General features: G+C 44.3%; 2 protein-coding genes across 2 annotated transcripts; both read right to left on the bottom strand.

The window, feature by feature from the left end:
* Positions 1-5,570: 5,570 nt before the first annotated feature.
* actr1b (actin related protein 1B) lies at positions 5,571-36,125 on the bottom strand. The gene is made up of 11 exons (XM_056290788.1): positions 35,939-36,125; positions 34,477-34,541; positions 34,261-34,336; positions 19,935-20,060; positions 9,107-9,231; positions 8,331-8,547; positions 8,053-8,145; positions 7,747-7,921; positions 7,530-7,591; positions 7,371-7,411; positions 5,571-7,200 (listed from the first exon to the last, which is right to left on the bottom strand). Exons 1-11 carry the CDS (start codon positions 35,984-35,986, stop codon positions 7,098-7,100), a joined length of 1,131 nt encoding a protein of 376 aa, XP_056146763.1. The 5' UTR covers positions 35,987-36,125; the 3' UTR covers positions 5,571-7,097.
* Positions 36,126-50,012: 13,887 nt separating this feature from the next.
* Positions 50,013-64,313, bottom strand: LOC130121899 (cytochrome c oxidase subunit 5B, mitochondrial). The gene is made up of 4 exons (XM_056290858.1): positions 64,202-64,313; positions 56,575-56,645; positions 55,681-55,780; positions 50,013-50,564 (listed from the first exon to the last, which is right to left on the bottom strand). Exons 1-4 carry the CDS (start codon positions 64,296-64,298, stop codon positions 50,452-50,454), a joined length of 381 nt encoding a protein of 126 aa, XP_056146833.1. The 5' UTR covers positions 64,299-64,313; the 3' UTR covers positions 50,013-50,451.
* Between the last annotated feature and the right edge of the window lie 7,776 nt (positions 64,314-72,089).

Raw genomic sequence — 72,089 nt, forward strand, 5'->3', positions numbered from 1 at the left:
GGCGCGGGGTGGGCGGGCCACGACGCGGGGTGGGCGGGCCACGGCGCGGGGTGGGCGGGCCACGGCGCGGGGTGGGCGGGCCGTAACAGTGTGAGCCTTCAGTGTTGACTGAAGAACAGCAAAACAGTTTGTAAAGCATAACCTTTCTTTGGAGTTCTGACAGTCCAGGGACACGGCAAATTCCCTTCCTTTATAAAGAGATAGTTCGGCTTCCGGGTTTGTTTGTTTCTGTTTTTGTTTTTTTTACCATGCCCTGCCCAATCTAAAAGAGAATAAGACAAACCTGTGTGAACCTTTTTTTTGTCTGTGTGTCCAATTTGAAGATACATTTAACTCCATTGTCCCCCTTTGAAAAAAGAAAAGGAAAGGAAGTCCACCTACTCGTGGACTATGCTACCTATAGTTTGCTGCAGGGGAGATTCTAGGATCAGACTTTTAGGGGGGCTGGGGCCCTCGTGAGAATGTGACATGTATACAGTGCCTTGCCAAAGTTCTCAACCCTCTTGCTAAATCACTCATTTAATTGAGGAACAATTAACACATTAACACTTTTCTATATATGATACTATAATTTACAACAATACTTATTTTTAATGAATAACCATTAAGTAAAATGAGTTTTACACCACAAAATATTTTTTAAGAAAATTAAAAATGAAATATGCTGTTTGTAAAAGTATTCAACCCCTTTCAGTTTGGCAAATCTCAATTCAATTAGGTACACAATGTTACCTTTAGAAGCAACCTAATTAGTCGGATGGTCTATTGTAGTATATAATAATAATAATGATGGTTCAGAATGAGCAATCACAGATTTGTCTTTATGCACGCTCCATGATCCAGGTAAGAATATCACAGGACGTTGAATCAATTCATCTGGACACAACGTTTATTGAGGGATTTGAAATTGCTGTGAACTTTAACTGGAGTTACAGTGGTCATGTGTACTATTCACAGAGGGTTGGGGAATAGTTGCGGTCACAGCATTGTAAGATTGCGAAAGATGTACTCTTAGCCCCTCCCCCAGTCCAGAGATGGTCATTCCCTCTTCACATAGATGGCCTCTTTGACTTCACTTCACCTATGGTGGCCAACTTGTATATGGAGGAAGAGGAAAAGAGGGTCGATGTCCTATGCTGGGACACCACCTAGCCATTGGTTCAGATTTGTGGATGATCTCAGGACGTACCACATTTCACTGACCACATTAACTCTGTGGACACCACACCAAGTTCACCAGGGAGGATGTGGAACATGACAGGTTAGCCTTCTAACACTGAAATTGCAATTGGTGATGGGGACATTTGATTGTTGATGCTTACCGTAAACAAACACATACTGATCAGGACTTAAGGTTTGACTCTCATCATCCACTGGAGCACAAACTAGGAGTCATCAGGACGCTGGACCACCGAGCTGACAACGTCCCCACCGACACAGCGGCCGGGGAAGTGGAGAAATCCACATTAAACAGGCCCTGGTTAAGTGTGGTTATCCTAACTGGGAGTTTGTAAAAGTCAGGAAGACGCACAAACAGTCCACTAGCCTATTGAAGAGAGGAGGAGGACACCAGCTGTCTAAGTGTAAACCAGTGGTGATTCTGTATGTGGCGGGAGTGGCGGAACAGTTGAGATGTGTTTTTTTCCAAACTCCGCATCTCAGTCGCTTTCAAACCCCAAAACACGCTGCACCAGAAACTGGTCCACCCCAAGGATCAGGTCCCCTAGCACAAACAGAGCAATATACCGTTAAGTGCCAGGAAGACTGCCGTGACTTGTACATTGGGTAAACTAAACAGACGCTGGCCAAGACGATGACACAACACAGGAGACCTCCGAGACAGGATCGTATCGAGGCACAGATCTGGGGAAGGGTACAAAAACATTTCTACAGCTTTGAAGATCCCGAAGAGCACAGTGGTCTCCATCATTCGTAAATGGAAGAAGTTTGGATCCACCAGGACTCTTCCTGGAGCTGGTCGTCCAGCCAAACTGAGCAATCGGGGGAGAAGGGCCTTGGTCAGGGAGGTGACCAAGAACCCGATGGTCACTCTGACAGAGCTCCAGCGTTCCTCTGTGGAGATGGGAGAACCTTCCAGAAGGACAACCATCTCTGCAGCCCTCCACCAATCAGGCCTTTATGGTGGAGTGGCCAGACGGAAGCCTCTGCTCAGTAAAAGGCACATGACAGCCTGCTTGGAGTTTGCCAGAAAGCACCTAAAGGACTCTCAGACCATGAGAAACAAGATTCTCTGGTCTGATGAGACCAAGATTGAACTCTTTGGCCTGAATGCCAAACGTCCCGTCTGGAGGAAACCAGGCACCTCTCCTCACCTTGCTAATACCATCCCTACAGTGAAGCATGGTGGTGGCAGCATCATGATGTGGGGATGTTCTTCAGCGGCAGGAACTGGGAGACTAGTCAGGATCGAGGGAAAGATGAATGGAGCAAAGTACAGAGAGATCCTTGATGAAAACCTGCTCCAGAGCGCTCAGGACCTCAGACTGGGGCGAAGGTTTACCTTTCAACACGACAACGACCCTAAGCAAACAGCCAAGACAACGAAGGAGTGGCTTCGGGACAAGTCTGTGAATGTCCTTGAGTGGCCCAGCCAGAGCCCAGACTTGAACCCCATTGAACATCTCTGGAAAGACCTGAAAATAGCTGTGCAGCGACGCTCCCCATCTAACCTTACAGAGCTGGAGAGGATCTGCAGAGAAGAATGGGAGAAATACCCCAAATATAGGTGGGCCAAGCTTGTAGCTTCATACCCAAGAAGACTTGAGGCTGTAATCGCTGCTGCCAAGGGTGCCTCAACCAAGTACTGAGTAAAGGGTGTACTTATGTACATGCAATATTTCAGTTTTTATTTTTAATACATTTGCAAAAATTTCTACAAAACCTTTTTCGCTTTTTCATTATGGGGTATTGTGTGTAGATTGATGAGGAAAAAAGGAATTTAATCCATTTTGGAATAAGGCTGTAACATAACACAATGTGGGGAAAGTGAAGGGGTGTGAATACTTTCTGGATGCACTGTATGTATAGTATGTGTTAGTTTAGATATGTGTGTTAGTTTGGATATGTGTGTTACTTTGGATATGTGTGTTAGTTTGGATATGTGTGTTACTTTGGATATGTGTGTTAGTTTGGATGTGTGTTACTTTAGATATGTGTGTTAGTTTAGATATGTGTGTTAGTTTAGATATGTATGTTAGTGTGGATATGTGTGTTAGTGTGGATATGTGTGTTAGTGTGGATATGTGTGTTAGTTTGGATATGTGTGTTAGTTTGGATATGTGTGTTAGTTTGGATATGTGTGTTAGTTTAGATATGTGTGTTAGTGTGGATATGTGTGTTAGTTTGGATATTGTGTTACTTTGGATATGTGTGTTAGTTTGGATATGTGTGTTAGTTTGGATATGTGTGTTAGTTTGGATATGTGTGTTACTTTGGATATGTGTGTTAGTTTAGATATGTGTGTTAGTGTGGATATGTGTGTTAGTTTGGATATTGTGTTACTTTGGATATGTGTGTTAGTTTGGATATGTGTGTTAGTTTGGATATGTGTGTTACTTTGGATATGTGTGTTAGTTTAGATATGTTAGTGTGGATATGTGTGTTAGTTTGGATATATGTGTAAGTTTGGATATGTGTGTTAGTTTAGATATGTGTGTTAGTTTGGACGTGTGTTACTTTGCAAATGTGTGTTAGTTTGGATATGTGTGTTACTTTGCATATGTGTGTTAGTGTGGATATGTGTGTTAGTTTGGATATGTGTGTTACTTTGGATATGTGTATTAGTTTGGATATGTGTGTTAGTTTGGATATGTGTGTTAGTGTGGATATGTGTGTTAGTTTAGATATGTGTGTTAGTTTGGATATGTGTGTTACTTTGGATATGTGTGTTAGTTTGGATATGTGTGTTACTTTGGATATGTGTGTTAGTTTGGATGTGTGTTACTTTAGATATGTGTGTTAGTTTAGATATGTATGTTAGTGTGGATATGTGTGTTAGTGTGGATATGTGTGTTAGTTTAGATATGTGTGTTAGTGTGGATATGTGTGTTAGTGTGGATATGTGTGTTAGTGTGGATATGTGTGTTAGTTTAGATATGTGTGTTAGTTTGGATATGTGTGTTAGTGTGGATATGTGTGTTAGTTTGGATATGTGTGTTAGTTTGGATATGTGTGTTAGTTTAGATATGTGTGTTAGTGTGGATATGTGTGTTAGTTTGGATATGTGTGTTACTTTGGATATGTGTTAGTTTGGATATGTGTGTTAGTTTGGATATGTGTGTTAGTTTGGATATGTGTGTTACTTTGGATATGTGTGTTAGTTTAGATATGTTAGTGTGGATATGTGTGTTAGTTTGGATATGTGTGTTAGTTTGGATATGTGTGTTAGTTTAGATATGTTAGTGTGGATATGTGTGTAAGTTTGGATATGTGTGTTAGTTTGGATATGTGTGTTACTTTGGATATGTGTGTTAGTTTAGATATGTGTGTTAGTTTGGACGTGTGTTACTTTGGATATGTGTGTTAGTTTGGATATATGTGTTAGTTTAGATATGTGTGTTAGTGTGGATATGTGTGTTAGTTTGGATATGTGTGTTACTTTGGATATGTGTGTTAGTTTGGATATGTGTGTTACTTTGGATATGTGTGTTAGTTTGGATATGTGTGTTAGTGTGGATATGTGTGTTAGTGTGGATATGTGTGTTAGTTTGGATATGTGTGTTACTTTGGATATGTGTGTTAGTGTGGATATATGTGTTAGTTTGGATATGTGTGTTAGTTTGGATATGTGTGTTAGTGTGGATATGTGTGTTAGTTTGGATATGTGTGTTACTTTGGATATGTGTGTTACTTTGGATATGTGTGTTAGTGTGGATATGTGTGTTAGTGTGGATATGTGTGTTAGTGTGGATATGTGTGTAAGTTTGGATATGTGTTACTTTGGATATGTGTGTTAGTGTGGATATATGTGTTAGTTTGGATATGTGTGTTAGTGTGGATATGTGTGTTAGTGTGGATATGTGTGTTAGTTTGGATATGTGTGTTACTTTGGATATGTGTGTTAGTGTGGATATGTGTGTTAGTTTGGATATGTGTGTTAGTTTGGATATGTGTGTTAGTGTGGATATGTGTGTTAGTGTGGATATGTGTGTTATTTTGGATATGTGTGTTACTTTGGATATGTGTGTTAGTGTGGATATGTGTGTTAGTGTGGATATGTGTGTTAGTTTGGATATGTGTGTTAGATAGTAGCGATGTGTGTTCTTGAAGTTCTTGTAGTTTTTGGATGTGTGTTTTTGTCTTTGTGTTGCATTGCTGCGGGCTGGGGAAATGATATAAATGCTCCTGATTGAAATGAACATCCGAAAGTGTAATAAATGAACATCCGAAAGTGTAATAAATGAACATCCGAAAGTGTAATAAATGAACATGCGAAAGTGTAATAAATGAACATCCGAAAGTGTAATAAATGAACATCCGAAAGTGTAATAAATGAACATCCGAAAGTGTAATAAAGCATTTCCACAATGACATAAGACCAGATGCCAAAGCAGCAGCCAATAACTTATTTTATTGATTTTATGAAAAGTCAAAGCAACACTTGAATAAACAGTATTGTACATTTTTAGTCCGTTATCCTTTTTGTGGTGGTCATTTTTAAAGAGCATTCCACTGTACACAAGGCTGATGAAGTTTAAACCTTTTTTCTTTTTTTTTTTGGAAAAACACAAAAAAGATGTAGACGTTCCAGTGCGGCTGCACTTAAGGCGGATACAATTTTGTACACAACCCCGTCACTGCTGCTGATATGCAGGAAAATCATGAGACTCGGAACCGACTAAGTGCATGGAGAAGATAGAGTAGAACAGTTGGAACAGAATAATGATCAGCCATTTTATGTTGGTGACATGCTTAAGGGGCTACGGTTATTCTGCACAGATGCTTCTCTCAGCTTTATAATTACCGTTCGTTTGAAAATGTCTAGGAAATCATTAAATTTAACCAGTCTCCCTCATGGCTTCAGTGGTATTTGAACTGCTTACAGTAATAAACCTAAAGTCTTAAATTAAACTTAAATGGGTTCTGCGGTATCTCTGTTCTTCGCTGTCAAAATAACATACTCTAGAACTGAAAAACAAAAAATGGGCATCTTTAATAACTGTATACAACTAACTGACATGCAACTCAGTTTAGCAAACAGCTCTATCAAAACAGGGGGAGTAAGATGAGTGTTTGTGTGACGTCCTTCCACTTGGAGAAACCACGGCGAAGTAAACGGACTCGCTGTACATTGGCCACATCAACAAAGAAATGGGATCTTCATCTTATACATTTAACGACAAAACAAAATGAACAACGAGATGAACTGATCAACATTTATGACTCCGTCCACAACTTTGTGCCATGATGGTAGTTGTGACGTTTAGGCCACACATACAACACAGTGGTTATCTTTTTACCTTTTATCCAACCCACTGAAGTTAGCACTACGTAGTCCTGCGATGAGAACCTTAGAGAAAATATCTCGTCAGTTTGGAATGAAAATTTCTACAGTAGCAAAAAAACAAACAAAAACATAACGAATCACCTTCATAGACTTCTGACGATATCCTACACGGGGGCTTAATGCTGGGTGAGAGAGAGCCTTATTCCTACTGCAGAGCAGACTTAAACACAGCCGACCGCCGGCTGTAGTGGTACACGTAGCAGACAGTCCGGTGTGCGGACAGCTGCCCTCTGGCACGGCCTGGCTGCCCAGTTCCTGTGGGTGTTTGGGAGTTAAACTGCAGAATGGTAATGGGCAGGAGCCAGACTCATGCGCAGGTTAAAGTAGGAAGGAGGAAAGCCTAACCAAGAAGAACATACAAAAACGGCCACACCCAAATGTGTGTGTGTGTGTCTGTAGCTGTTGGTGAAATAAAGTCAACAGTGCGTTAAGCAGGTGGTTGAGTAAGGGATAATACAGAGGTACCAAGAGATTACTGCTGCAGGTAGCTAACTAATATGGAAGTCTCAAACATTATGGCAAGGGAGGCGGAGGAAAGTTCAGGGGGCAATATCGACCGCACATGCCCGGTTTAGAAGGTCTTCCTGTGGATGGCACGTGTTCTGTCCTCCTCATATTCCCTCTTTGACACCCACATCTTTTTAAAGGTGTCCAGAGATGCCAGGATAGAGCCACTACGGTCGCGAAAACCAGGGGAGGTGAAGACAGAGGAAGGAGACACAAAAGGAATGCATCAAGTAAGTTAACATCACTTTTAGCAAATGTGACACAGCAAAGTACCCCAAAATGAATAAATAAATAAAACACCCAATGCTTTTACTCTGAGAGAGAAATATTCTATTACCCAATCCATGTGGAATAGAGCCTCTCTTGAGGAGCAGAGATCTGGACAGGAAACAAGCAACAACAAGTCACACACACACACACACACACACACTTCAACCATGCTCAGCCTCAAAATTCAGTTTACTGCTGAGAACGACATGTCTCAACCTAGGCCTACCTTGATCTTCACATCTTTTGGTGCAAGCTTCTTCAGCTCGGTTAGTAGCCTTTCCCCAAAACCTGTGAGAAGATAGTTTACAGATAAAGTACTCGAGTATATAACAGATTCAGTGCGTGGAAGTGAAGACTAGAGATGCAGAGTTCAAGTAAAATGAGAGCTGAGCAATAGTCAAGCTAAAACACCTGTTGTCCTTCTACACATGAGGTCCCCCCACCTTTGAACAGCGTGGATCCGCCACACAACACGATAGTGGAAAAGAGTGTGCGTCTGAGGTCCATGTCAGACTTCTGGATAGCAAATGCCAGGACCTCATGGATACCCTTACTTTCATCTCCTATCAGGTCAGGCCTGAACAGCAGCTCGGGGGCACGGAACCTGGCCGGCCCAATCTGCAAAGGGGGTCATTTTTAGTATTGGGAGTCATGATGGTGTATCTCAGAGCATTAATAAATGAGAATAACTTGTCTGTTCTTGTCTCAGTAAAGCTTCTGAAATCACTGTCTTTGTGCATTATACTCACATTTAGTGTGCTCCCATCAGGGAGTATGTACTGAGTCTTCTCCGTTTCTAGAGTTTCATCCTTTTGGGGATTGAGAGACTGGTAACAAGCCCTCTGCAAGGTTTGACAAATTTGTGATTAGACACTGAGGTTGGGATTAAACAGTAAAAACTAAATAGTAAAAAAAATTAAAATAAATGAGATGCAAAAGCAAGTACAACAACGATCACGCCAACAACCCAGGGCTCTCTTCCTACAAAAAACATAAACAATCTACCTTGTTTTCGCCCATTTTGTACCTCTTTGATGGTGCGAACCACCTCGAACTCTGCAGAGGTGTTGAAGTTGTAGCCTTCTTTACGTAGCAGAAGACGGAGGTATCTGGAAACGTCTCTCCCAGCAATGTCAACACGCATAATGGAATGGGGGATTGCAAAGCCTTCATAGATGGGCACTACATGGGTTACACCATCACCTGCATCCAACACCACACCAGTGGTACGGCCTGTGGCATACCTGGATGGAATGACAGAATCAGAATCAGAACCAGGAACACTTTGTCATTTCCTTTCATGCGCTTGCGCACATGACATGAATTGAAACATGGTTTCCCCAGCCCACAGCAGTGCAACACAAAGCAAAGGCATAAACACATCCAAAAACGACACGACTACAAGAACACACATATCCAAACTAACACACATATCTAAACTAAACAAAAGAAAAAAAAGCACTGTCCAGGAGAACGAACGCCAGCCAGGATGACTGTTGGAACCACCGGTCTGCATGGGTTAGCAGTTAGCTTAGCCTGCCCCGCTTCTGCGTCCTGTCAGACCGCCCTCGCTGTTTCCTCTTTAGGCCCAGCTCCGGTCAGGGCTGCAGTCTTTGGGCCCACAGGATGCAGCAGACCCAGCTCCTTGTTAGATCACGTGACTGTCAACAATGGACTTTACGCTCAAGTCCATTGTTGGCCATTGCGCCCTCCCCCCCAAGATTGCCAAGAGAGGGGGCAATGGCCAATCCTAGGTGATTCTCATTAGAACTAATTAGTGCACACAGATCGTGATGCACTTACAGACTAAGAACCGCTTGTATGGAGATGAAGAGAGCAGGGACGTTGAAGGTCTCAAAGAACACCTCTGCAGCCTTCTCCCGGTTGATACTGGGGTTGAGAGGCGCTTCAGTCAGCAGGACAGGGTGCTGTAGAGGAGGAGAAAGAAACGGAGAGCAGAACTTCAGATGCAGGAAACGAGGTCCGACACTGGCTGAAGAAATAATTAAAACACCCTTGATTTTTTTCAGTACACACGCCCCAAACTGAGTATGTACAAACCTCAATTCCAATGAAGTTGGGACGTTGTGTAAAACGTGAATAAAAACAGAATACAATGATTTGCAAATCCTTTTCGACCTATATTCAATTGAATACACTACAAAGACAAGATATTTAATGTTCAAACTGATAAACTTTACTGTTTTTTGCAAATGTTCACCTGTGGAATGTTCCAAACGGGTGTTTTTTGAGCATTCCTCAACTTTCCCAGTCTCTTGTTGCCCCTGTCCCAGCTTCTTTGGAACGTGTTGCACGCATCAAATTCAAAATGAGTGAAAATTTGCAAAAGAAACAATAAAGTTTATCAGTTTGGAAATTAAATATCTTGTCTTTGTAGTGTATTCTATTGAATATAGGTCGAAAAGGACTTGCAAATCATTGTATTCTGTTTTTATTCACGTTTTACACAATGTCCCAGCTTCATTGGAATTGAGGTTTGTATTAGAATTGGGATTTTTGTTTGTTTTGTCATAGATTAACACTCAGTCGACATCAATTTTATTTTTCATTTATTTTCATAAACAATTCAAAGTTAAACTGAAATGTTTGTGGTACGAAGTCCACAAACATTTCGGTTTAAGAATTAAACTTATTTGTAGTAATACTCTATAGAGAGAAAGTGCATACAACTTTCTCTGAATATTTTTGCAATACCTAAAAAACATATCCCGCCTGTGGTCAATCTAAGTGATGGGACATGATGCTGAACAAAATTAATGGCTAGGTTTCACAATTGAAAATGCATGTTGAATACTCAACCATGAAGCCCATGAGACTAAAAACAATGCAAAGGGGGCGTCCCGGTAGCGTGGCGGTCTATTCCGTTACCTACCAACACGGGGATCACCGGTTCGAATCCCCGTGTTGCCTCATGCTTGGTCAGGTATCCCTACAGGCACAATTGGCCGTGTCTGCGGGTGGGAAGCCGGATGTGGGTATGTGTCCTGGTCACTGTACTAGCGCCTCCTCTAGTCTGTCGGGGTGCCTGTTTGCGGGGGGGGGGGAGGGTAGTGTGATCCCCCCACGTGCTACGTCCCCCTGGTGAAACTCCTCACTGTTGGGTGAAAAGAAGCGGCTGGTGACTCCACATGTATGGGAGGAGGCATGTGGTAGTCTGCAGCCCTCCCCGGATCGGCAGAGTGGGTGGAGCAGCGACTGGGACGGCTCGGAAGAGGGGGGTAATTGGCCAGATATAATTGGGGAGAAAAAAGGGGGAAAAAATCCACAAAAAAAAAAGGAAATATATACCATGTCAGCTGCCGGCGCCTGACATCCCTCGCATTCACAGCAGTGATGTCATATTTCAATATTTCAGTTCACCTTGGCTGTTAAAGGGAAGACAAAACGCTGAACACCTCGGCTGTGTGGCGACACACTAAATTGAGCGATGACAAGGCAGTGTGCCAAATATGCAATTTGAAAATGGCCTACCATGGTGGCACAACAAGCATGATAAATCATCTGAATGCTGCAAGTAGTAGGCTATTTTTATACGATGTAAAAAACCGACACTATACTAGCTAGCAAACTTAGCTTAGCTCATGTCTGTTTTCCAGTTGCCATTATCAAGATGCTGTTATCCGCCGTTTAAACAGTAACGTTACACATGATAAAAATGTGAACTAACGTTGCTTGGAAAATAGTTACAACTGATCTGAAATTGGGGTCAAATGTCCAAAGTAACGGGGAGTGTAGAATAGAGGTTAAGAAGAGAGTTCAGGCAGGGTGGAGTAGGTGGAGAAGAGTGTCAGGAGAGATTTGTGACAGAAGGGTACCAGCAAGAGTTAAAGGGAAGGTTTACAAGATGGTTGTGAGACCAGCTATGTTATATGGTTTGGAGACAGTGGCACTGATGAAAAGACAGGAGGTGGAGCTGGAGGTGGCAGAGTTGAAGATGATAAGATTTTCATTGGGAGTGATGAAGATGGACAGGATTAAGAACGAGTATATTAGAGGGACAGCTCAGGTTGGATGGTTTGGAGACAAAGCAAGAGAGACAAGATTGGGATGGTTTGGACATGTGGGGAGGAGAGATGCTGAGTATATTGGGAGAAGGATGCTGAATATGGAGCTGCCAGGGAAGAGGAGAAGAGGAAGGCCAAAGAGGAGGTTTATGGAGGTGGTGAGGGAGGACATGCAGGTGGCTGGTGTGACAGAGGAAGATGCAGAGGACAGGAAGAAATGAAAACGGATGAGCCGCTGTGGCGCCCCCTAACAGGAGCAGCCGAAAGTAGTAGTAGTAGTTAGTAGTAGTACTAATGTGGGAACATCTGGGGCTAAGGCAATTATTGGCATAAAAAAGCCCAATAACAACTAACCCATAGTTGCATCCCATCAATATCCTCAACCACACCCAAAACTACACAGCAGACCCTACAGTTTCAAAAAACAATAACGGAGAAAAGAAAGAGAAACATAACAGATGCCATAGTAGAGTTCATCCCTATGTATATAGTTGAAGGCGAAGGCTTCAGAAAATTAATGAAGAAATGGTGCCTGACTAAACTGTACCCAAACACTCCAGTATTTCACATGCCCTGTCTCTTAAGTACAGCAATGTGCGATACCAAATGTTAACTCTCATTGAAAACTCAACTGCCTTAAGTTTCACAATGGACATTTGGACCTCGGTGAGTGTGGAGGAGCTCATGGCCGTCACCTGTTTCTTTGTTTGCTGTTGATTACTACCAAAGTTCAGCAGCCCATAAAATGGTATTCGAATCAGCCCTATTATCCAGCTCATTCCTGCAGCTGGTTCTATGACCAAGCCATGCATCTGGGTGGAAAGAGCTTGGTCAAGAAAGTGACCCTGAACTCAAGAATCACTGACAGGTGCAAAAGGAATGGACCTGAAAGAGGAGTTTGAATGTTTCACAGCAATCAAATATGGACAGTTCAGCTGTAGAGCCCCTGACTGAGAGGTTCACAGGCATTACATGATAAACAAACAAAGGATTTATTCAATTTGGGAAATGAAAATATATGGATACTAAAAAGATCTGGCTCCCTCTGGAGCTACTGCCTAACTACAGGCTAGGTCTCTCACTATATGGGGTCACTATCATGCTTACCAGTAACTCAGAACAAATAATGCCGCTGCCTGAGGGCTTTGTTTTAGTAGCTCCACAGCCTGACAGAACTATAGAATTCATTGACTGTGGTAATACATCTTCCCAGAAGTGCAACAGTCAGTGCAGCACTTCACAAGTATGGCAGAGTGGCCAGAAGGAAGCCACTCCTGAAAAAGGCACATGACAGAATGCCTAGAGTTTGCTAAAAGCCATATCATAGAGTAGGTGGTAATGATTCTGTGACCTAATGAAAAAAATCAACTGTTGCAGTCATAAGGCAGTGTGCTATGTCTGGCTGAAACAATGAAACAAGGGTAAGCGGTCTGTAACCAATCAGATGATTAAGTGGTGATCTGAGAACATCCCCCTTTGAGATTCAGTCTGAGGAGACTGAATATCACAAGGCTTGGTTGTTTGGATGTGACTGCTTAACTTTAAATGTGACCACTTAACTTCAAACATAATAATGTGGTTGATAACTATGTTTTTAAGTAATAAATAAACGTTTGTTTATATTCATGTAACTCTAGCCACTTTCATCCCAGAAATCTCAGCTTGCGATGACTGAGAGCTAACAATAAGTTAACTAATCAGAAAAACTAACTAGACAGAATAGAACTAGTTAGAATAATTCTAGTGCATTTCTACCATGATGTTAGTCTCAGATGTTACACAGTGTTATCTAGCGTTGAATTTCCCAAAAAAAATGTTATGAGCTTACTAACTAATAACAGAATATCATTGAAAGAAAGAATGGTTCACTATTTTTGAACCAAAATCTCATAAGAATTCTTCTTCTTTAAGCTGCTCCTTTTAGGGGTCACCATAGCGGATCATCATTTCCATCTCTCCCTGTCCTCTGCATCTTCCTCTGTCACACCAGCCACCTGCAGGTCTTCCCTCACCACATCCATAAACCTCCTCTTTGCCTTTCCTCTTTTCCTCTTGCCTGGCATCTTCAGCATCCTTCTCCGAATATACCCAGCGTCTCTCCTCCACACATGTCCAAACCATCTCAATCTTGCCTCTCTTGCTTTGTCTCCAAACCATCCAACCTGAGCTGTCCCTCTAATATACTCGTTCCTAATCCTGTCCTTCTTCATCACTCCCAATGAAAATCTTAGTATCTTCAATTCTGTCACCTCCAGCTCCACCACCTGTCTTTCTGTCAGTGCCACCATCTCCAAGTCATACAAGGGCTGGGTAAAAAAATCGATTCAACAATACATTGCAATATTTTTTTTTCCCAATTCAATACCGATTCAGAAAATCCTGAAATCGATTATTTCCGTTGTAATGAAGCTCCACTCCATTGTGGGCGTAGTGTGATTTGTGTTGTACGGAGCCCCCACTTGACTGAACAAAGGTTGTTTGGTGAAGTGGGGCCTCCGTACAACGCAAATAACACTTGTTTATTCAACAAAATGGCGACAGAAACGGGCAGTAGTAACGCTTTAAAGTCGGCGCCTACAACTTTAAAATCCGATGTTTGGACACATTTTGGATTCAGATGTAAAACCGGAACAGAGGAAGTCGATAGAAGTCATGTCGTGTGTAAGCTTTGCGAGTCAGTATTAAAATACTGCAACAATACGATGAACCTACGCAACCATTTGAGCCGACACCACGCAGAAGTTTTGCAACCTGCGGCTAAAGCTAAACCTGTGGATTGCAAACAAATGCAGCTAGACAAATCCTTTGTCTGCAAACTACAGTCAAGCTTTGTGCGTGCACAGAAGATAACAGAGTCTGTGGCGATCTTCATCTGTAAGGACCTAGGCCCGTACAGTGTCGTGGAAAACAAGGGCTTTAAGAAGATGGTACACACACTGGAACCACGCTACGCTACGCCACACCAACACGAAAACATATGACAGAAGTCGCTGTTCCAAAGCTGTACATGGAGGTGAAGGAAGCCGTCGTCGAGTCGTTAAAGTCAGCAGAGAGACTAGCACTTACTTGCAATGGTTGACCTCCAGAGCGACGGACCCATATGTTACTATCACTTCTCATTTCATTTCTAATGAGTGGGAATTAGAGTCAAATGTTCTGCAGACCAGAGCTCTTTTCTATTCATTAAAGCATAATGAAATGGTAAAATACATTTTTGGGTCAGTTTGTTCTAGACCAATACAAATAATGCACACATTATTATATAACAAATATCAGAAGGTACTCTAATGAATAATTTGGGTATTTTTGTCATCTACAAGTATTATTGAATCAATATCGAAGTATATTGGATCAATATCGAATTGAATCGAATCGAATCGTGACCTTAAGAATCGAAATTGAATTGAATTGTGAGGTTCTTGACAATACCCAGCCCTATTTCTGTCGCAAATCACTCCTGACACTCTTCTCCACCCACTCCACCCTGCCTGCACTCTGTTCTGCACATCTCTTCTGCACTCCCCGTTACTTTGAACATTTGACCCAAAGTATTTAAACTCATATACCTTCATCACCTCTACTCATTACATTATATTACATTACAGTCATTTAGCCGACGCTTTTATCCAAAGCGACTTACAATAAGTGCATCATTTAACGTAGGAAATCAGGAGAACTACTAGTCATCAGAGGTCATAAGTGCATCTAAACAAGCATCTAAGAGCAAAACCAGTGCTAAAGTAAAAGTGCCAGAAAGAGATTTTTTTTTTAAATGAGTGAATACAATAAGTGCTAAGAACAAGTAACAGGGTAGTAGTTCTTAAAGAGGTGAGTTTTCAACCTGCACCGAAAGATGGGCAGCGACTCCGCTGTCCTGACATCAGTGGGGAGTTCATTCCACCACTGTGGGGCCAGGACAGAAAAGAGCCGTGACCGGGTCGATTGGTAGCAAGGGCCTCTGAGCGATGGGGCAACCAGGTGTCCCGAGGCAGCAGAGCGAAGTGGTCGGGCGGGGGTGTAGGGCTTGACCATGGCCTGGAGATAGAAAGGAGCTGTTCCTTTCACTGCCTTGTAGGCTAGCACCAGAGTCTTAAACTGGATGCGAGCAGCTACTGGGAGCCAGTGTAGGGACATGAGAAGGGGAGTTGTGTGGGAGAACTTAGGGCGGTTGAACACCAGACGAGCTGCAGCTTTCTGAACAAGCTCCAGAGGTCTGATGGCCGACGCCGGGGCGCCAGCAAGGAGGGAGTTGCCGTAGTCCAGCCGGGAGATGACCAGAGCCTGGATGAGCACCTGTGCCATCTCGTTGGTGAGGAATGGGCGAATCCTCCTGATGTTATAGAGGAGAAATCTGCAGGAGCGAGCAACCGATGCAACGTTTTCAGCAAACGACAGTTGGTCGTCCAGGATCACACCCAGATTCCTCACAGTCTGATTTGGCGTCACAACGGTGTTGTCAATGGTGATGGCAGGTCTCGGTGCGGGCAACCTTTCCCCGGGAGGAACATCAGTTCTGTCTTGTCCAGATTGAGCTTCAGGTGATGTGTCTCCTTGCATCCTCACCATTCCACTGTCCTCCCTCTCATTCACACATTTGTATTCTGTCTCGCTCCTACTGACATTCATTCCTCTTTCCTCCAGCGCATATCGCCACCTCTCCAGGATCCCCTCAACCTGCTCCCTAATCTCACTACAAATCACAATGTCATCCACAAACATCATAGTCCATGGAGACTCCTGCCTGATCTCGTCTGTCAACCTCTCACCATTGCAAACAAGTGCTCAGAGCTGATCCTTGATGTAATCCCACCTCTAACTTGAACCCATCTGTCATTCTTACCGCACACCTTACCACTGTCACACAGCTCTCACACATATCCTGCACTACATACTTCCCTGCAACTCCCAACTTCCTCATACAATACCACACCTCCTCGCTTGGCAGCCTGTCATACGCTTTCTCGAAATCCACAAAGGCACGATGTTACTCCTTCTGACCTTCTCTATACTTCTCCATCAACATTCTCAAAGCAAACATCTAATCTGTAGTGCTTTCCTGGCATGAAACCATACTGCTGCTCACAAATCATCACCTCTTCTCTTAACCTAGCTTCCACTACTTTCCCATATCTTCATGCTGTGGCTGATCAACTTTATACCTCTGTAGTTACTACAGCTCTGCACATCACCCTTATTCTTGAAACTCGGTATCAGTATGCTTCTTCTCCACTCTTCAGGTATCCTCTCATTTTTCAAGATTCTTAAACAATCTAGTTAAAAACGCCATCTCTCATAAACACCTTCAAGCCCCCACAGGTATGTCATCTGGACCAACTGCCTTTCCACTCTTCATCCTCTTTACCAAGAACACAGTAGACAGGTTCAATGTCATCCTTGATGTCATCAAGTGTAGCAAGCATTGTTAAGCCTGGCAACCTGTATCTGCAACTTATTTCAGTTTCAGTTAAATCAAAAAGTGATATTCTCCGAAATATCCATGTCAACACCTTATAAATGCGCGTCAGTTACCACCAACTCTCTGAAGACGCTGATAGTGCAAACATGCCCATAAAGTTTTGCAGCGGAGTGCAATTTGCTCTGTTTTTGCATCTGATGCAACTATCCATGTGGGAACGTATAAATGGTAGCTTTGTACCAAGAACACAGTAGGCAGGTTCAAGGCTGAATCTTTCGTCTGCAGTAGCTCCGCTTACAGGTCCGTGATGTCTTTGTTACAGATTGCTGATTCCGTGGCTTTGATCAGTTCCACTAGCAGGGTTTGTCTTGATGTGACAGCAATATCCAGCTCCTTAGCAAGGATGTCTTTCTCCACCTGGGAGAGTTGTCTGGTGATAGAATTTTCACCCACTTGTCCACATCACTGGCGTGTGTCTGGTATCCATCTCTTGGTCTGCTGTTACGGGCACTGTCCGTTGTCCGCCGATGTCTCTGGCTTGTAGCAAGTAGGTTGAACTTCTTTTGCTGCCCGGTTTTCAATTTTTCATGTCTTGCTAGAAGAGTCTTCGTGAACGCAATCACATGTTGGAAAGTGGTCTCATCTAGACGCGATGTAATTCTCTATTGGGTCTGCTCCTCTTTGGCTTTCTAAGTGTCAATGATGAAATTAGTTTGTCTCATCTGTTCGTTCAACAGCTTGTTCTGTGCTTTCTGGAGGCTCGTGCTAGCTCGGTGGCCCTTGACAGAAGATTTGATTTGCAGGCTCTTAGGTGTAATCCTGCTCCGTCTCCACCTGAGGCTGAATCTCTGGTGGTCCCTGTAGTCTGCCATTTTAACGTGCTGTTCGCTCGTACTCACGTACAAGTTGAAGGCAATTCTCACCAAAATGAGTCAAAATGTCGATGCATGCTCAATAATCCAGGTAAGGAAATCCCAGAAATTTGAATCAGTTCATCTGGACACAACATCACAATGCTGTGATTGCAACTACTCCCCAATCCTCTGTGAATAATACACATGGCCAGTGTAACTCTAGTTAATGGTCAAGGCAATTTCCATATGAAACTGATTGTTGGGTTTGGTCGTTATAAAACTGTGCTGTTCATAAGGTTGGGGGATACCTGCAGTCAGCTGTGACTGACAAAGTCACTTAGATGAGTGATGAAACATTTCTCTCACTTAATGTTGTGTCCAGATGAAGCGATTCAGCTTTCTTGGATTTTCTTACCTGGATTATTGAGCACGCATCAAGACACCTTGCAGTCCGATTTTGCCTTTATCTCTCAATAACATAATAATTACAATAACAGCCTAATGATAGTACGTGATAAAGACAATTAATTAATAATAACAGCAAACATATGAGCAATTTAGTTTTATAGTCTTAAGACTGTTCATCCATTCATTCATTCATTATCCAAACCGCTTATCCTTACTCAGGCTCGCGGGAATGCTGGAGCCTATCCCAGCAGTCACTGGGCGGCAGACGGGGAGACACCCTGGACAGGCTACCAGACCATCACAGGGCCAACAGACACACACACACACACACACACACACACACACACACACACACACACACACACACACACACACACACACATACACACATTCACACCTAGGGACAATTTAGTATGGCAGAGTCACCTGACCTACATGTCTTTGGACTGTGGGAGGAAACCGGAGCACCCGGAGGAAACCCATGCAGACACGGGGAGAACATGCAAACTCAAAACAGAGGATGACCCGGGACGACCCCCAAGGTTGGACTACCTCAGGGCTTGAATCCAGGACCTTCTTGCTGTGAGGCGACCGCGCATACCACTGAGCCACCGTGCCACCAGTCCAAGACTGTAATTTATTTAATTTGATTACGGAACAGTTGGTCAATCCTACATTTACTAGGATGATGAAGGGAGGAGGTGGTCTGAACAGGCGCTAGCTCAATCTGGTGCGCAACCCTACTCCGACACCTCTTTTTGTTAGTGGGATGTCTGCCAGGGAGCCAATGGTTGGTTTGACATGACAGTCTAGTGTAAAACCCACAGACATGGGGAGAACATGCAACTCCACACAGAGGACGACCCGGGACAACCCTCAAGGTTGGACTACGCCGGGGCTCGAACCCAGCACCCCCTTGCTGTGAGGCGACCGTGCTAACCACTGTGCCACCCCAATAAAATAGTGATTTATCATTTTTTATTCCTATAAAGGCGTCAAAGAAGCACTCCTTATTCCTTACATCATCACAGTAAACCGCGGATATAACCTGATAGAATATACTTAGAGCTAGTGTTCAGTAATTTCTCAAGCCAACAAGTTTCATTTTCGACTCAGTCAACATGTAGTCACCAGTGAATCAATGAGTCTTCATGGTCACCAAATCTTCAGCATAGTGAGTGAATCTTCTGAGTCTGCAGGAACCATCTAGGCCTATCTCTCTATTGCACTGAGATCTTGTCAACAGCCTTAAAGATCTCCATAGGGCATTTCCTGTCTTTCAGGGTCAGTCACTCACTGTAGTCATTTTACCATGGTCTTGTCACTGGGCTGCCATGCTGACTGACGGCCAGTGGGATGTGCTTTAGGTGTTTTGACATCTAAGCCACTGGCTGGTTGTCGCCATGAATGTACAGTTAACACAGTTTTGTGACAGGCTGCTTTTTGAACTGGACCCATTAATTTCAACAATAGGGGGGAGTTAGCAGCTAATCAGCATGTATATTTCAGGGGCTTGAATCTTTTAGGCTAGTGACTCAGTACACTTAATTCATGTTAAAGATTAGTACAAAAAGATGTTCATTTGCATACTGAACACCACTATTTCAGATAGAATTTCACATACTGAACTCAAAATCAGTCTAAAGGTTTGACTTTCTGACTTCCATCTAATCACCTGATTGGTTGCAGACTGCATGTTTCTTAGCATATCATGTGAATTTCATAATAGTTAGGTGTGGATAACTATGAAAACAAATTTCTGTTCAATCCATTACTACTTCAGAATGCAACACCTCAAAATGTGGTTTAACAGTCGATAAACACACATACGCAGGTCTCCATTACATCCAAATATTACACCAGCTGATTTCTAACACTCACTGCACCTTTAACTAGAAAGAGGGTAACGGGGGGGAAAAAGATCCTACCTCTTCGGAGAAAGTCTGAAGCTGCTCCTTCGAATAAATATATTGCCAGATCCGCTCCATGTCATTCCAGTCTTTTACTATTCCATGCTCCATGGGATACCGCACTGACAACAAGCCCCTGTGCTCCTACAGAAAAAGAGGGAGTACAAAGGCAGAGAAATAGGTAAGGTGGAGATAAATGCTGGCAAATTTGAAGTGGTAATGACATGCCAGGAAAATTTTGCATGGATCAACTTGTATGGTAGTCCAGTTGTCAGGGACGACTGGTATTTCCATGGGGCAACCAAGACGGAGAACATTAGGCATCTATTCGATGAATAATAATAAGCTTTTGACACAGTAGCATTATCGCAATTATAATCGGATCAGATCTTCGCTACATAAAAATGGAATGTTTATTAAGATTTCATTTAACATTTTAACATCTCCTCAGTGTCTTTAGCTGCTACTACATGTTTGCTCACCTTTTAGTGGTAGGTTTTTGATCGATTGTTAATCGATCGTAGTTTATAATGTGTTTCTGTTTGGTCGCATTTCATGTCATGTCCCAAGCTTTGACTACCAGTTAAATAAACAAACTGTAAACTTGTGAAATAAATTTAGCAAATCCTCAGATTAGAAACTAGCTAAACTTACAAGCCAAAATGATGATGAAATTGTTCTCAATAAAGCATGCCACTTTGCCTACAAAACATAGAATCACATTCGAGCTTCACCTGTGAAGATAACTTTTTTGATCGGTGTTGTGTTTTGCATTGAGTTTCTCAAATTATCAAGCCTTGTGGTTGTGTGTGCTTGTGGTTATATAATGTATTGGCATTTACTTTTTTTTGCTTGATTCTACTACACATGAGCAGGACAAAAGATAATTTCAAGATTTCAAGATTTAGTTTATTGTCATTTTCACATATGCCATTTCTACCAGCCCACAGCAGTGCAACAGAAAAGATAAAAATACACATCCAAAAACTCCCTAAAAACGTTACCACTAAAAACATAAAAACAGAGAGTACAAAACAAAATAGCACAAACAATTAACAACACAGTCCATTCAAGTGCAACAAAGTCCATTTAAGTGTCATTTCAGTTTAAATGTTGACAGCCGGTGTCTGTCAACGAGTGACCAGCACTAACAGGGCGGGGGGGGGGGGTGTTAGAGGGTAGGTGGATGGGCATGACCGTGTGTGTGTGGGGGGGGGGCACAGTTTGTTAATAATCCTGACTGCATATGGGTAGAAGCTATTTAGATTCAGCATCTGCTGGATTTAGCACAGATGCTCCTGTACCTCTTCTTAGACGGCGGGAGTGAAAACAGGTTGTGAGAAGGTGGATGGTGGAGGCCCCTAATGATACTGGAGGCTCTGCGAACACAGCGTTGATGGTAAATCTCCAACAGGAAGGGAGAGGGGGCACAAATGATCTTGGCTAGCTGTCTTCACTATACTGTTCAGCTGGTGTTGTTCGGTCACTTCGCAGTTACTGAACCAGGAGGTGAGACCGTAGGTTAGAATGCTTTCAATGGTGCACCTGGAGAAGGTGGTGATGGCTGGAATGGGGAGGCTTGCTCTTTTTAAGTCTCCGGAGCTGTTGGGCCTTTTTAATGATGGCCAAGGTGTTAACGGTTGAGGTCAGTTCATCCACCAGGTGCACTCCCAGGAACTTGATGTCACTGACCCTCTCCACAGTGGCACAATCGATGGTCAGCGGCGTATGATGGTGCCTGCCGGCCCTCCTGAAGTCAATCACCATCTCTTTTGTTTTGCTTATATTCAGGGAGAGGTTGTGAGATTCGCACCATGCTGTTAGCTGCTCCACCTCCATCCTGTATGCAGATTCACCATTATTGCTGATGAGACCCACGACTGTTGTATCATCTGCAAACTTGATGATGTGGTTGGTGTCAAATTTGGCAGCACAGTCATGGGTTAGCAGGGTAAACAAGAGGGGGCTCAGGACGCAGCCCTGGGGTGAACCTGTGCTCACTAGGATGGAATTTGTGTGGCTGACTGTCTGTTGCTTCCGCAACAGACAGTCAGGGTGGGCAGCCACACATCAAATTTGTGGTTTCATGACAAGAAAGAGCACTTCAGATGCGATGTTTGCTTTGAGCATGTTGATGGAGAAGTATAGAGAAGACCAGAAGGAGTTACATTGTGTCTTTGTAGATTTAGAGAAAGCATATGACAGGGTGCCGAGAGAGGAGGTGTGGTATTGTATAAGGAAGTCGGGAGTGACAGAGAAGTATGTAGGAGTGGTGCAGGATATGTATGAGGGCAGTGTGACTTTTTAAAAAAGAGGCAAAATTGAGATGGTTTGGACATGTGTGGAGGAGAGATGCTGGGTATACTGGGAGAAGGATGATGAAAATGGAGCTGCCAGGCAAGAGGAAAAGAGGAAGGCCAAAGAGGAAGTTTATGGATGTGGTGAGTGAGGACATGCAGGTGGTTGGTGTGACAGAGGAAGATGCAGAGGACAGGAAGAGATGGAAACAGATGATTCACTGTGGCGACCCCTAATGGGAGCAGCCAAAACTCGTATTAGTAGTTACTACTTTATAAAAGAATTAAGTCATCACTGTGTTGGTCTGGAACAACGGACCAATTCTTTACCCTTGCGGAAGTGCTCAGGGGGGCATGGGAGTTTGACCAGCCAGTCTACATGTGGTTTGTGGACTTGGAGAAGGCTTACAACCGTGTACCACGGGGCACTCTTCTGGGGGTACTGCAGGAGTATGGGGTACTGGGGCAGTTGATACAAGCCATCCAATCCTTGTATAACCAAAGTGAGAGCTGTGTCTGCACTCGGCACAAAGTCAAACATATTTCGGTGGGTCTCGGACTCCGCCAAGGCTGTCTCTTGTCCCCGATTCTGTTTGTGATATTAATGGACAGGATCTCAAGGCGCAGCCAAGGTGAGGAGTGTGTCCGCTTTGGGAACCTCAGAATTTCATCTATGCTCTTCGCAGATGACGTGATTTTATTTGCTTCATCAGAACACGACCTCCAGCGTGCACTGGGGCAGTTTGCAGCTGAGTGTGAAATGGCTGGGATGAGAGGCAGCACCTCCAAGTCTGAGGTCATGGTTCTCTACCGGAAAATGGTGGATTGCTCCCTCCGGGTTGGGGATGAGTTGTTGCCTCAAGTGAAGGAGTTCAAGTATTTCAGGGTCTTGTTCACAAGTGAGGGTAGGATGGAGTGAGCGACTGACAGGCGGATTGGTGCAGCATCAGCAGTATTGCGGACATTGTACCGGACCGTTGTGGTGAAGCGTGAGCTGAGCCGGAAGGCAAAGCTCTCAATTTACCAGTCAATATTCGTTCCAACCTTCACCTATGGTCATCAGCTTTGGGTAGTGACTGGAAGGGTGAGAGCGCGGATACAAGCAGCTGAAATGAGTTTCCTCCATAGGGTGTTCAGCCTTAGAGATAGGGTGAGGAGCTTGGACATCTGGAGGGAGCTCGGAGTAGAGCCACTGCTCCTTCGTGTCAAAAGGAGCCAGTTGAGGTGGTTCGGGCATCTCATTAGGATGCCTCCTGGGCACCTTCCTTTGGAGGTTTACCGGGCATGGCCAACTGGGAGGAGACTCCGGGGTAGACCCAGATCTCGCTGGAAGGACTACATGTCTGGCCTGGGAACGCCTTGGGATCCCCCAGGAGGAGCTGGAGTGCTTTGCTGGGGAGAGAGACGTCTGGATTGCCCTACTTAGCTTGCTGCCACCGCGACCCGACCCCGGAGAAGTGGCTGATGATCAATGAATGAATGAATGTGTTGGTTTGGCTCACCTTTATGTGGGCCGACCTCAACTCTTCAGGGACAATCTCAAAATTAACTCTTGGTTGCCCCATGTACGAAATTTCCCTTAAAATCGGCCCCTTTAGAGAGGAGCAATTACAGAACTCTAATACACTGAAATGGCTCTCCCTATGAAAATGCCAGCACAAAGATATCAAAAATGTTTTTTTTTTGTTAAAAAAAAAAAGAAAGAAAAAAAAGATGGGTTACATCTTTAAAGTGGCGGGTAACTGAGCTCAAATCTGTGTTTTGGGATACCCATACCCCAGGAAAACATATCAGTAACCACCCAGCCAATTCTGTATGATTAAAAATGTTGCGAAGTATATAAAACAAAGCTTCAAAAACGTGTAAAAATCTGCAGCGTCCACTGGTTTCAGACTCTGGGGGCGTGGCACCGAAAGGAAGACAGCGATGTCACCAAGGAAGCCGGCCAAAAAATCAAGAAAGGAAAACGGAAAAAATACCCAAAAACGGTCTAACTCCGCAAATCAGTTCTATAAATGGTTCAACACATTTTAACATGTCAACAGCAATACAGCTCCCACATTTATAAAGTATTTTGTAGCAAATTTATCAATTTGGTTACCCTGCTCTTTAAAGGTATAATAATGCAAATTGTGTTTATTTTGCTCTATGATGCTTATAAACAAGGTTGTATAAAATAAGATGAAGTAAAACATTGATGAGTGGAGTCACAAGAGATCTTAGACCAAGCCTATATTACCTATACTTTTGTTGACACGCCCGATTTTAATTCATGTATTTTTATCTTTTGAAACAGCTCACCGCCAATGTAAGACACTCATGACAAAACACATTCCAATAAAGCTTTGCTAATGGCATTAAGCCATTACAACCAAACCACGGCATACAGCAGTTCTGAGGTCACTCAAAACAATGTCTCTCTGCTTCAATTTTAAATATTGTCTTGTCAAACTTGTTTAGTATGGCACTCAGTAACTGTGTATCGCCTACCACGTTCTGGCTGGAATTAATTGATTAATTAAACTTATGGATTCCAAATACACATGTAGTGGTAGGTTTATATAGACAAGTAACTGAAACCCGTGAGTGGTACAATTGCTAACTAATGTATAAGACGTTGTGTACTACATTCCTAATGCAGGAATCCCATTAGTCCTGTGCTTGACTCTGTCCTTGATATAAAGAAGTTCAACAGTTTCTGTGTTCATCAGTTAAAGTAACCCCAAAAATGTGTTTGGTTTTTTTCCTGGATGTTCTAGACTGAGAAATATAACTCGTTTACCCCTGGAATTACTATGTGACTTGAATCCACAATGTAAGTGAATACAATGTGGATGTAATGTATCCACCGTGCATTTACATGTTATCAAAATTCATCTTCGGTGGCAAAATAGAAATTGATTTCAATATGGGACGAACTCAACTCTTGAGAGACATCTGGAAAAGGAACTCTTGGTAGCCCCTACAACTAGAGTTTTTCCTTAAAATTGACCCCGTATACAGGAGCAATTACAGAATGCTAATGCATTGAAATAGCTCTCCCTATGAAAATGCCAGCATAAAAAGCTATCTAGTGGCATTTTCACACTGGCTAAAAAACCCGCTAACATCTGCCTTTGGTTTTTTTGGCCAGTGTGAAAGGGTATAGAAAGGCACTTATGTTTAAAAAAAAAAACGGGTTACATCTTTAAAAAAGAGCCCCGTATGGACCAAAAACCCCAGCCCTAGTCCAGCCCTGACCCATGGTGTTCAAACCCTAGTCCAGCCCCAGCCCGACAAAGTCTGCAATTTTTTTTAGCCCGAGTACCGGACACCAATATCTCTATGACACGTGCTCTCTCTGATACATGCAAACACACACACGTGCTACTAAGACCTAGACATAGCCTTAGACTGCTTTTGTCATTACCTTATATGCATTTCACATACATACAAGGGAAGGAAATTACATTTCACAAGGGCCTCAGTGCCACATAAAAACAAATAACACACATTAAATATTAAAAACAAAAAATGCACTAAAAACAAGAATTACTTCACAGACCTAAACATCACAAGCACACCTGACACGGACAGTGAGTAAGACGGTCAAAAAGTCATTTTATGGAAGGTCTAAGTGTTCAGGCTGTTGAGTACCCTCACAGCCTGAGGAATGAGACTGTTGCTTAGTCTGGTGGAGGCAGCACGGATGCTCCGGTACCTCCTGCCAGAGGGTAGAAGGGTGAAGTGGATGTGAGAAGGGTGAGTGGGGTCCTTCACAATGCTAAGAGCCTTCCGGGTGAACCGTGCGTCAAAGATGGCCTGGATGGATGGGAGAGCAGTTCCTATGATCTTTCCAGCTGTCTTCACTATCCGCTGTAGGGATTTGTGGTCGGAGGCCTTGCAGTTCCCATGCCAGACAGAGATACAGCTGGTCAAAATACCGTCCATGGTGCCTCTGTAGAATGTGATGAGGATGGGTGGGGGGGAAAACTCGCCTTCTTCAGACACTGCAGGAAGTGAAGACGCTGCTGGGCCTTCTTGGAGAGCGCAGTGACATGTGAGGACCAGCAGAGGTCCTCTGTGTTGTGAACTCCCAGGAACTTAACACTGCTAACTAGTGTTGCATGGTATACCGAAATTTAGGTACTTTTTTCTAATTTTTTGTTAAAAATGTTTCAGTATTAGAATTTCCCAACATTCGGTACTTGTAGGTCAAATGTGTCTACAGTGAACGTGAACGAGAGGATAAAATGTATAATTTGTCTGAAACTCCACTAGGTGGCAGTACTAGCAAGGTAGCAAGTCAGGCGCGTGTACGGCCTATGGTCAGGGGACATGCGCCTGTGCATGCATCACCGTTGATACAGCGTGAGCCTCAGCCTCGACTGAGAGAGAGAACCAATGCCTCTGCCTCAACATGTCTACAACTGAAAACAACAGCGTGTCATCTTCAGAGTTAAAAATAATACCTCCACGCCCTGTACTGGTTAACAAAACGGGCTGCCGAAGTCTACTGTGGGACTACTTTGCCTACAGAGCCAATGCTGATGGTGAACCCACTGACATAATGAAGCCTGTGTGCAAAAGGTGCTATAAAACAGTGTCGTGCAAAAGAGGAAACACTTCAAACCTCACCAAGCACCTCAGTGACAGACACCAAGACTTCTCCAAGAATGAATAAGCTACCTGGCTAGCCAGCTGGTAGGATGGTGATGAGCTGCTAAATTATATGAGATACATGGCATAGCGATGTTAGACCTACCCTGTATTGTAAATAGCATGACAAGCATATTAGAAAATGTGAGTTCCAAATCAACAAATGTATTAAGCTACAGTTATTTGGGGATCTCATTTTGGTGCTTTTTAAAATGGTTAAATAGTTAAATAGCATAGGGCTACTAGCTACATGTGCTGCCATGCCATTGTTCCGATGGCCCATAATTCCGAAACTCCAATAGTCCGAAAAATGTCCCATTGGACCGAAAGGCAATTTGTCCGACAGCCCTTTATCCCGAAAACAAACAGCCATTGCTCAGAAGGCCCTAACTTACACCAGAAACATTTCCAAAGGAGACTAACCAGGTCCTTCTCACTGTCGGTAATTTGTCACGTGAGCTACACAAGGTGCGGCATTGGCGGGCTTACTGCCCTTCCACCTTAGAAGACTACAGCAGGCACAGACTCCATTCACTCCAAAGAGAGATGTAGAGGTTCTATGTGGCCATTATTTTCTTTACCATTGGAATTGAGGTAAACATCGAACCTTCCCTTACAAGTGGAAAGTGTTCTGAAAATTTTTACACTAAATCAATATTTTTCTGCCTTGTAGATCCAGCAAAAAACAAGCTTATTTGGGACTTTTCCAGCAATCTCACAGTGTTACAAAGTTGTTAATGAACTGTGAATTTGAAAATATGATCAACTCTTGTGGACATTATGTTTCTGATCTATTAGGTATCAAGTATCAAATCAGTATCATTTCAGTTTCAGGTATTGTTTCAGTATCAAGTATCATGATACTAAACTTGGTATTGGTATCAAACTCAAAATTTTGGTATCGTGACAACACTACTGCTAACTCTCTCCACGTCCATACCATTGATGGTCAAAGGGGTATGGTGGGCGCTGGTCTTTCCAAAGTCAATAATGACCTCCTTAATGTTTCCTGTATTTAGGGAGAGGTTGCTGTTTTTGCACCTTGCCACCAGTTGATCCACCTCTGCTCTGTATGATGACTCATCGTTGTTGCTGATGAGACCTACCACTGTGGTATCATCAGAAAACTTTATAATGAGGTTGGATGTGGATGATGCAGTGCAGTCATGAGTCAGCAGGGTGAACAAGAGCGAACTGAGCACACAGCCTTGTGGCGCGCTGGTGCTCAGTGTGATGATCCTGGAGGTGATCTTGCGTCCTGGAGGTGATCTTGCCAATTTGCACTGACTGTGGCCTCTCCGTAAGGAAGTCCAGCACCCAGTTGCAGAGGGAGGTGTTAAGGCCCAGCTGGCTCAGCTTTTCGATCAGTTGTTGTGGTATGATTGTATTAAAAGCTGAGTTGAAGTCAGTGAACAACATCCTCACATAGCTGTTCTTTCTCTCCAGGTGGGACAGGGCTGGATGAAGAGCAGAGGTTATGGCATCCGTCTGTGGAGCGGTTAGCGTGGTATGCAAACTGGAGAGGGTCCAGAGTGGAGGGGAGGCTGGACTTCATATGCTTCATGACCAGTCTCTCAAAGCACTTCATAATGATGGTAGTCATTGTGGCAGGACACAGGGGACTCTCTAAGATGGGGACTCTTCAATTGATTGTGGTACTAAGCTCCATTGATGTGATGCTCTAAAGGAGAAGACAGCCTGACGAAATGCAGTTCTCCTGAGTGGGATTGTGCAGTCCCCTCTAGCTGTACCTCTAGTAGCTCTGTTTGTGGTAGATTTGAAGTTGATGAAGCTGGACAGAGGAGAAGGAGCTAAACCACGCATGATCTTATAAATTAGGCAAACATTTTTGTACTTGATAATGTTTTCCCAACAAAGTACATTATACTTTTTTAGAATATGGCAATGCTGAAAAGTGAACAGCTTCTTGTCTAAGGTTTTGAGTGCTTGTTTGTATAATGATTCCAGTGGTTTAATGTTGTAGAGTGCTAGTCCAGCTTATCAGACAATAGGTGATGTAGGAAACAACCATTGAGTGGAAGTATATCTTTGATGCCTCAGTTGATAGGAAGTCTCTGGTTAACCTGAAATTTGCCAAACTAAACTTTATTTTATTGCAGACCCTTTTGATGTGGGTTTTGAAGCCAAGGTTTGAATCTATGTGTACTCCTAAGTATTTGTATTCTGAGACAACTTGTAGTCTCTCACCCTAGATGAGAATATCTTGCTCAGTATTTATGCTGTTGCCTTTTGAGAAAAACACACTGTTTTCAACATATTCAACTGCAGACAACATTGGTTAAGCCAGGATGTGACCTTCAACATAACATCTGTTAACTTGATTGCAAACTTTTCTGTAGTTTTACCATGAGCAAAAATAACTATCATCAGCATACATTAAGATGTCACATGTGCCACACACAGAAGGTATATCATTAATATACATGCTGAATAGGATTGGACCCAGTATAGAGCTCTGTGGGACACCAGTTGATAGATCTAGAGAATTGGATGCATAATTATCGTTTTTGACAAGCTGGGAGCGAGATGAGAGGTAGGATCTGATAAGGTTGGCAAATTCTGTGGAAAGACTGAAATTTTATGCAGTAGGATGTTATGTAGTAGGACCAGCTATGTTACATGGTTTGGAGACAGTGGCACTGATGAAAAGACAGGAGGTGGAGCTGGAGGTGGCAGAGTTGAAGATGCTAAGATTTTCATTGGGAGTGATGAAGAAGGACAGATTTAGGAATGAGTATATTAGAGGGAAAGCTCAGGTTGGGCGGTTTGGAGACAAAGCAAGAGAGGCAAGATTGAGATGGTTTGGACATATGTGGAGGAGAGATGCTGGGTATGTTGGGAGAAGGATGCTGAATATGGAGCTGCCAGGGAAGACGAAAAGAGGAAGGCCAAAGAGGAGGTTTATGGATGTGGTGAGAGAGGACATGCAGGCGGCTGGTGTGACAGAGGAAGATGCAGAGGACAGGAAGAGATGGAAACGGATGATCTGCTGTGGCGCCCCCTAACGGCTGCTCCCATCACCGAAAGTAGTAGTAGTAGTAATAGTAGTGGTAGCCGAAAGTAGTAGTAATAGTAGTAGTAGATGCAGTAGGATGTTATGATAAATGGTATTGAATGCTTTCCATAGATCAAGGAACACAGCCCCTTCAGCCTCGCCTTTGTCCATTGATGCCTTAACTTTTTCTATGAACTAGCATGTAGCCGTTTCGGTTGAGTGATTAGCCCTGAATCCAAATTGCATTGGGTGCAGTGGGAAGGAGCTATTGTTGAGATGGTCAATGAATTTTTTGGCAACTAATTTTTCCAATACCTTTGATACTATGGGTGAAATACTGATGGGCCTGTAGTTAGCTGTCAGACGAGGGTTACCGCCTTTTGAGTATAGGGGTTACAATCGCAGCCTTCCATGAGTTGGGAAACCTCACTTGACCCAATGAGGTATTAATGATATGCGTTAGTGGTTTAGCTATTGAGGAGTTGATCTCTTTCAGCATGGGTGTGTCCATACAAGAGATATTCTTAGCCCTTGAAGACTTGAGAGATGCGATTACTTTTGTAACCTCCGTCTCAGACACTGGTCTTAATGATAGTGCTGGATCACTAGTACCGTCCATGCATTGCTTTGTTGAACTGTGAAACTTTAAGCTATGGTAGTCACTGACTCAACAAAGTATTGATTGAGGGCTTGTGCCACATTAACTGGGCTCTGTAGGATTGTGTCATTGAGCGTCAATTCCATTGGCTTTGTTATGATGTTGTTTTGACTGGTTAATTTTTTAATCTGGCTCCATATGGCTTTTGAGTTACCGTGAGAGTTTTCAATGATTGTGATGATGATTTCTGCCTTTGCTTTTCTCAATTCTCTTGTTACCGTGTTTCTTAGCATTGCCAATGTACACTGCTCAAAAAAATAAAGGGAACACATAAGCAATGCAATGTAGCTCCAAGTCAATCACACTTTTGAGATATCAACCTGTCCAGTTAGGAAGCAACACTGATTTGTGAATCAATTTCACCTGTTGGTGAAGACAACCCCTATAAAAGGAATGGATTTGCAGGTGGTGGCCACAGACCATTTGCCTGTCCTCATCTTTTCTGGCCGATCTTTGGTTAGTTTTTCATTTTGCTAGTGCCCTCACCACTAGAGGTGGCATGAGGCGGTATCTGCAACCTACAGAAGTTGCTCAGGTAGTGCAGCTCATCCAGGATGGCACATCAATGCGTGCTGTGGCAAGAAGATTTGATGTGTCTCCCAGCACAGTGTCCAGAGCATGGAGGAGGTACCAGGAGACAGGCCAGTACACCAGGAGACGTGGAGGGGGCCGCAGGAGGACAACAACCCCGCAGCAGGACCGCTATCTGGTCCTTTGTGCAAGGAGGAACAGGAGGAGCACTGCCGGAGCCCTACAAAACGACCTTCAACAGGCCACTAATGTGCAGGTTTCTGCTCAAACAGTGAGAAACAGAATGCATGAGGATGGTATGAGGGCCCGACGTCCACAATTGGGGCCTGTGCTCACAGCCCAACACCGTGCAGCCCGATTGACCTTTGCCAGAGAACATCTTGGTTGGCAGATTCGCCATTGGCGCCCTGTGTTCTTCACAGATGAGAGCAGGTTCACACTGAACACATGTGACAGACGTGAGAGAGTCTGGAGACGCTGTGGAGAACGTTCTGCTGCCTGCAACATCCTCCAGCATGACCGGTTTGGCGGTGGGTCAGTGATGGTCTGGGGAGGCATATCCTTGGAGGGCCGCACAGACCTCTACGTGCTAGCTAGAGGTACCATGACTGCCATTAGGTACCGGGATGAGAGCCCCAGACCCATTGTCAGACCATATGCTGGTGCAGTGGGCCCTGGGTTCCTGCTCATGCATGACAATGCTCGTCCTCATGTGGCCAGAGTGTGTCAGCAGTTCCTGTATGTCGAGGGCATTGATGCTATGGACTGGCCTGCACGTTCCCCAGACCTGAATCCAATCGAGCACCTCTGGGACATCATGTCTCGTACCATCCGCCAACGCGGTGTCGCACCACAGACTGTCCAGGAGTTGACCGATGCCCTGATCCAGGTCTGGGAGGAGATCCCTCAGGAGACCATCCGTCATCTCATCAGGAGCATGCCCAGACGTTGTAGGGAGTGCATACAGGCACGTGGAGGCCACACACACTACTGAGCCTCATTTTGAATCGTCTTGAAGAATTTCCACAGAAGTTGGATCAGCCTATGTTCTCATTTTCCACTTTGATTTTGAGTATGATTCTGAATCCAGACCTTAATGGGCTAATGATTTTGATTTCCATTGATCATTCTTAGGTTATTTTGCTCTAAACACATTCCTCTGTCTAATAAATAAAGATTGTCAGCTGAAATATTTCATTCATCGAGGTCTATATTGTGTTTTTAGGTGTTCCTTTTATTTTTTTGAGCAGTGTACATGTCTATCATGGGACATCTTTGGTTTTGTGGCTATTTTTAAGGCCTCTTAGCTTGTCTCACTCTTAGCTAACTTGGGTACATTTACATTTGTTTGAATGTTGATTAATGTACATTGTCCCTTCCCAAATAAACGTTTAAATTAAATTAAAAGCTTCAAAAATATTTATCTTTTTTTCATGTTTGACATATTCTACACATATAGACATTGAAACTATAGTGAAAGGTATCAGTTATGTAAAGTAATGATGCTGATATGATGTCAATATGACTACCAACATCATTTTCACTGTCCTATTTTTGTTGAACCGCACACATCACACAGAGAAAAGTAAGGGTCACGTCTATTCTCTAGAGTTGTATCACTGCAGCGTGGCTTGAGCCTGAACCATGCTGCTCACGTGGGCAGTGTGGCTGCTCTAACATTAACATGGGCGCCAAAATGAAAAGCAAGAGCTTCCGCGGCGCACACACGCTGCTCAGGTAGGCAGTGTGGCCCAGGCCTAAGTGTACGGCAAACAGCCCTACCCTGGAGGCCCTTCACATTTAACCCGACACTAGACAACAATATTGACAATATTTTGGATTGTAAACTTTAAAGCCACTGCAACGGATTTGGATTCTGTAATGTGTAACTCTGATATGATGATTTGATATACTTTAATGATCACTCTGCATTTAACCCACCCTAGCTGTGTAGCTAGGAGCAGCAGGCAGCTGCCGTGCAGTGCCCAGGGACCAACTCCAGTTCGTCTTGCCATGCCTCGGTCAGGGGCACAGACAGGAGTATTCCCACTAACATGCATGTCTTTTTGATGGTGGGGGAAACCGGAGCACCCGGAGAAAACCCACCAGACACGAGGAGAACATGGAAACTCCACACAGAGGGCGCCCTGGGATGACCCCAACGTTGGGAAACCCTGGGGTTCAAACCCAGGACCTTCTTACTGTGATGCGACGGCGCTAACCACTGCACAACCGTGCATAACAGCTTTTGTGGAATATAGCAGTTGTGAAATGCCATTGTCCCGGCAGGACTCAAGATCCATGTCATTATGCTGAAAAGTGATCTTGAATCAGCCGGGCCTTGTCTAACCCTACTGATTAACAGTGTGAGCAACTGATTTTACATGCAGAAGCATTAGACTAATAAAAGACTCCCCTTTTGAACATTGCTATAATTTTTGTACCTGGGGAGTTATGAACTTCATAGTGATGTTAGTGCAATCCAATTATCCATTTTAACAGATTTTTTTTTGCAATGTAGTGTATAGTGTTAATACTGCAGTGGCAGTTTTGTGATTAAATTCTGTGGTACCTAATTTTGATACTTACCTAAATCATAAAACTGTCATTGCAACAGCTCATAACAATTTAGCTACCTAGATGATTCTGGAGCCAATTTTAATAGTCAAACTATTTTCTCTGTGGGAAGGAATTTCGGGATTAAAATAGTATCATTGTTTCCCAATTTTTAACCACAGTTCCACTGTTTAACCCAGATATTAGCTGGCATGCATAAACTACATTAATGAGATGTCTTTATGCTTGCTCCAGGTAAGAAAATCAAAGAAAGTTGAATCAGTTCATCTGGACACAACATTTATTGACAGAAACGTTCCATCATCATCTTAAGTGACCTCTTCAGTCTCAACTGACTGCAGGTATCCCACCCTTATAAACAATATAGTTGCACAATGACCGAAACCAATGATCAGTTTCATATATAAATAGGTGCGACCATTAACTAGTTTCAATGGCCATATGTACTATTAACAGAGGACTCGGGAACGGCTGCAACCACAGCATTGTAAGATGGCGACAGATGTACTCTTAGATGAGTGATGACGCATTTCTGTCAATAAACGTTGTGTCTAGATGAACTGATTCAACTTTCTTTGATACACTACTGAGAATACATTTAAACAAGATAGCAGTATTGTGTGGTACCTCTGCCTTGGGTCCAATGAAAAGGTCCCCCTCCAAGGCTCCTGCCATCACACGCACATGTTTGGGACGTCCCACACTGAATCAGAAAGGCAATAACAGCCAAATAATACATTTGACAAGAACATATGATTTACTGGGTATTAAACAACACATCCAATATACTTTTTTCTATGAAAAACAAAGTGAACAATATGAAAATAGTTGACAAAAACTTACTAGTTGGGGAAGCAATATTTGGGGATCTGGTCACCTGCAAACCCTGCTTTGATAACCCCTGAACCCTAAACGTAGGAAGATAAAACAGTTTAGACAGCGGCGCTTTGTAATGACTGAAAAAGGGTTGCAATGCCTCACATCCTAACTTCTGTGTACTTCTGTGTGTGAGCATGCAGTGCATGGGAAAAGTGGATAGGGGGAAAAGGGAGAGGTCATGAGACACAGCCTGAGGCCACAAGCAGTCATCCCGATATCTCTCCACATAAGAATGTCTGCTAAGAGAGTTACTGGGCCTCTCTGTGCAGACATAAATGTTAGTGATAATACATTCACATATGATTGAATTTGGTAATGAGGCGTCTTCAACTCACGTTCATTAGAGATAATAATCTCCAGTTTTATCAGGCAAGGGGGCCAGTGAAGGAAAAAAAACAAACCCATTACTTTTACTGGAGTTTAATCTGTGCTGAGTATCTTATCGTGTCTGGTGTAACGATGTGCTGTAAACAGAACGAATGAACAGGCGTCCAGCAGACGCCGTGGCTTTAGGGCAGCACTTCCACAAACCCAGACCTGCATCCGGGCCGAAATGACAGCAACGAGTGAGTCCACCGGTAGGCGAGTTTCGGTCGGGGTCAGAACCAGTCGCAGGCAGAGTAGGGCGGGTCTTCAAAATGAACGTTTGGACCAGTGTGTGCGGTCGGCGATCACACCTTTTGTGTCTCGGTCCAAGCAAGCGGTGGTAGGCAAACAATGCCATGTCTCCCTCCCACCAGGCGCAGGCGAATTGTGGCCATCCTCAACTTTAAGGTACGTTGCTTGAAAGTTAAACGTGAGCGGGGGTCACATGCCATGTCGTTATCGCCCATCGTTCCGCACCTCTGGCCTCGAATACACATCCGGTGCGGACCTTTGAGTGACAAGTTGGACGACCCCTGGCTTAGGGTTAAGCCCTGTATCTCTGCAGCCACCCCGGGACACAATGCTAGCTAGCTAGCCACGCTAGCGCCGAAGGCACCGTGACAGCTTGCTAACGCCAGCGGGCTGACGGAGCTAGCAAGCCGGCGGGCATTCTGACGATGTAGGCGGCTGCCTTTGTGGAGAAATGGCACCGTAGCAAGGACGGGCCAGCCGCCCGAGCCGACTCTACCGCCGCCCGGCCATGCGCGGAACCGCCAGGTAGCACATCCCCACAAGCTAGCTCGTATCCACACAACACCGGTCGCCGAGTAGCCGGAGCAGCTACTCCGCCGGGCTGCCGAAATCAAGGAAAGCGGCCACAAATGTCAATCAATCAGCGCCAGCGACGCTTGTGATTGACGCCGCCAACTAAACCCGGCCAAGCGTGCGGCGCCGGCGACGGTTATGGACCGCAACAAGCCGGAAAACGGCATAGCTCGGTACCGTTAGCACGTAGCACTGGCCTCAAAAGGGTGTGGATGAATGACATCATCATACTCACATTATCGATCACAACCGGCTGGTTTGCCAGAATGTCATAGGACTCCATGGCAGCCTTCTTGGTTTAACACGGGTTTCGAACGGTGGTCGGATATGTTTCTCCACGGCAGTGTTTTAACGGCCCCCTCTGTCACGCCGAGTCCGCTCGTCTCGCCGCTGCTCCGCTTTTTGCACTGCGGGACGACGCTTCCACGCCACGCCACAACATTATAAAAGGCTCGGCCCTTCGTCTGACGGACATCTGGATTGTCCAATCACAAGCGAGCGGAAGTCATGACGCGCACACCTGTCAGCCGTTTTCTCAATAGGCTGTCTTTGCTTATTTATGTTTTATTTAGTTGTAGACTTTTCATATCGATCCTCTTTTACTGGCATTAGTGTGTTTGTTCCTTATCCGATGCGAGGGTCTAAGGACAGTATGTTGTGTTGCTGTTACGCCCACCGAGGCACGTTGGTGAGTTGTGATGTTGGGCTGCACAAATAAATTGGATTTGTTTTGATTTGTGGATATACTTTGATTTTAATGGACTGCATTGACTGACTGTTGTATGTTTACATTGTAGCAAATCCGGGGAACAACGCAAGCAACCACAGGAAGTGCCGCGGCCGGGACGCGAACCCGCTTCGCCCGCACCGCAGGAGGCATCGCTAACCGCTAGACTAAAGCGTCAGACCTGCCAGCCAGCGGCCAGCGTGTCTACTTATCCATGCACGTTACAATATTTTCAATAAAAACATTAAATAAAAAATAGACTATCTTTGCTGATTTCAGTGGTATTTTTTCAATACTACAATTGGACCTGAGGGAAAAAAGGAAGGCCACCTAATTCAGAAAACGTAATTTGGGATAAAGCTCCAAGTGGATTCTGGGTCACGGAGAATTTGTTTTGATCGCGATGTCTGTTTCACACTTCTCCATCGATGCTATCCAACAAAACATTATTTGCAAAAATGAAAAAATGACGTCGATGTTAATTGACTTTCTGTGGACTCGTTAGTGAAACGACCATACTGTAACGTGCATGGGTAAGAAGACACGCTGGCCGCTGACTCGCGAGTCTGACCCTTTAGTCGAGCGGTTAGCGATGCCTCCCGCGGTGCGAACGATAAGGGTTCGCGTCCCGGCCGCGGCAGTTGCTGTGGTTGCGTTGTCCCCCAAATTCGCTACATTGGTGTCAGAAGTGCGAGGAAGCGACCGTAAGGCCATCGGAAGCGCATGCGCCCTGAGACGTGAAGGAGCTGATATGCTTAAGCGCGGGGACGCGCTTCCCGAAGGAGGGGGGTAGTGTAACGTGCATGTATAAGAAGACACGCTGGCTGCTGGTTGGCGGGTCTGAGCCTTTAGTCGAGCGGTTAGCGAAGCCTCCTGCGGTGCGGGCGATACGGGTTCGCGACCCGGCCGCGGCAGTTCTTGTGGTTGCCGTGTCCCCCGAATTCGCTACAATACACTCGTTGTGAAACTGTCCTTATACTGTGACTTTTTGGAAAGATTTTGCTCAATATATTCGTTGTAACATTCTAAACGGAGACATGTTGAACTACAAGCTAGCTGTATGTCTCGTCATTACAAAACTGCATTACAAACACTTTGATTTTAATGTCTTGCAATTCCCTCCTCAGATGTCCCCGGTAGAAGACTTGACGTCTGGACGGACAGAGGGACAAACGGCCGTAACTTGATGTGTACAATTTGATACTTTTCAGCCGTTTGCTGGAAGGTGACAGCTTGTCGACAATTCTATGCATGTCGTTGACATTTGTCCATGGTACATTTTGCAGGCGCGAACCCGTGTCTCCCGCACCACGGGAGACATCGCTAACCGCTCCACTAAAGGGTCCGACCCGTTAGCCGACGTGTCTACTTATCCGTGCACGTTACACTACCCCCCTCCTTCGGGAGGGGCGTATCCCAATTCTGACACAAATGTAGCGAATTCGGGGGCGGGAGAGACGAGTTCGCGTCCCGGCTGCGGCAGTTCCTGCGGTTGCCCCCCCCCCCCCCCCCGAATTCGCTACAATATTGTCAATAGCACACGCCAACAAACTAACTGGGCTGCAGTGTGGAACAGGAGGTTTTGTCCTATCTGATCTAAATTACATGTCAAAAAAAAAGTTCTTCCCCGTCCCTCATCCCATTCTCCAATATAATTTTCCCAGTCTAGGCTTTGAGAGGGCCTGAAAGCCTCTTTCAGCCACATTTACCAGTAATTCCCACGATAACCAAAAAAATGCCTTGCTGCATCTACCACTCTCTCCATTCTCTTGGGTTTCCTTTCTGCCTCAGCAGCGCAGCACAGAAATGCTAAAAAATTAATGTTGTCCTTACATAAACAATATTCCTCATGCTCCTACCTGATTGATTCTAGTTCTTTACTTCATCCTATGCCCTTTTCGAACATGGTCTGGTTATTACTTGTGTTGTTACAAAAAGTTTGCAAAATATGTTTGCTATTATTTCCATTTGTTCTTGTATTCCTGCCTGTGTATTTTATTTTGTTATTTTAGCATGTTCCAAATAAAATCAATCTGAAATTGATTCTCCTTTACTTCTCGGATCTTGCGTTATGACTTAGCCTTCCCTTAAACTTGATCCTCATGACATCTCCTCCTTTCTCCTTGGACAGTCTGCTTGCTAGGTCTCATGACTCCCCCAACTGTCACTACGGTGGACAGCTATTCAAAAGCCGTTTTCCTGTATATGCATGCGTATTGATAGTATAGTTGCACATCAGCCACCACAGTGGAAGCTGGTGCCTCATCCCATACACTGCCACCCACTGGCCAGCTGTTGTAAAAGCAATACAAATTTCTCAAACCCAAGATGGCCGACGGACAGCCACAAATGCTGAGCAGCTCAGGAATATCTTGTCAGTCCTTCAATAGTAGGAAACCCTTGCAGATAAATAAAATCTGGTAACATCAAGCAACAATTAAGGAGTAAAAATATGTTAAACTTTCCAACTATTGATTTTATGTTTGGAAGAAATTACGATGAATCATCTGCATCATTGGCGGGGACGCTCTTCCCGAAGGAGGAGGTAGTGTAATGACCAGGGATGACTAGACTCTCTTGCCCTTGGCTAACGGGGCGGATCCTTCAGTTGACTGGTTAGTGCGTTTCCCCGTGGTGCGGGCTACCTGAGTTCACTTCCAGATTAGTTCCATTATGTGAGTAGCAGTTAGTGTCTTTATATTTTATAGAGCTCAAGTGCAGTGCGTGATAGAAAGGCCTACAAAACACTGGAGCAAATACCATCTGAGTCAAGTGAAGTTGATGCTAGTGGCAGTGATGATGAATGGCTGCCAGAAAAAGGAGGATTAACAAATGCTAGCAGTAGTGACAGTGGAACTGAGGGAGCCGAGGAAGCTGAGGATGCTTAAGGAGCTGAGGGAGCTGAGGAGGCTGAGGGAGCTGGGGGTGCTGAGGATGTGCCACCTGATAGAGCTCAAGGACAGAAAAAGCAGAATTGTCTGGAAAACCAAAGACAACCAGTTTGAGGGAGACCTGCCTCCTTTTTTAGGAGAGTGGAAAGTAAATGTTGAGGGAACAGAACCAATAGATTTCTTTATGCACCCATTTCCCGAAGATCTGATAAACGAAATAGTGCACAATACAAACCTGTATGCACTCTAAAAAGTAAAAGAAAATCTGGCCTAGACAAAAGACGAAATGTCTAGGAATTAATTTGGTCATGTCATACATCAGATACCCAAGATCAAGAATGTACTGGTCGTCAGAGGAAGGGCTTCATCTTGATTTGATAGCAAATGCATGCCAGTGAACAGATTTGAGCAGATTCTGAGATACATTCATTTTGTTGATAATTACTCACAGGAGCCAGGAAATGCCAATAAGCTCTTCAAAATCCGACCAGTGTTAGATGCACTCGAGAAAACCTTCCATTCAGCTGTCAATCCTGAAGAATTCCAGGCAATTGATGAGCAGATCATTCCCTTCAAGGGCCAGTTGTCTCTCAAGCAGTACATCCCCCAAAAAACACAAGCCCTGAGGTATGAGGAGCAGGGACCTCTGGATATATGCACAGATTTGAAGTGTATCAGGGTTTAGCTGGGCGTGGTCAGGTCCATCGATTGGGAATGGCTGCAGACATAGTCATGCGCCTATGACATACAGCAAAAGAATCACAAGGTGTTTTTTGCCAACTTCTTTTGCACCATGCCACTCATTCAGGCATTGCATCAACAGGACATCTATGGCACTTGCACATGCAGAATCACAGGCTCCAGGGAGCACGACTGAAACTGTAGAGTGAAAAGCAGCTCAACAAAGAATGAAGAGGACCTTGCTCTGTTGTCAGCAATGCTGAAAACATCACTCGTCAGTGATCCACATGGTCTCTTCCTGCGTTGGCCAGTCCCCACTACATGAGAAAGAAAATAAGATGCTCAACATCCAAAGGCCATTTTTCATGAAGCTGTACAACCAGCATACGGGAGGAGTAGATCTCATGGATCAATGTGTCCATATGGGAGGAGTAGATCTCATGGATCAGTGTGTCACAGTGTATACCCATAGATGCAAAAACAAACGGTGGTACATCCGAGTGTTCTTTGGATTTGAAAAGAAGAATCTTCTGTATTTCAAGGCATCTGTAGCTTGTGCGCTAATAAATGCAGGTTCCATCCGGACACACACAAGAGGAAGAACTAGTGCCACCCCACCTCCACTGAAGCACAGGGCAGTGTCCCAGGCACCCCCTGAGATCAGGTGTGGCCCTGGAAACCACTGGCCCCAGCTCACCGAAGCAAAAAAAGGAAACAGGTGACATGACGCTGCATGCATATGAAAAACCAAGTACATCTGCATGCAGGGCCTTTTGGCTTTGTGGCCTGGGTGCTTTGCCAATTTTCATAGAAGATAGACTTGGTGAACTGATGTACAAGTCAGTGAAACTGAAGAGACTCTACTGCTGATTTACATCTGAAAGAGAGTGTTTGGAGAGCCATGAACAATATTTTTCTGTTATTTTTATAGAAAATGTTCGTTAAAAATATACAGGTCAACAGGGGGAGGTAGGGAGGGGCCCAGGAGTCAAGAGCGAGGAGCTGAATGAGGAGGGAGGGAGGAGACAGGAGCGAGGAGTAGAAAGCGAGAGGGGAGAGGCTGGGGAGTTAGGAGCAAGGTTCGACGTTTTTGCATTGCAATGAGTATAAGAAATGTCAAAGTACGTGAACACAACGACCGTCGCTGCTAAACAAATGCAAATCAATAGCAAACATCGGTACACAAAAGAGCCAATCATATCTATGGCTCTGTTAGCGACGGGCGTTGGTAAACATCGGGACACAAAGAGCCATGGACATCTATAGCTCTGACAACGACTCCAAAGAGGATAAATATCTGAGTCGCATCAGCAGCCAGTCAGACTAGCTTGGTCTAGTCAGAAAGGCACCAACTGAGGAAGCCTCTTGGATGAGAGGCGACACGTCTGCACGGATATATACCAAGTCCACTTGCACTTGATTCAACTCCTTTGGATCACCATGACGACCTGGATGAATGAGAACATTCACAGACACGTGAACACATTAGTTTAACAGCAACAAAGATGTGTATTATTTTGTAATTTTCACATCATACACCATTTGGTTCCTTGGTTTGTTAAACACATATTTCATCCTTTGAAAACTGAAACGCATGCTGTCCACCCGAGTGGACACGTGGAAAACTCCTTGAAAAATGCACCTGTCTTTGTTTCTGTACGTGTCTGAATTGATATGAATGAACTGTCTAACCCTCTAATATTACTCAGGGAACGATTTCATCATCAGTGATCCGGATCTGAATTAAAATTGGACGAGATACCAGTTAATGATTTTATGTACGCTGACGCGTCTTGACGCAGAGGACAGGAAGAGATGGACACGGGCGAGCCGCTGTGGCGAACCCTAACGGGAGTAGCCGGAAGTAGTAGTGGCTGTGTGTTTAAATGTCTACCATGTGACTGCACTGCCATCTAGTGGCCGTAGATGGTTGGGTCTTGAGTCAAATCCGTGTTTGATTTGATTTGATTTGATTTGATTGAAGCTATTCAGTCGATCTTCTCGTATAAGGTGGTATTTGTATCATATGGTGACGATGAGTCACCAGTTACCTTATGTTCACACTAGTAACTATAGAAACTGGTCTTGCTAGATGGTGGAGATCGGTATTATTTCGGATAAGTATTTAATGTTGCAGAATGATTGCAGTTTAATCATGTGTTCTCTGGTGCGTTAGGTAACACGCTGTAGTATACTACTACTACTACTACTACTACCGTGCTTAGAATACCTGACTTGGCCGTGGTGTGTGTTAGTTGTGTACATACTGCGTGGTGTGTGTACAGCTGGGGTGTGTTACTTCATGCCACTTCAGTCCGAATTATCTGCCGTCTGATCAGGGCTGACGTCACAGGGTCGTCTGGGATCTCATTCCGAGCCTGGGAAATAGCGGAAACAGCGCCCCCTCGCGTTCTGTGGTAGATCTGAAAATCCCCTACCCTTTACCCTGATCAGCCAACACGGCCACTGACGGCTGGCTGAATAACACCGATGAGCTCGTTGGGCTGAGACTGCTTTTATTGCCCCATACGCACGTCCCATACATAGCAGGGAGGGTAAATGCGTTTCACGTGGACCTCAGTGCCACAGAAAAACACTGACACGTGCCAGGGGTGGGGTATGTTAGGCAGCAAGTGAACAGTGCCTTTTAAACTGGGTGCTTCACAACCTGCACTGCTTGACGGGTGGGTTTCTGGGTAACACAATATAACTACACACTGTGAAGCAGTACTTCAGTAAGTAGTAGAATTAGTAAGCAGTAGTTCAGTAAGTAGTAGTGTCTTGTACTTTATAGTACTTAAACTAGTAATGAATGGACCGGAGACCAAGGCATAGCGTTGACCTTTTACTAGGCACGTCTTCAAGTCTCTACACTCGCGCATGCGCACTCATTACATATCAAAACCCGCTCACTACATCTCCCCCTTTTAAACTGACACTTTCAGGATCTTTACAGAAAATTAAATCACATGTTAATGAAGCCTAATGCTGATTTGACCAACAAGGCAGGGGAACAGCTGGCACCTTAAACCTCTCTGTAAAGGTGAGCATATGTAGACTGGTTAAATGAACTTCACATCTCACATCTCATATCTAGACACACATTTCACATCCCATATCTAGACACACATTTCACATCTCATATCTAGACACACATTTCACATCTCATATCTAGACACACATTTCCCATCTCATATCTAGACACACATTTCACATCTCATATCTAGACACACATTTCACATCTCATATCTAGACACACATTCCACATCTCATATCTAGACACACATTTCCCATCTCATATCTAGACACACATTTCACATCTCATATCTAGACACACATTTCACATCTCATATCTAGACACACATTTCCCATCTCATATCTAGACACACATTCCACATCTCATATCTAGACACACATTTCCCATCTCATATCTAGACACACATTTCACATCTCATATCTAGACACACATTTCACATCTCATATCTAGACACACATTCCACATCTCATATCTAGACACACATTTCCCATCTCATATCTAGACACACATTTCCCATCTCATATCTAGACACACATTTCACATCTCATATCTAGACACACATTTCCCATCTCATATCTAGACACACATTCCACATCTCATATCTAGACACACATTTCCCATCTCATATCTAGACACACATTTCACATCTCATATCTACACACACATTTCACATCCCATATCTAGACACACATTTCACATCCCATATCTAGACACACATTTCACATCTCATATCTGGACACACATTTCACATCTCACATCTAGACACACATTTCCCATCTCATATCTACACACACATTTCACATCTCATATCTAGACACACATCTCACATCTCATATCTAGACACACATTTCATATCTCATATCTAGACACACATTTCACATTTCATATCTAGACACACATTTCACATCCCATATCTAGACACACATTTCACATCTCATATCTACACACACATTTCACATCTCATATCTACACACACATTTCACATCTCATATCTAGACACACATTTCACATCTCATATCTACACACACATTTCACATCTCATATCTAGACACACATTTCACATCTCATATCTAGACACACATTTCACATCTCATATCTAGACACAAATTTCACATCTCATATCTAGACACACATTTCCCATCTCATATCTAGACACACATTTCACATCTCCTATCTAGACACACATTTCACATCTCATATCTAGACACACGTTTCACATCTCATATCTAGACACACATTTCACATCTCATATCTAGACACACGTTTCACATCTCCTATCTAGACACACTTTTCACATCTCATATCTAGACAATCATTTCACATCTCCTATCTAGACACACATTTCACATCTCATATCTAGACACACATTTCAAATCTCATATCTAGACACACATTTCACATCTCATATCTAGACACACATTTCACATCCCATATCTAGACACACATTTCACATCTCATATCTAGACACACATTTCACATCTCATATCTAGACACACATTTCACATCTCATATCTAGACACACATTTCACATCTCATATCTAGACACACATTTCACATCTCATATCTAGACACACATTTCACATCTCATATGTAGACACACATTTCACATCTCCTATCTAGACACACATTTCACATCTCATATCTAGACACACATTTCACATCTCATATCTGGACACACATTTCACATCTCATATCTAGACACAAATTTCACATCTCATATCTGGACACACATTTCACATCTCATTTTCCTTTTTTTTGAACCTATGAACCTATCAAGACAAGTACATAACCTAACTGAGAGGTAGGGTAGACTACCTGATCCTCTCTGTTGTGGTATGGAGGTTATTCTGCTCCGTGTATACTCACAACACTAAACTACAAATTCAGTCTTTTAACAGGCTTGACTGCCCTGCCAACTCTGGTGTGTAGTCCAGAGTCCGGCTGGCTTCCAGACGGTGAAGGCACTACTCTCAAATGAGAACGGTTTCTTCGGAGACTGCCTGTTGAGGTTTGGATCACGTATGAACGTGGTGTCCCTGCTGATCCAGAGACGACTCCTGTGTGTGGAACATTCCGTATCCAAACTCTCTGACCTGGCTGGAGTGGTGGTGTCTCCCGTGCTCTATGTCGTCTGTTGTATCCTTCAGCCTGTTGTCTTTTAAGCTCCTGGTCTTTCAACTCAAAAGCTCTCGAGTCTGGCCATGCTGGTTTGAGAGTGCGTGGACCTACCGGAAGGGGTGTTTGGATGTTGCGCCCCATCAGGAGCTGTGCCGGTGATAATCCATGGGCAAGAGGAGTTGCTCTGTACACCACAAGCGCTTTGTGAGGGTCCTCACTCTTCTGCAACAAGGATTTCCCAGTCTTTACTCCACGTTCAGCTTCCCCATTGCTTTGCGGGTAACGAGGGCTACTGGTAACATGTTGAAAGTTGTAATCTTTAGCAAAATCTGCGAACTCTGCAGCAGCAAACTGTGGTCCCTTGTCTGTGACGAGTGTATCCGGCACCCCGTGGCAGCTAAAGATGACTTGTATTTTAACAATCACAGCCGTTGCTGAAGTGCTTGTTAAATGGGCAACCTCAGTGTATCTTGAATAGTAATCAATGACTACTAAATACTGACCCTTCTTCCACTCAAATAAGTCAGCTGCTAGCCGTTCCCATGGGCGTGATGGCAAGGGTGTGGTCATCACAGCTTCTGTGGCGTTTTGACTCTCTTTAGCACAAATTTCCCACTGACGTACCTTCTCTCTGTTTTATCAGCCCAGGCCACCACACTGCTTCATGGGCCCTGGCCATGCATTTCACCATCCCCTGGTGACCCTGGTGAAGTTTGTCCAAGATGTCCTGTTGCATGCTTGCTGGAATCAGTATTCTCTTTCCTTTCATCAACAGGCCATCCACCATCAACAGGTCGTTCCTGTATTGCCAGAAAGGCTTTAACTGTGGCGCAGAACTGCTTCTTTCTCATCCTGTGTGGATCAGGGAGGACAGCTGCTTACACACTGGATCTTCTTCTTGTGCTCTTCTTATTTGTAGCAACTTCTCAGCTGAGGCCGGGAGTTGCTGAATGACCTCATTGATTTGAGCTGTGACGTCGTTCTGAAGCGCAAGGTCTTCCTCTGTTGTAGTACGCTGGAGTGGAGCTCTTGATAGAGCGTCAGCTGTAATAAGATTTTTCCCTGGTACATGTACGATTGAGTAGGAAAAACGCAGAAGTCTCAATCTTAAGTGCATTATACGAGGCGGGACGTCATCCAGCGGCCTTGAGCTGAGAAGACTGATTAACGGTTTGTGGTCGGTTCGCATCACAAAGTGTAGGCCCAGGAGGTAGGTCTGAAATCTTTCGCAAGCCCAGGTGACAGCAAGGGCCTCCTTTTCAATTTGGGCATATCTGCGCTCTGTTTCAGTCATGCTGCGAGATATGAAAGCCACTGGCCTCCAGTCTCCAGGTTCTTGAAGCTGAGATAAGACCCCTCCTAATCCGTAAGACGATGGATCTGCTGACACTCTGGTGGGTTTCTCTGGACTGTACTGGGCAAGGACAGTAGATGAGCTGAGCTCGTTTTTCACCTTTTCAAAGGCACACTGCTGCACTGCTCCCCACATCCACATGTTTTCTGCTTTCAGGAGTTCTCTGATTGGCCCAGCGAGCTCTGCGATGTTGGGAGAGAGGCTATCTATGCCTTACAAAGCATTTACACATGAGATTGGAAGGCCAGCAGCACCTCGAGACTCACAAAAAACTAAAGGATCATAAGAGCCTTTAGAAAGTGTAAGTACATGATTACTAAACTATGTCCATGTACATTTGTGCATGAATTAATCATGAATAGCAGTATTAATGAGTAGTTATAAAACCTCTACAATTGGCGCATGTCTTGCTTTACAAATGCCTTACATATGATTGCTTCAGTAGTTACTAATAATTAACTAATGCTTCATAGTGTGTAAACACTTTATAGTTATAAAGTGTTACCAGTTTCTGTCTCAGTGAATTTATCAAGCAGTTCTGCCGACGAGATTGTGGAGTATAGATTATAGAGTATATATTATGAAGTATAGATTATAGATTATAGATTATGGAGTATAGTTTATAGATTATGGAGTATGGAGTATAGATTATGAAGTATAGATTATGGAGTATAGAGTATAGATTATAGAGTATAGTTTATGGAGTATAAATTAGAGAGTGTAGATTATGGAGTATAGATTATTGACTTCTCTCTCTCTCTCTCTGAATGATGTCTTCTCCTTTCTCTTCTCCCATGTATGCGAATGGTGTGATGTGAGTCTCCCCTGTGTGCACGTGCAGTCTGTACTCCCAGGTCTCCATAGTGATGGTGGTCGCCAACTGAACACTGCTTGGCATCCTTCTCATCACATTTTCTTTTTATATATTTTACAAATCCATATAATTTCGTTACCCTGTTTCAGTGTTGGATTCTTCCCTCACTAAGATGTGTGACTAATGTTTTTTCTTGTCCCTTCTCCCGTGTAGTATGTGAACGGTGTGATGTGAGTCTCCCCTGTGTGCATGCGCAGTTTGTCCTCCTGTCAGGTCTCCATGGTGATGGTGATGGCGACCACCATCACCATGACGTCAGCTCATGGGCTGTTCTGGTGACATCTGGCATCCTCCTCATCATATTCTTCATCCGTCCATTATCCGAACCGCGTTTCCTGCTCTCAGGATCGTGAGGATGCTGGAGCCTATCCCAGCAGTCATTGGGCGGCAGGCGGGGAGACACCCTGGCCGCCACGCCATTACACACACACACACACACACACACACACACACACACACACACACACACACACACACACACACACACACCTAGGGACAACATGGTATGGCCGATTCACCTGACCTACAGGTCTTTGGACTGTGGGAGGAAAGTGTAGCACCCGGAGGAAACCCACGCAGACACGAGGAGAACATGCAAACTCCACACAGAAGACGACCCGGGACGACCCCCCCAAGGTTGGACTACCCCGGGGCTCGAACCCAGGACCTTCTTGCTGCGAGGCGACCGCGCTAACCACTGCGCCACCGTGCCGCTATTCTTCATATCCTCTTTCAATGTTGTATTGTGTACAGTGTGCAAGCACAACATCATTACACGTTGTCAGTCTTGGGAGAGAGATCCTCCTCTGTGGCTCTCCCTGAGGTTCCCCCCCCCCCCCGTTAAGTGTTTTTTAGGGAGTTGTTCCTTAGCCGATGCGAGGTTCTAAGGACAGCATGTCGTGTTACTGTAAAGCCCCTTGAGGCTTACTCGTAATTTGTGATATTGGGCTACACAAATAAAATGGACTTGACTTGACTCTTCGTTCCGCTGCAGTCTTGGTGTTATACTTGACCATAGCATGTCCTTTGCTTCTCATGTCAGCATGCGGGCCCTGTCCTGGTTTCATCATTTGGGAAACTGAGATGGAAATTATGATTCATGCGTACACACGTCGACTATTTTAGTTCACTTTTTACTCAGCAGCAAATGATTCAGAATGCTGCTGCAAGACTTCTATGTAGGACCAGTGATGCTCTGACATCACTCCCGTTCTGGCATCCTCATACTGGCTTCCCGCTGAATACAGGGTTAAATGAAAGGTTGTAGGGATTACCCACAGAGCCTTGCATGGTTAGGTACCGTACAACAACGCCGATCTAATTTGCCCCGACATGACACCAAGACCACTTAGGTCCTCTGATAAAATGTTTACTGTCTGTACCTCACACCAGGCACAAAAGACATGCATGTTAGGGGTAATACTCCTGTCTGTGCCCCTGAGCAAGGCAATGGAAGGAAGAACTGGAGTTGGTCCCCGGGCGCTGCAGCTGCCCACTGCTCCCAGTGTGTGTTGGGACGAGTTAAATGCAGAGGATACATTTCCCCATGGTGATTAATAAATACACCTTATCATCTTTTCAAATCAAGGGTGATCGAGCTTTCATAGTAGTACAGTAGTTGCCCCTAAACTGTGCAACACTCTCCCCTTGGTTCTGTGGTCTGAGTTTTAAAAAGCAGCAAAAAAACAACAAAAAAAAACATTAGTCTTTGTGCATTGCGTTATTTTTTGGTTCATGTAATGTTTTTTTTTCTTGTCTTGACTTGCATTGTGAAGTGCTTTCTAGCTGTCTGTGAAAGGTACCATGTGAATAAACCCAACGTACTTATGGGACTTACACTCGGCTCTACCTTTCTTTTCTGCCACAAGACACTGAGGTGTCAGCCAGGGCTGCTGCCTGCCTTGGCAACACATCTGCTTGGATGTGAGAATAGCACTTCCAGCTCATCCATCCCTGACAATTCCTCTATCCCCAAAGACATAGTGATAATCAAATTCTCATGTTCTCTCTGTGGGTTTATGAGGAACTTTAGGGTGGTGACTTTTATTCTATGACCATGTTACGACTATCTTGTTCCTGCCACTTTGACCTGTAGAACATCCAACAACTCAGATTGTACATTTCAGAACATGCCACCCAGTTTCTGGTCCAAGCTCTGCTCATCTCTCGGTGAGACTACTGCCATGCACTTCTCTCAACCCACTGCAATGAATCCAGATGGTGTGCATTTGTTTTCAACCTGCGTCCCTCCTTCCTTTTTATTCTTGTGCTGGCTCCCTGTTCCTGCTCCCACAAAGCTCCAAATCTTGCTGTTGGCAAGTAACTGATTGTTATTCATAAGCAATATCTAGAATGGGTAAAGTAAAATCACCATGGCAACAACTATTGCTATGGTATATTCTTCCGCTTTTCAGTACAGTATATAGTATTTACAAGGTCCTCTATATGCATGTCTTCACCAAATCCTGGTTCCTCCTCCTACATAACTGCAAATGTGCAGTTACACTGATCAAAACAGATTATTCTCTACGCTGTCACCTCATCCCAACAGAATTACAGTTCCCTTTCACAAAGAACTTTAGTCAGGAAGTCCTGCATTCAGAATAATTAGGGACACATGAGTTCTTTATTAGTTGGAGACTTTATTGGCTCAACCAGAGGAGTAACTGAGCAAAGAACATTGTACAGTACATGTGTCAATGTAAACGGGAGTTAAATGGAATTATATGAATAAACAAAATGATTGTGTCCCAGGCTATGTATTGTTCCTCAAAAAAAGTGAAACATTAAGTGATGTAAAACAGATGAACAGGCAAGTACACTGATCTAGTACTAAGACATAAGTCAAAGACTAATCAGAGAGAGACCTAAGCCACCACCAAAATACTACCAAACAAACACTCTTCCTGGAGACCTGGAGGCTTTGCAGATTGACATTGTCACTCTCTGATGCTTCTTTGCCTCATAAATATATCTGGAATCTTTCTGAGCGAGAATGTGTGACCATAATGTGTTATCGTAGGTTTCTACAATGACACATAAAATTGTATGTATGGTATGTATAACTTAATGAGGTAACTCATGGGGCACCAATTTGTAGTGGGCACCACAGGATGGACAGCGCTGAGCATCGCCCTGATGAAGCCAAAACCACACCACAGCTGTGTTGTCTTCCTCACCTGAAACAAGAAAATTAAGACATGCCATGTTGTCAGAAGGGAATTTGGAACTAGCAAAACGTAGCAGTAACATAAAAAAGACAGTTCTGCTTGTTTCACTTATGGACACTTTCATAACACAGATTATATTTCATATGTATAGTGACGATAGAAAATTTATGAGCCCTTTAGAATTTTCTGTATTTCTCCATAAACGTGCTCTAAAATGGGATTTTTATGTATTAAGTGAGAAAATGATCCTAGAGTAAATGTCATTTTTGGAGAAAGTTCAAGTTCAAATTTGTCATGTGTAGAATACAGTGAAAATCTTGTTCTCTGGCTCCCTCTGCCTTAACACAAAGGACACAAGGACAAAATAACCCACACTCACTCACACTCACACTCACACACACACACACACACACACACATAGAATACAGGATAACATAAGAATGTAAAGTGCATATGGGTGCGTCAGCTGTTCAGCCACTTGACTGCCTGTGGACAGAAACTGTTACTGAGACGGGTGGTGTGTGATCTGATGCTCCAGTAACGTTCTTTAGATGGAAGAAGCGAGAACAGAACATGAGAGGGTGGCTGATGTCCTTAATGACATTTGGGACTTTCCTTTTGCAGCGGGTGGTGTAAATATTGTGAAGTTGTGGTAGTTCCATGCCAGTGATTTTTGCTGCTGTCTTTAGTCCTTTGCAGCAGTCTGCAGTCCTAAGCAACCAGGTAGCCAAACCACACTGTGATACAGTCTGTCAACACACTCGCCATGGTACTGAGATGAAAGTCAACAAGAGTTTTGGTACTCATCCCAAAACTCTTGAGACGCCTCAGAAAATACAGTCTCTGCTGTGTCTTCTTCAGGATGCAACTGGTGTTGAGAGACCATGTGAGGGTCTCTGTGATGTGTAAACCGAGAAATCTGAAACTGTCCACACTTTCAACAGATGACCCATTGATGGAAATATGAATGTGATTTTCTCTCATCTTTCTCTAGTCAACAATGACTTGCTTTATTTCTGTTTTATGAATGCTTTTAATCCAACTGTACCATCCAAACTGGTGGTGAAACTCAGAGGTCTTGGTCTGGGCAACTCTATCTGTAATTGGCTAATTGATTTCCTGACAGACAGGCCCCAGACTGTGAGAAGAGGTAAAACATACTCATCTACATTAGTTCTTAGAACAGGTGCACCTCAGGGCTGCTGTCTTGGTCCCCTACTGTACAGTCTGTTTACATATGACTGCATTGCCAAATATGACAACACCATCATTAAATTCCCAGATGACACCACAGTGTTTGGTAGGGATGGGTACCAAAACCCAGTATTAAATGGGCACTGGTGTTAAATTATTAAATACTGTAGTACTGATAAGCTCCAACATCAATGGCTGTTGGAGAAATAAAGAAAATAAATGTCCTATTTATTTAGTCTACATAAACATTATCTTTCACTTTGATCTCACCAACTCAGTTTCTAATTTTGCAACAAGATTAACACATTTATCTATGATGCATTTTCACTATTCTCAATCCAGTAGAGAGAGCTCTGTCTCGGAGCCTGTCATATGTGTGAGCCGAGGGGCGGGGCCAGCTCGCTGCCTCTCTCTCTCTCACACACACACACACACACACACACACAAACAAACACACACACACACACACAAACAAACACACACACAAAGAGCCTGCTCTTAGTGACAATGGCGGAGAGAACTAAACGGCTAAAAGTGTGGTAAAACTTCACTAGAGTCGATGCTGACAATGCTCGTTGCCTCAGGCGCAACAAATCTTTTGCATGTAGGGGCAGAAAGACAAACACTCTTTCAAAACATCTCGCTAAAGTGCACCAAATACAGGCGGAGAAATGCAGTTTACGTCGTAAACTATAGGGATGCACCGATACGGTCTGATACTGTGTGCGTGTACTCGTACTCGTGATCATAAAACTGCCCCGATACAACAACACCCGATACCACTTTACATCAGCGTTACCTTCACCTCTCGGTTGAGCAGGTAGGCGGTGCAGGAGGAGCCATGTCAGCTGGGTGGAGATATTTCCAAGTAAACGATGGGGACAAAAGTAAAGCCGAAAGCAAATTATGCTCAGCAAAATTTAGTGGCCAATCGAGCCCTATTCTAGTTCAAACACCCACCCTCGTACTGCATGCGTTCACCAACTCATCTCTCCGACCGTCAGTCTCGAAGGAGACGCCTCGCCACTTCCGTGACAAGGTGAATCCAGGCCCAACCACTGCTTTTCCCCACACACACACACACACACAGACGCATTCATGTGACGAACACAAGCTGACTCCGCCCCCCTCCCCAAGACAGCGCTGCCAATGATTGCTGCTTCATCGCGTCCGGCCATAGTCGGATCTGACGAGACCGAGGCGCGAACCCCGGTCCCCAGTGGGACACTGCATAGACACAAAGCCCATGCTTAGACCGCTACACCACCGCGGGTTATAAAAACCACAAAGACCTAGCTCTTTCAACACAAGCAATTTGATAAAACAACTGAAGAACCAACACGAGCCGAGTTCAAGGCGTTTGCTAATAGCAGCGGGAAACAGCAACAACCAACTTTGTAGCAAACGCTGGAGAAGCGAGAGGACACGTCCAGAGACAACCAGCAGGTGGGGGACAGAACAGCTGGAACATGCAGCTGGATGTTAGAATGTCAGTAACGACGATTTGTTGCACTAAAAGTGTGGTTATATTTTAGTGAAATGTGTGGCAATACCATGTTTAAGAAAAGTACTGAATGTTAAAAGGTCAGTATGACAATGTTGTTACACTTAAGTGTGGTTATATTATAGTGAAATGTGTGGCAACGCCTTGTTTAAGAAAAGTATTGAATGTTAAAATGTCAGTATGACAATGTTGTTACACTTAAGTGTGGTTATATTATAGTGAAATGTGTGGCAATGCCATGTTTAAGAAAAGTATTGAATGTTAAAATGTCAGTATGACAATGTTGTTACACTTAAGTGTGGTTATATTATAGTGAAATGTGTGGCAACGCCTTGTTTAAGAAAAGTATTGAATGTTAAAAGGTCAGTATGACAATGTTGTTACACTTAAGTGTGGTTATATTATAGTGAAATGTGTGGCAACGCCTTGTTTAAGAAAAGTATTGAATGTTAAAAGGTCAGTATGACAATGTTGTTACACTTAAGTGTGGTTATATTATAGTGAAATGTGTGGCAACGCCATGTTTACGAAAAGTATTGAATGTTAAAATGTCAGTATGACAATGTTGTTACACTTAAGTGTGGTTATATTATAGTGAAATGTGTGGCAACGCCTTGTTTACGAAAAACTTACAGCTGATTGTTCAAATGTCGGTAACGACAGTTTGTTACAGCCAGAGAATGAACAATGTCTGATGAAAATAAAACACATTTTCAAAGTAATTGTAAGAAGTGCAATGGCATTATTAAGTACTCATATCGGTACTCGGTATCGGCAAGTACTCAAATGTAAGTACTTGTACTTGGTCTGAAAAAAAGTGGTATCGGTGCATCCTAGGCAGTTGTAAACTTTACTAAACATGGTCATTCTGGTGTTACCCAGCCATGTGAATGTAAAACAAAGCATGCTGAGATCTGAGCTCCATCAGTCCACTGTGATGCAAATAATTTACAAATGCAGAGCATTTAACATGACAGCATCTCAGCCTTGAAGTGGACGTCCTTCCAAAATATGCCAGTCACAAGAACAATAATAAATCAGGTAAAAGCCAACACAAACACAACATCTGCAGATTCCCAGATCTCCACTGCTGCATCTCAAGTAACTGCATGCTTCAACAATAAGAACTTAGAATCGAAGTGGCATTTATGGAAGGGTTACTAGGAAGAACCTCTTCTGCCAAAAACGAACCTAACTGCCAATCGTAACTTTGCCAGAGAACATCTGGACAAACCTGAAGGTTTCTTGAAGTCCAGTCTCTGGATAGATGAGTCCAAAATTTACCTTTTTGGTTGCAGTCAAAACTGCTATGTTTGGCAAAAACTCAACACTGCCTACAACCAAAAGAACCTTATCCCAACAGTCAAGCAAGATCTGGGCTGCCTTCCCTCCTCTGGACCTGCACGACTCCACATCATTAATGGAACCATGAATTCTGAGTATATCAGGAGATTCTTGAACAGAACATCAGGCCATCAGTCAAGGACCTAAACCTGTGTTTAAAAAGGGTCTTCCAACAAGAGAAATATCATTACTTACCCTACCATTTTACATTTGGATGTCAGCGGTTTGCATTTTGTTGTACCTGAGTGCAAAGAGCTAATCCCAATAGGGTGTAATAAGAGTGGAAGAGATGCTGGAAACAGTGCATTCTCTCAGGGCTTCATCGTGCGACAGGAAATCTTTCTCTTTTTTTTTAGATCCCCCCCTCTTTTTTTTTCCTCCCCAACTGTACTTGGCCAATTACCCGACTCTTCCGAGCCATCCCTGTCTCTGTTCAACCCCCTCTGTCGATCCGGGGAGGGCTGCAGACTACATCCCTCCTACGATATATGTGGAGTCTCCAGCCACTTCTTTTCACCTGACAGTGAGGAGTTTCACCAGGGGGACATAGCGCATGGGAGGATCACACTGTTCCCTCCAGTTCCCCCTCCCCCCCGCCCCGACCGACCAGAGGAGGTGCTAGTGCAGCAACCAGGACACATACCCACATCCGGCTTTCCACCCAAAGCCATGGCCAATTGTGTCTGTAGGGGCGCCCAGCCATGCTGGAGGTAACACGGGGATTCGAACCAGTGATCCCGTGTTGGTAGGCAACAGAATAGACCACCACGCTATCCGGACACCCGCTAATGAGTGGCTTTCTTAACTAATACCAGCACTGAGAAATTTTTAATCGGTTCTCAGTTTGAACTGGTTCTAAAAACCCAACCCTGTTCACATCTGACTTTGTAGGGATCTTTCCCAAAGGGGATATTCTTAGCATGAACAGGTACAAACTAGCTTTTAACCTGCCTAACCAACTTCCTCAGCAAGTGTTAAACTTGGATGCCAATTTATAAAGCAAAGCACTGTCAAGCCATTTCTCTTTCAAACAGAAAGTAAAATGCTACATGCTAGAGGTAGGCATGTTCATGAGTCACATACAAACACATCCAACGATCCTCTTGTTTGTGATGGAGGGGACGAGATGGGGATCAGCCTTAGAACCAGCATACTCCTTTGGCTTCAACATATTGTAAGGATCCTTGGGAAGAAAAAAAGGATTTGTTAACATATACTGTTTTGTAAGTAGAAAAGGCTCGCTGAGCATGCCCAACATCTAAAAGCAATTGCTACGGAAGTGTCCATTGACAAGAAGAAACCCCACCAAGTTATTACTTAATGTAAAGTCTACAAACCCTTTCTGCTGAACATGAGGTATTGCTGAACCCTACAATTCTTCTTGCCAAGTGTTGTAAACACAATATTTGCTAAATTCATCTGTAAAATTGCATGCTTGTCTGCAATGGTGTAAGGCAGGTATTTATTTGTCAGTTGATTATATAATTGTACGCTTTTACTTTTTCAAGGAAAATATTGAGTTTACTCTAGTAATTATCTGACGATTGAGTTGAACTGTTCTGAAATTGTTCTAATAGCTGCATATCGAATAAACCAGAGGTGGAAAAACCCGGTTCAGAAAGTAAAAACCCTAACAGTGTCTTTACTCCATCCATGTATTAAACCAGCTCATTTGGGAAACTAGTCAGTGCAATCTGATGGTTTAGTACATGGGTGGAGTCAAGACACAGTTAGGGTTTTTGCTTTCTGGACCGGGTTATTCCACCTCTGGAATAAACACCCTAAACTGAGGCACACATAACCATTTTATTCCTGAATCCTGCCATTCACCTACAGCGGGATCCTATTTAATACAATATTTAGCAAATATTTTAATAAGCTAGGCTTTGCAATATGTCGATCTCATACAAGGTTGGACACCACCCAGAACCATTTCCCATTCAGTCATTTCAACAAAATAAACATAAATCTGCACACCTTTCCCTCCTTCATGGCCGTCATGATGATCTTCTCCATCCCGGTGGCTTGCTCCTCATCTGTAGGTATCCCTGTGAGGAAACACAATCACAATGTCACGTTGGTTATATCAAAAGCTCGGTAGCTTGTTCAGTAAGTTATGAAGATGGCAGAGTGAGTTTGTGTATTCCGAGTTGATGCCAATTAGTCATAAACTGCCCAACACATCATTGGGTCACAATTTTCAGCCACGGAGGACATGTACAACTTATGCTTCCTATACTGTTATTCCCCAGTGTCCTATACTGAGTTTTCAGTTAGCTAAACTCCTCTTCATATAATCTCTCCAAGGAACAGGCAGTAGTTGTTTTAGGCAGATTTAATATGAAGAAGTGTTTAGCTAACTGTGAAAACTCAGTATAGGCTCATTGTGAGGACACTGGGGAATAACAGTATAGTGAAATGATAATGCCACTTGAAGGTCTGGAAACAAAAAGATGGCTGAGGATTATCTCATCTATCAAAACACAGGATCACTCCGCTTTTTTTCTGCTGAGGAGGAGGGACTTCCTGTCTGAGATTCTTCTTATATGCTACACAGGAAGCGCAATTACTAAATTACATGCAAGCCCAGAAACAGCCACTAGTTGGCAAGAAATGAAACTCTCAATAGAAAACAGTTCCAACGCACTTCCAATTTTGTTAGATTACAAAACTAAAAACACAAAGAACTCATCACTGAATTAAATTTTAACTGGTTAACAGTCATTTCAGTTACCTTAACCCCATGGCCAAAACCAACAAGCCAGCCAATCAGAGCAACGCCTTTAACATATATCCTGCAGAGTTTACCATCCACAGATTATCTTTTATCATCAGCAACAAGTATCCGCATCGTTCTGTTTTTATGGTGAACATACAAGCAGATGAATGAGCCAATACCCCAGATTAAAGTAGGATATCATTGGTAAACATACAGTGATATTGTCTGTGAATGTTCTCATTCATCCAGGTCATGGTTAGCCAAAGGAATGGAATCAAGTGCAACTGGACTTGGCATATATCCGTGAAGACGTTTCGCCTCTCATCCAAGAGGCTTCCTCAGTTCGTGCCTTTCTGACCAGACTAGCTTGGTCTAGTCAGAAAGGCACGAACTGATGAAGCACGTTCATTAGCAGGCCAATAATACACAGTAAACTAAAACTTTTGTACCTTAGTGCTGTGACAGAATAGCAGTATGGAGGACAATCTAGTACAACATGTAAATAAATAAAGATTTCTAAGGTGAAAAAAGCAAACAATAAACCCCAAAGTGTAGCCAAAATGAGCCGATATACAGTATATATATATAGGCGTTGCACATTTCTTTAATGCATTAAAAATACCACATATTTCACCTCTGAATAAATGCCGCTTCGAATACAGTCATATGAAACAATTACTCTACAAATATAGATCAATGAAAAGGCATGTTAAACATTCCATGCTTTGCATAGCTGCTGATTAATAATTACATAATTATCCACTGTCAAGATGAGTCAGAAGGGGTGGAATCTAAAACATTACAGAGAACCTCTAAGGGCCCTGACACACCACGCTGACGGTCGGCCATCGGCCAATGTAAGGCCGTTGGTGAGCGTCTGTGACCCTAGTTTTTGTGGTGTGTTCTGCACCATCGGCACTAGTTGGACCCCTGTCGGCAGTTTTTCAGTCGGTTCAGCATGTTGAATCGGCAGAGCCCGTTGGTGAGAGAGATCAGTCTGATTGGCTGTTCAGCCTAGCGAATCAGTGCTAAGCCAGCGAATCAAGGCGGTCGGCTGTAGTTTTTGCAGTGTGTTCAAGTGCTACTTTTAATTTTTGGCCCAGATGGCAGGCAACGTGAGGCGACACAACAGTCGGCCTTCATCGCCGCTAGTCGGTTTGGTGTGTCTGGGCCCTAAGGCTATCACTAGTGGGTTTATCCACTGTGCCCCCGCCCAGCACTGGAAAAAAAAAAGAAGTCCACGCCTACTTAATTGTGGGCCCCACTTACAGACACAACTCGATATACTCGAGTTATATATTCGAATAATCGAGGCGATATAATCGTCTCCCATAACAGCTTTTTCTTCAGCTCTTATGTAGCCAGTCGGGCTCAGATCTTAGAGGGCTGCTCCTATACTCATAGAATCTAGAGATATGGTGCGTAACTATCATTCTCCTATACTCATACTCTAGAGTTACGGTGCATAACTATCGTTCTCCTATACTCATAGACTCTAAAGTTACGGTGCATAACTATCGTTCTCCTATACTCATAGAATCTAGATAGGGTGCATAACTATCGTTCTCCTATACTCACAGAATCTAGAGATATGGTGCATAACTATCGTTCTCCTATACTCACAGAATCTAGAGATATGGTGCATAACTATCGTTCTCCTATAAACTAATCCGGCGAAGTCGGGAATCTGGAAGTTAACAAGTCGCCATTACTACAGTGGCGCTTCTCTACCATTCGTGCGTGTTTGAATGCAAGCTGTGCTAAGAAGTGTACAATGTTCTACTTTTATCTTTTTAACATTATTAAACGTTACATTTGACAACGATGTCTAGGAAGTTGGGAAGAAGCTGTGCAGTTCTCGGCTGCTCCAACAGTAGTGACAAACTTCAAGTTTGGAAAAAGACTGAATGCGAAATAAACAAGCCTTTATTTCATGAAGATTGCCCCTGTCTGAGACCATACAGTTTACATAGATTCCCTGGCCGTGCAGAGGACTGAGATATTCACCAGAAGTGGATTAAGAATACCAGCAGAAAGGACTCTGTTCCCAATAAAAACAGCACGGTAGGTTTTGGTTAACAGTCGACAATCTATATTCATCTCACAATGACTAACGTAAGCTAACACTGCTTAGCTTACTTTAAGTTAGCTAACGGTAGTGGGCTGCGGTGGTCGCACATAATAAATTAACTCAACCAGTTAACTGGCGTTATCGTGAAAATATATAACGTTAATTGCTCTAATGTTAACTGACAGCCCTATGTTTAAAAGTGGAAGTGATCTTTTTAACCATGGAAAACTTGACAGACAGTCAATAAGTCTAGCTACATTTTATGTCAAAGTTTGTCATCAATTAACGTTAGCTGAATTGATTTAGAAAATCGACAATCTTTGCAAAAGCGTACATAGCTAGCTACGTAAACGTTAGTTACTTCATCACTTGAACGCGTCGGATGGTTAAGTGGTCATTTTTCTCTCTCTATCTGTCTATTGACATAACCATATCTAACTAATATGTACAATTTGAATAACGTTAAGATCGCCATCCATAAGGTACCTTCATCAGTAACTGGGGGCCACTGTCTAACGTCGTCAATCCAACTACCCGTGCTGCTGTCACTGCTGTCACTTAGCAGGCAGTAGCAAACACTGCTACTTGCCACCGCAGTAATGGCGGCGTCGCTAGATGGCGGAACACACAAATTGGTCCGCGGATTAGTCAATACCCATAGAATGTAGAGTTACGGTGCATATAACTATCGTTCTCCTATACTCATAGAATGTAGAGTTACGGTGCATATAACTATCGTTCCCCTATGCTCATAGAATGTAGAGTTACGGTGCATATAACTATCGTTCCCCTATACTCATAGAATCTAGTTACGGTGCATATAACTATCGTTCTCCTATACTCATAGAATGTAGAGTTACGGTGCATATAACTATCGTTCTCCTATACTCATAGAATGTAGAGTTACGGTGAATATAACTATCGTTCTCCTATACTCATAGAATGTAGAGTTACGGTGCATATAACCCTCGTTCCCCTATACTCATAGAATCTAGAGTTACGGTGCATATAACTATCGTTCCCCTATACTCATAGAATCTAGTGTTACGGTGCATATAACTATCGTTCTCCTATACTCATAGAATGTAGAGTTACGGTGCATATAACTATCGTTCTCCTATACTCATAGAATGTAGAGTTACGGTGCATATAACTATCGTTCCCCTATACTCATAGAATGTAGAGTTACGGTGCATATAACTATCGTTCTCCTATACTCATAGAATGTAGAGTTACGGTGCATATAACTATCGTTCTCCAATACTCATAGAATGTAGAGTTACGGTGCATATAACTATCGTTCTCCTATACTCATAGAATGTAGAGCTACAGTGCATATAACTATCGTTCTCCTATACTCATAGAATGTAGAGTTACGGTGCATATAACTATCGTTCTCCATTACTCATAGAATGTAGAGTTACGGTGCATATAACTATCGTTCTCCTATACTCATAGAATGTAGAGTTACGGTGCATATAACTATCGTTCTCCAATACTCATAGAATGTAGAGTTACGGTGCATATAACTATCGTTCTCCTATACTCATAGAATGTAGAGCTACGGTGCATATAACTATCGTTCCCCTATACTCATAGAATCTAGTGTTACGGTGCATATAACTATCGTTCTCCTATACTCATAGAATGTAGAGTTACGGTGCATATAACTATCGTTCTCCTATACTCATAGAATGTAGAGTTACGGTGCATATAACTATCGTTCCCCTATACTCATAGAATGTAGAGTTACGGTGCATATAACTATCGTTCTCCTATACTCATAGAATGTAGAGTTACGGTGCATATAACTATCGTTCTCCAATACTCATAGAATGTAGAGTTACGGTGCATATAACTATCGTTCTCCTATACTCATAGAATGTAGAGTTACGGTGCATATAACTATCGTTCCCCTATACTCATAGAATGTAGAGTTACGGTGCATATAACTATCGTTCCCCTATACTCATAGAATGTAGAGTTACGGTGCATATAACTATCGTTCCCCTATACTCATAGAATCTAGAGTTACGGTGCATATAACTATCGTTCTCCTATACTCATAGAATGTAGAGTTACGGTGCATATAACTATCGTTCTCCTATACTCATAGAATGTAGAGCTACGGTGCATATAACTATCGTTCTCCTATACTCATAGAATGTAGAGTTACGGTGCATATAACTATCGTTCTCCTATACTCATAGAATCTAGAGTTACGGTGCATATAACTATCGTTCTCCTACACTCATAGAATGCAGAGTTACACCGCATATAACTATCGTTCTCCTATACTCATAGAATGTAGAGTTACGGTGCATATAACTATCGTTCTCCTATACTCATAGAATGTAGAGTTACGGTGCATATAACTATCGTTCTCCTATACTCATAGAATGTAGAGCTACGGTGCATATAACTATCGTTCTCCTATACTCATAGAATGTAGAGTTACGGTGCATATAACTATCGTTCTCCTATACTCATAGAATGTAGAGTTACGGTGCATATAACTATCGTTCTCCAATACTCATAGAATGTAGAGTTACGGTGCATATAACTATCGTTCTCCTATACTCATAGAATGTAGAGTTACGGTGCATATAACTATCGTTCTCCTATACTCATAGAATGTAGAGTTACGGTGCATATAACTATCGTTCTCCAATACTCATAGAATGTAGAGTTACGGTGCATATAACTATCGTTCTCCAATACTCATAGAACGTAGAGTTACGGTGCATATAACTATCGTTCTCCTATACTCATAGAATGTAGAGTTACGGTGCATATAACTATCGTTCTCCTATACTCATAGAATGTAGAGTTACGGTGCATAGCTACCATTCTCCACTGTGCAATGCTACAGAGCTGCCAGTATTCAGCAAGGTAATCACGCAATACTATGTGCACCGTGCTGGATTTTAAATGTTCTCTGCTATACAATATCACAAACAAGCTTTATTATTGTCATGATCTACAAGCACAATTTTCTACCGTCCTTGGTCGTGTAGCTAATAAAACAATCTAATCTAATCTCAATGTTATTATATTTGGAACAACGGTGACATTTTTATACAAAAACAAATCTATCTTTTTAAAGGATTGGCTGGAAAGCAACATTGGTTTGATGGGTCAGCTGCTCAACTCACAAGGTCATCACATGACTTAAAAGTGACTTTATCTCCCATTTTAATTTTCCAGTATCGACTAAAGAATATAACCTTGGAATGAGAGCAGTGCCTATCAGTTCTGTGGCTCTGTATAAAGGTGCTCCTTGTCCTGAAGAAATCTCATTACATCACCCTATTGGCAGTCCTTGTGGTAAAATCTGTTTTGTACCATCTAAAAATAATAATAGAGCTGTACGCTCCTTATTTCAGCAAGAGAGCATTTCTTTTTCTTCTGTCACCATCTACTGTAATAATTCTGTAAGTGATATTCCATGGCAGAAGGTTTGGCTGTTGCCTCACAAAACCTCATCGCTAGTAAGATAAAGGAGGTGTCATTTAAGCTTATACACAAATTTAACCGTTTTATTTAAAGATTTAAGAATATGTTTCCTGTTCATTTTTGCTCTGTACATCCTGAAATTGTGCCTCGTTTATTTTGGCATTGGTACTACACTAAAAGACCGTGGCAAGAAGTGTCTTTATGGCTAATTTTATTTTGTTGCGCTATCATATTTTGTTTGGAATTTTAAGTTACATCAAAAAGAATGAGAAACAAACGCACATGATCATTTTAGCTAAGTTTCATACTCATACATGTAAGTTTGATAAAAAAAACCCTCTCTTCTCAGATGTTGATACAGAATGTGAGCTGTACTTACAGAAGATTAAATCCTGCAGTGGCAAGAAGGCTGTAAAAACTGTTGAGTGTATTTTTACATCTTTAACTAGGCTGTTTTATGTATTCATAAAGGTATTGTTATGTTGGCGGGGATGCTGGAGCCCACCCCGGCAGTCACTGGGTGGCAGGCGGGGAGACCCCCTGGACAGGCCGCCAGGCCAGCTCACATCACAGCCAGGCACAACTTAGTGCGGCAGGTCCACCTGCCCTACACCGGAGCCCCCGGAGGAAACCCACGCAGACACGGGGAGAACATGCAACCTCCACACAGAGGACGACCCCCAAGGTTGGACTACCCCGGGGCTCGAACCCACGACCTTCTTGCTGCGAGGCGACCGCGGTAACCCCTGCGCCACCGTGCCGCATACAGAGGGTTTATGTCCTTGAAAACCAGCTGGAGCCAGGCGGAGCCTAGCCCCGGTACCAATGGCTGTCCCTCCTCTGCAGCCAGGGAGCGTCCGTATCGACAGATTCCGCCGGAAAGACTCGGACAGGTCACACAAAGGTGAGATTGGATCTTTTGGTCCCAGAATGATTCCCGCCGGGGACAGGCGATGGTTCAAAGTATTTCAGATTTTCAGATTAGCCATGCAGGTCCGTAAACCTGCCCAGTCCGGGTCAAATTAAATTACACGGTTTATCCCCGAAATCCTGCAAGCGCTTCCGCGGGACAAGCACGGGAGGGGTTCGGGTGCTCCCCCCGAACGGGCTGATCCCGACGCTGAACACGGACCGGAAGCGTGACGGCTGCTTCGACTGACTGTTAAAACACAACATCCAAGCTACACCGCAACGGGCCCCGGCTATGATGCGACACTCTAGCATCTCGCAGCAGGCCACCAACCGATGCTAACGCTAACCAGGGTGCTAGCATGTCTCCGGCGGCACTGGCCGCCCTTGTCCCGACGGAAGAATAGAATAGTAAACATCCCCCCTTCCCTGTCTCCGTCCCCGCTTACCTCCCGCGGACATGTGGCGGAGGGCGCGGGGCGCCAGCGCAGCCCGGCATGTGGTGGCGGCGCGGAACGCTGAGCCGAGCAGTAACCTTGCAGCCATTTCTCCTTCGCTTCTGTCACACAGCTCTGGTCGCAGCTTGATGACGTCAATGACTTTTTTGTCGCTTGGTACGTACGCCTTTTGTTCCTGAAGGTGTGCGCGCCTGCGCGCGAGCGCGCGTTTATGTACAATTTTCATTTTTTATTTCGTCATTTGTTTCAACAATTCTTCGATTTCTTCACTATTGTTTGACAAGGAAACACGTTCTTGACTCGGGCAAAATGTCCCCCAGCTTTAGTTCAGGGAAAGGCTCGCTTTTCGTGAGGTGTTCTCACCATTCTGCTGGGGTTGTGAGTATTAGTAGCAGAGATTTTGACAACATACATAGTAACACAATACATACAGAGACGTTTACGTTCCAAGAACAACAAACTGTACTTCTATAGCACACTTCATACATAGGCAACACGGCATGTGTTACATTCAATACATTCTTAAAGGCACAAAGGTAGAAAGTAAATGGGCACATCAACCGCTGTTGGTGCACTTATACAGGAATCAGAGCAGAATATGTATATACCGTGCATCCGGAAAGTATTCACACCCCTTCACTTTCCCCACATTGTGTTATGTTACAGCCTTATTCCAAAATGGATTAAATTCCTTTTTTCCCTCATCAATCTACACACAATACCCCATAATGACAAAGCGAAAAAAGGTTTTGTAGAAATTTTTGCAAATCTATTAAAAATAAAAAACTGAAATATTGGATGTACATAAGTATTCACACCCTTTACTCAGTACTTGGTTGAGGCACCCTTGGCAGCGATCACAGCCTCAAGTCTTCTTGGGTATGAAGCTACAAGCTTGGCACACCTATATTTGGGGTATTTCTCCCATTCTTCTCTGCAGATCCTCTCCAGCTCTGTAAGGTTAGATGGGGAGCGTCGCTGCACAGCTATTTTCAGGTCTTCCCAGAGATGTTCAATGGGGTTCAAGTCTGGGCTCTGGCTGGGCCACTCAAGGACATTCACAGACTTGTCCCGAAGCCACTCCTTCATTGTCTTGGCTGTGTGCTTAGGGTCGTTGTCGTGTTGAAAGGTAAACCTTCACCCCAGTCTGAGGTCCTGAGCACTCTGGAGCAGGTTTTCATCAAGGATCTCTCTGTACTTTGCTCCATTCATCTTTCCCTCGATCCTGACTAGTCTCCCAGTTCCTGCCGCTGAACAACATCCCCACAGCATGATGCTGCCACCACCATGCTTCACTGTAGGGATGGTATTAGCAAGGTGATGAGAGGTGCCTGTTTCCTCCAGACGTGACGTTTGGCATTCAGGCCAAAGAGTTCAATCTTGGTTTCATCAGACCAGAGAATCTTGTTTCTCATGGTCTGAGAGTCCTTTAGGTGCTTTCTGGCAAACTCCAAGCGGGCTGTCATGTGCCTTTTACTGAGCAGAGGCTTCCGTCTGGCCACTCTACCATAAAGGCCTGATTGGTGGAGTGCTGCAGAGATGGTTGTCCTTCTGGAAGGTTCTCCCATCTCCACAGAGGAACGCTGGAGCTCTGTCAGAATGACCATCGGGTTCTTGGTCACCTCCCTGACCAAGGCCCTTCTCCCCCGATTGCTCAGTTTGGCTGGGCGACCAGCTCCAGGAAGAGTCCTGGTGGATCCAAACTTCTTCCATTTACGAATGATGGAGACCACTGTGCTCTTCAGGACCTTCAAAGCTGTAGACATTTTTTGTACCCTTCCCCAGATCTGTGCCTCGATACAATCCTGTCTCGGAGGTCCACAGACAATTCCTTTGACTTCATGGCTTGGTTTCTGCTCTGACATGCACTGTCAACAGTGGGACCTTATATAGACAGGTGTGTGCCTTTCCAAATCATGTCAAATCCATTGAATTTACTACGGGTGGACTCCAATCAAGATGTAGAAACATCTCAAGGAAGATCAGTGGAAACGGGATGAACCTGAGCTCAATTTTGAGTGTCATAGCAAAGGGTGTGAATACTTATGTACATGCAATATTTCAGTTTTTTATTTTTAATAAATTTGCAAAAATTTCTACAAAACCTTTTTCGCTTTGTCATTATGGGGTATTGTGTGTAGATTGATGAGGGAAAAAAAGGAATTTAATCCATTTTGGAATAAGGCTGTAACATAACACAATGTGGGGGAAGTGAAGGGGTGTGAATACTTTCCGGATGCACTGTATATCAAAGTATACAACACACACACACATACACACACACACACACAGAACTTAGCCGTTGGCTGTTGTGACAAGCAAGGTTTTTAACCTGCTTTTAAAAGTATTCAGTGTGGGGGCCTCTCTCAGGTCCTCAGGCAGGCCATTCCATCTCATTGGGCATACATAGAAAATGCAGCTTCCCCTGCACGCGGGATGGTTAAAAGACCACTGCCATTGGACCTGAGAGTTCTTGCTGGTTTGTGCATAATTAGCATGTCTGTTATATAGTGTGGCACAAGGCCATGTAGAGCTTTGTAGACAAGTAACAGGGAAGTGACAGGGAACCAAGGCAGAGATCTAAGAACAGCTGTAATGTGCTCATACTTTTTACTTCCAGATTTTTAATTAGGCCCTGTGATGGCCCAGCGGCCTGCCCAGGGTGTCTCCCCCCCTGCCGCCCAATGCCTGCTGGGATAGGCTCCAGCATCCCCACAACCCGCAATTTTAACAACCCGCAGTTTTAGCTATGCAGATACACATTAGTGTTGACGGACGAGATCAGGCAGGAGTCTCCATGGACGATGATGTTTGCAGATGACATTGTGATCTGTAGCGAGAGTAGGGTGCAGATGGAGGAGAGCCTGGAGAGGTGGAGGTATGCACTGGAGAGAAGAGGGATGAAAGTCAGTAGGAGCAAGACGGAATACCTATGTGTGAATGAGAGAGAGGACAGTGGGATGGTGAGGATGCAAGGAGTGGAGGTGACGAAGGCATATGAGTTTAAATACTTGGGGTCAACTGTCCAAAGTAACGGGGAGCGCAGAAGAGAGGTGAAGAAGAGAGTGCAGGCAGGGTGGAGTGGGTGGAGAAGAGTGTCAGGAGTGGTTTGGGACAGAAGGGTACCAGCAAGAGTTAAAGGGAAGGTTTACAAGATGGTTATGAGACCAGCTATGTTATATGGTCTGGAGACAGTGGCACTGATGAAAAGACAGGAGGAGGAGGAGCTGGAGGTGGCAGAGATGAAGATGATAAGATTTTCACTGGGAGTGATGAAGAAGGACAGGATTAGGAACGAGTATATTAGAGGGACCGCTCAGGTTGGACGGTTTGGAGACAAAGCAAGAGAGACAAGATTGAGATGGTGTGGACATGTGTGGAGGAGAGATGCTGGGTATATTGGGAGAAGGAGGCTGAATATGGAGCTGCAAGGGAAGAGGAGAAGAGGAAGACCAAAGAGGAGGTTTATGGATGTGGTGAGGGAGGACATGCAGGTGGCTGGTGTGACAGAGGACGAGTCAGGGGACAGGAGGAGTAGTGTCTGCTCAAGCTTATGAAGCAGCCATGGAGGCTGAAAACCTGGACTGATGAAGTCTGTTGATGCTGATGGAGACTCCTCAGCCATCCTAAATGAGCTGGTTCCTCCAGCAGTGGTACTATATGAGTGAGGTGTGATGGTTCACTGCGTGTCTTCACATTTCCAACTTGATAATGACCCAATTAAAACATCATTGCAGTTTGTTTTACTTGTATAAATCTTCATATAAAGTTAGATAATTAAACAAAAATATTCAGACTGTTGAAATTGTCATGGTGATAAGAGGTTACTCATCCCAGCCTGATATTTCGTAGTATTTGACTCCAACAAGAACTGTCAGGAGTGACTTTTATTTCTAGTAACATGTATCAGAGAGCACCGCAGGTCTGAATCCTGTCTGGGCAGGATGTACTGCTCAGCCGACACGGGGTGACACAGATTTGGACCATATTTGCACCAGATCTTAAAGCGAACTGCTGATCTGAGCCAGATGTAGACAATAGGAAGGGCAATTCAGAGCACATCCGCATCAGCTCGGTCCCTTTTTTGGACCAGGTCCACAAAACTGATCCAGGTCCATTATATCTGGCCCGGGTCCCGCCCAGGGTCAGCTTGCTCCGGAGGTCCTGTTGGCCTGTTGATCTGAACTGCTGTGAGTTGCCCCCCCCCCCCCCCCCCCGCGCCCCACTGGAAGTCCGGCACACAGTCAGGGTTTGGCTGGTGGCTCTGCTGCACAGGTGACTATAGACACACTTGCTAACGCCGTGGTGGCGGATGACATCAGTGGCGAGCTTTTAGAGGATGCCCCTAGGACACCTCCTAGGCCATGCCAGGCTGCTCTGCTAGTGATCCCAGCACACACACCAGAGGAGGTGGAGCAGTGTTTAGTCAGTAGGCAGCTCACGACTGGAAGGAGCTGCCTAGCGCTGGCCGGCGAGCAGCAGCAGGGCCATTACTGTAACTTTAATTCCTCATTATTATGCATTATTATCTCGTTACACGTGTAGGTCAGGGCTTTTTGACCCTGATACTGCTGATGCTCGGTATCCTTCTCGTTGTTTTGTCCTTCATAGTGTCCCTTTCTTCTTCTTCTGCCTTTTCTTTTCTTTTAGTTGAGCTTCTCGTGCCTACTCTATGCTTTCTGTGTCTTGTGTAAAGCACTTTGAGTGGCACCTGTGTACAAAATGTACCTTAAAAATGTACTATATAAATGTACTATATAAATGTACCATATAAATGTACTATATAAGTGTACCATAAAATGTACTACATAAATGTATCATATAAATGTACCAAAGAAATGTACTACATAAATGTACCATATAAATGTACTATATAAATGTACCATAAAAATGTACCATATAAATGTACTATATAAATGTACCATAAAAATTTACTACATAAATGTACCATATAAATGTACTCCATAAATGTACCATATAAATGTACCATATAAATGTACTATATAAATGTACCATAAAAATGTACCATATAAATGTACCATATAAATGTACTACATAAATGTACCATATAAATGTACTACATAAATGTACCATAAAAATGTACTATATAAATGTACTAAAATAAATGTACAATAAAAATGTACTATATAAATGTACCATATAAATGTACCATAAAATGTACTATATAAATGTACCATAAAATGTACTATGTAAATGTACTAAATAAACGTACCATAAAAATGTACTATGTAAATGTACTAAATAAACGTACCATAAAAATATACTATATAAATGTACTAAAATTGCTAGGGTTTGTGGAAGACCCCAAGCGCACGACACCAGACAGAGATGGGTTTAGCCGAAAACTGGCGTACTTTATTCCTTACGCGTACTACTCAAACATGGGAAGGCAATGAGCGACAAGGAAAAAACGGAAAGTCCAAGGGGAAAAAAGCTCGCGGGTAATCCAAACGGGAACACGGCAGGATACTTCCACGGGGAAACTTTGCAAGGGAAAAACATGAACCAAGGGCTGGGATGAGTTCGGAGAGAAAAGGACCGTGAGAGGAGAGTCGCCGCTACTGCGGGGAGGTTACAACACGAACTGACAACGGGCACGTGGGAGGCCACCAAACTTAAGCCCAGCCCTGATGACTAAGCCCGGCCCTGACGAGCCGATTGGTTGCCGGCGCGGGGTGGGCGGGCCATAACAGTACCCCCCCCCCTCCATGGTAGCCACCAGGCGACTTGCCCGGCTTGTCGGGATGGGAATGATGGAACTCAGTGAGCAGCCCAGGGTCCAGAATGAGCTGGCGGGAGACCCAGCTACGTTCCTCCGGACCGTAGCCCTCCCAGTCCACCAAATACTGGACACCCCGTCCTCGGCGCCGGACGTCCAGCAGCCGGCGGACCTTCCACTGGGGGTGCCCATCCACGATCTCAGGGGGAGGCGGAGCCGGGGCAGGAGGCATCAGAGGACTGTGGGAGACAGGCTTAACCCGAGACACATGAAACACGGGATGGGTCTTCAAGGAAGCCGGAAGCTTAAGACTCACCGCCGCGGGGCTGAGAACCTTCCTGATCTCAAAGGGCCCGACAAACCGGGGATTCAGCTTCTTCGCGGTGGACTGAAGCGGGAGATCCTTCGAGGACAGCCACACCCGTTGGCGTGGTTGTTACGTAGGTGCTGGGGACCGGCGTCGGTTGGCTCCCCGACTGGCACGCTCAGCTGCCCGGAGCAGAGCAGCTCTGGTCACCTCCCAGACGCGACGACACCGGTTCAGATGGGCCTGCACGGAGGGAACCACCACTTCCGACTCCTACTCAGCAAAGAGAGGTGGCTGGTAGCCCAGGGACACCTCAAAAGGTGAGAGGCCGGTGGCAGAGCTGACCAGGGAGTTGATGGCATACTCGACCCAGGGGAGGAACCGGCTCCAGGAGCTGGGCTTCTTGGCGGCCACGCACCGGAGGCCGGACTCCACGCTCTGGTTCATCCTCTCTGTCTGTCCGTTAGTCTGTGGGTGATATCCAGAGGAGAGACTAACAGAGGCACCCAACCCATTACAAAAGGCCCGCCATACCTGGGAGACGAACTGGGGCCCTCGGTCCAAGACGACGTACAGGGGAAGGCCATGGAGACGGAACACGTGGCTCGTCAGGAGGTCCGCCGTCTCAGAAGCCGATGGGAGTCTGGGGAGGGCCACCAGGTGCACTTCCTTACTTACCACCACTGTCAGGATCACAGTGTTACCCTGGGAGGGAGGCAGTCCGGAGACAAAATCCAATGTCACATGGGACCAGGGCCGGCTTGGAGTTGGGAGGGGCTGCAGCAGACCCGCGGGTGCCTGGTGAGAGGCCTTGCTGCGAGAAAAGACGGAGCACGCCCCTACGAAGTCCCTGACGTCGTTCCTCATGGTGGGCCACCAGAAACGCCGAGCCAGAAAGGTGAAGGTGCGGTGGACACCCGGGTGGCAAGCAAACTGACTGGCATGGCCCCACTGGAGAACCCGGGGCCGGACTGCGTCCGGGACGAATAGACGGCGTGGAGGGACGTGGCTCGGGGCGGGATGGGAGTGCAACGCCTGCCTGACCACGGTCTCGGTGCCCCAGGTAACCACGCCAACCACCCTGGCCTCAGGAAGGATGGGAGTCGGCTCCTCTGTAGCTGGCTCCCTCCTCGGGTGTTGTCGGGACAGGGAGTCTGCCTTCGTGTTGCGGGACCCGGGGCGATAAGTCAGCGTGAAGTCAAACCGACTGAGGAAGCTGGCCCACCGTGCCTGCTGACCATTGAGGCGCTTGGTTGCCCGGATGAACGTCAAGTTCTTATGATCCATCCAGATGGTGAACGGCTGTTCCGTCCCCTCCAGCCAATGGCGCCACTCCTCCAGAGCAGCCACCACTGCCAGCAGCTCCCGGTTCCCGACATCGTAGTTCTCCTCGGCGGGGAGGAACCGGCGAGAGAAGAAGGCGCATGGATGGACCTTCTAGTCAGACGCTGACCGCTGGGAGAGGACAGCCCCCAACCCGGTGTCCGAAGCGTCCACCTCTACGATGAACTGCCTCTTGGGGTCGGGGTGGAGCAGGACCGGGGCGCTGGTGAACCTCTCCTTGAGGGACTGGAACGCAGAGCGGGCAGCCAGGGACCAGATGAACGGCTGGGAGGGGGAGGTCAGCCTGGTGAGAGGTTCTGCCACGCAGCTGTAGTTCCGGATGAACCTCCGATAGAAGTTCGCAAACCCGAGGAAGCTCAGTAATTCCTTCCGGGATGTGGGATCGGGCCAGTCCACCACAGCCTGGATCTTGCGGGGGTCGGCCCGGGTCTGTCCCCTCTCAACGACGAAGCCCAGGTAGTCAACGGAAGGGGAATGGAACCGGCACT

Source organism: Lampris incognitus, chromosome 12 (assembly GCF_029633865.1).
Source record: "Lampris incognitus isolate fLamInc1 chromosome 12, fLamInc1.hap2, whole genome shotgun sequence".
In the NCBI taxonomy this organism is placed as follows: domain Eukaryota; kingdom Metazoa; phylum Chordata; class Actinopteri; order Lampriformes; family Lampridae; genus Lampris; species Lampris incognitus.

Excerpts from the sequence above, each read along its gene's own strand:
- actr1b (XM_056290788.1), bottom strand. The coding sequence starts at position 35,986 with ATGGAGTCCTATGACATTCTGGCAAACCAGCCGGTTGTGATCGATAAT. Across the intron at positions 8,146-8,330 it reads TGGTTCGCACCATCAAAGAG|AGGGCTTGTTACCAGTCTCT; the intron begins GTACAAAATGGG and ends CAAACCTTGCAG. Across the intron at positions 7,412-7,529 it reads CAAAAGATGTGAAGATCAAG|ATCTCTGCTCCTCAAGAGAG; the intron begins GTAGGCCTAGGT and ends TTTCCTGTCCAG.
- LOC130121899 (XM_056290858.1), bottom strand. The coding sequence starts at position 64,298 with ATGGCTGCAAGGTTACTGCTCGGCTCAGCGTTCCGCGCCGCCACCACA. Across the intron at positions 55,781-56,574 it reads CGGCCATGAAGGAGGGAAAG|GATCCTTACAATATGTTGAA; the intron begins GTGTGCAGATTT and ends TTTCTTCCCAAG. Across the intron at positions 50,565-55,680 it reads GAGGATCGTTGGATGTGTTT|GTGAGGAAGACAACACAGCT; the intron begins GTATGTGACTCA and ends TTCTTGTTTCAG.